Source organism: Adiantum capillus-veneris, chromosome 4 (assembly GCF_014529385.1).
Source record: "Adiantum capillus-veneris isolate H3 chromosome 4, ASM1452938v2, whole genome shotgun sequence".
Lineage (NCBI taxonomy): Eukaryota > Viridiplantae > Streptophyta > Polypodiopsida > Polypodiales > Pteridaceae > Adiantum > Adiantum capillus-veneris.
This window is the reverse complement of record NC_140934.1, coordinates 21,278,530-21,342,891: the sequence shown is the minus strand read 5'-3', so window position 1 is coordinate 21,342,891 and position 64,362 is coordinate 21,278,530. Positions and strand designations below refer to the sequence as shown.

The 64,362-nt window shown below is 41.1% G+C and overlaps 1 protein-coding gene across 4 annotated transcripts; it reads left to right on the top strand.

The window, feature by feature from the left end:
* The first annotated feature begins 22,750 nt into the window (after positions 1 to 22,750).
* On the top strand, positions 22,751 to 36,344 carry LOC147458843 (regulatory protein viviparous-1-like). 4 transcript variants are annotated; one of them, XM_086510264.1, is made up of 7 exons: positions 22,753 to 24,486; positions 24,583 to 24,678; positions 24,888 to 24,985; positions 25,795 to 25,841; positions 35,475 to 35,551; positions 35,633 to 35,828; positions 35,912 to 36,344. In XM_086510264.1, exons 1-7 carry the CDS (start codon positions 23,047 to 23,049, stop codon positions 35,977 to 35,979), a joined length of 2,022 nt encoding a protein of 673 aa, XP_086366390.1. In that variant the 5' UTR covers positions 22,753 to 23,046; the 3' UTR covers positions 35,980 to 36,344. The 4 variants fall into 4 exon arrangements, 2 of the variants coding, with proteins under 2 accessions (XP_086366390.1, XP_086366389.1); XM_086510263.1 differs by having other exon boundaries at positions 22,755 to 24,486; positions 24,885 to 24,985; positions 35,633 to 36,344; XR_015187802.1 differs by lacking the exons at positions 25,795 to 25,841; positions 35,912 to 36,344 and having other exon boundaries at positions 22,751 to 24,486; positions 24,885 to 24,985; positions 35,633 to 35,684.
* Positions 36,345 to 64,362: the final 28,018 nt, after the last annotated feature.

The window sequence follows — 64,362 nt, the reverse complement described above, 5'->3', positions numbered from 1 at the left end:
AGAAAATTGGAAATCTATTCGAATTGTATTCAATGGAGGACCTGAAAATGTTATGGGAGGAAGAGAGCATCATGCTCATTTCATTGGGAGAAGAGCTTACACATTCACACCATGCAATACGTGCATAGAAATTTCTAGGATGAGCACAAGCGTATGTGTGAATTATGGCGTTGTGCAAGGAGCGAGGAAGAGGCAACCAACTTGTACAGGACTATACAAGCTTAGTGGGCTTTCGGAAAAAATGTCCAATTGTAACTTGTCGGAAATGGATTGTTGGCTAACTTGGTGGTATATATGGTACCCTTGCTGAAGAAAACACTTTGTTGGGGTAAACATTGCCCAACTTTTTCTGAGGGTGGCCTTTATTTTAGTGTTTGAATGCTTTGTCATAAAAATCTAATATCTAACCAACCCAAATGATTTTCTCATATTGAACTTATCATTTAATGTGGGAGAATAGACGAGAACAAGGAATAAAATATAGACATGTGCTTTCGGGTCTATCTCGACACGAAGCCAATGGTAAAGGGGTCCAAATGAGAGATGATCTATCAAAGAGCAAGGTTAGCTAAGGGAGCTTAAAGACCTTAGGGTTAGCCTCATTAAAGACCTCCAAAGGTTGGTGTTAAAAGTCCTTTGACCTTAGGTAAGCTAGGGTTGAGCTTCAGGTGGGAACCCCGCCCAAGCTGAGGTACTTGTCGTGCTTGATGACTAAGGTGCTTGAGGTGCTTGTCATGCTTGATGACTAAGATGCTTGAGGTGCTTGTCGTGCTTATAACATTTAATGGACTAGTAACTTGTGTGTAGCAGAAAATAGCATGAACATAGTGAGCATTTCATTAGAATAGATTCCTAATGAGAATAACAAGAGTGCTTGGGTGGAGAGAGCAACAAAAAGCATAACACCTAGTTAGATAGCAGGAGCAATACTTCAAAAGAGAGAGAAATTAATCTATTGACAACAGTTGAGGACCGGATTTGCGTGGAGCCGATCCCCCCTCCAAAAGGCTTTGTATTATGGTTTCTCCGATCAAGAGAGACACTTACAATACAATTCTTTGTGTTCCTTCAATACTAGCTAGTGCAATGAAGATGGAAACTTCAAGCACTAAGCAAAACACTTATTAAACACAACATCAATTCCCTCACGGTCTCAGACCCAAGACCTCACACACCTTTGAAGATGGTGAGAGCTAGCGGGGTATGAGAGTAGATTGAGAGGAAGAAGGAGTAGTCTTATGAGAAAGATGTACATCTCCTTGCTTAATCACTCATATTAGCATAGCTTAGCTTAGTAATTAGCATGGTAGAGGAGATGAGCATGCATTGAAGCTTGGCTCTTGGTTGGATCTGCATCACAAAGCCAAGAGTTGTTGGTGTAGGCCTCCCTTCTCACAAGCTTGGAGTAGGTGATAAGCTTTCCATTAAAGCTTGAGAAGGAGAGAGAGAGTCTTCTTACTCCACACATGGACTAGTGTGAGTGTGTGTGCCATAATTCCTTGAGAAAATCATCCCCCTCTCTCTCTTGGTCGATCCCTCTTGCTATTTGCTCATGCTACAACCCTATTGGACCTCCCCGGGCCTAGCCAATGGAATTTCAAGAGCATAAGTGATAGCCTTCTGACATGTGTCCCCCTTTCCCCTTTTGTGAGAGATTTAGGTTTCAAAATGTGTAGTATGCCAAAAGACCAAGTATGATAGAGAGAAGCAACCTGAATTACTCCAGCCATTGCATGTCCCAAATTCACCATGAAGAGAGTATATCCATGGATTTCATCTTTGGATTACCCAAGTTCATCCATGGGAATATGGGGATATGAACAATAGTCGACACATTTAGCAAGCAAGCACACTTTATTCCTGTCAAAAAGACTATTAAGACACACCAAATGGCAACTCTCTTTACATCACAGATTTTCAAACACCATGGATTGCCAACATCCACCATGTCAGATAGAGATCCTAGAATGACCAGTAATTTTTGGAAACATCTCTTTGAAAATCTAAGAACAAGATTAAATTTTGCTTGGGCCTATCACCCACAAACGGATGGCCAAAGTGAGATAGCCAATTTTATAATACTCGATCTACTAAAGACTTATGTTACAAAAGTAGATCTATGCTCACAATGGAAAAAGTACTTACCTCTTGTAGAGTATGCGTACAATAATATTGTACATACTTCTACGGGAAAAGCACCTTTCGAAATCATTGAGGGAAGACCTAAAAGTCCCTTGCTACTCAAAGTACATGGGAAGATTTTTGCTGCCAATGAGTATAGCCGTGACCTACAAGAATCTTTTCAAAAGATTAAGGAGGCTATATCCATCTCTCAACAAAGGGAAAAAGTTGTTGCTAACAAGCACAGAAGGGCATTAACGTTGAAAGAAAATGATTGGGTCTTACTTAAGTTTCCCAAGGCTCAATTGAGGCAAACGACGGGCAAAAATCCTACGGGCCATCAAAAGTATTATGCTAAGCTAGCAGAAAGATACTATGGTCCTTTCAAAATCTTGATACCCATCAATGATCTGGCTTATCAACTCAAGTTTCCCAACCATTGGCTCATACACAACGCTTTTCATGTGGACCTACTTAAGCCCTACAAAGGAGAGCCACCCAGTGAACCAATTATTGAAGACTTTCCCGAAATTGAAGATCAAGAAGAGGTGCTACAACCCGAAGCTATCCTTTGGCATGAAGACAAGGTACTACAACATGGTAAGATTATCCGACGTATCTTATTAAGTTCAAAAATTATCCTTTTGAAGATGCTAGATGGATGCAAGGATTATAGTTTAAGGATAGTATGAACCATGTCAATGCTTACAATACTACATTAGAGTAAGCAGATGTACAAATTTCTTTCGAATGATCAATGTTTTTGTCTTATAAGACTAGTTCTCTTTTTAACTGTGCACAAATTTAAGTAGTATGCATACTTAGAAACATGTTTGTGATGACGATGTCTCTCAAACACCAAGTAGAACTTGTCACTCTACTTGGAAGAATGAAATGGACTAAAGAGAAGACATGCTTGCGGTAGCTATGTCTCCCAAGCAGCAAGTGGATTAGTCATCCATCTTGGAAAGATGTTGTAGGGTAAACAAGGATCCTCTACTTGCTAAGCAATATTGACTAATGACTAAGGCTTTTGTAGTCATAGTGCATGATGGTATGAAAGAGGAGAGACCATGACACAGAGGATGAATATAGAAGAGATTGTAGCTAGAGGGATGGTGGTGAAGAACTCACAAAGTGCATCACTGCTTAACATGGCATCTCACACGATGGCAAAAGTCACATTATGAGAGAAGGTATGAAAGCCTAAGAGATTATCACACAGAGCATGAATATAAAAGAAATCATAACTAAATGGATGATGATCAAAGGACTCATAGAGAGCATGATCACGATGATGAACACAGACACCAGAGTACGACTAGGCCCCTAGCTCTTTAGAAGGGCATGAATCGCAAGAAATTGAGTTGTTCAATGTTTATCAAGGTAGGGTTTCATGCACGTGTCATGAATCATGGCTACTTTGTGCAGCTCGCGGGCGTCGTTGATCAAAAGCTAGGATAGTGGGAAAGATGGATTACTTGAGTGAACATGATAGTTGACATGATAGCTAGGGTCGGCAAAAATAGGTGGCATGCACAAGAAAGGCAAGGAATGAAGGTTAAGGTATTAGCTGCTACTATTGCATGATAGAAAAGACGTACAAAATGTGCAACAATAGTTAGCGATGATAAGCAATTAAAGCCGTTGACAAAGGAAATAAAATCCGTGATAAAATTTTGACTTTCCCTTTGTGCAACGTCGGCTGTGCACGGTTAACTTTAAGGTAATAGATTCTTTTGCATATACTATAAATGCAAAAAATAAAAAGTGGCCCTCCAACATTGGAGGAGAAGCATTTTGTGACCCTTCAACACTGAAGGAGAACACAACTATACGGGGGAAGGACATGTTCCCCTATGGTTTATAATATCTAGGTGAGGATGGTTCCATCTCCCTGCCATACTTATGGGGGAAGGGCACGTTCCCCATGGTTTATAATATCTGGGTGAGGATGGTGCCACCTCTCCGCCATCCTTACGTATGGTTCTTTCTATTTTTGGGGGGGCACAAGCATTCAAGCAAGTCACATGGTTCATTTTTTAGGCGCTTCAAAGTCACATGGTTCATTTTTTAGGCACTTCAAAGTCTTTCAAGAATTTGTATGCCCTTTGGATTTCCCCCCTACACATTTGTGAAACGTTGAGTTAGACCCAAGGAAAAAAATTTGCCTCCTTTTTCTCTATTTTTCTTTTCTGTTAAGGGGGGATGATTAGCTAATAAGTTTTTTTTGGTGGTCATGGACAACATGCCTTTGAGCCATGTTGGCTTTTTCTTAGCCTCTAAAGCCCATTGTACAATCAAGCAACCATGCTACCTCTCCATCCATTTTCATTTTTGAGCATTGCATTTCCTAAATGTGGTGTCATTTCATAAGTTCACTTCACCACCGTTAATGCTAGATTCAGAGTTGCAAAAGTCAAAGGAATTAAAGACAAATCTTGCAGACAAAGGTAAAGCTAAAGTGGAACTTCCATCGATTAGCAAAGAAGGTGTGACAGCATATGCCCCTACGTCAAAGAACCCTCATGGATCAACTTCTTCAAGCAAGTCAGTCCTTCAAAATTTCAAGTCAATTGCTGACCCAACTGAAACCTCTAAGGAGACACCCAAAAAAGCAAAGATATATCAGCCAAAGTACTCAAGAAAGCAAAGGAAAGTCAAGCAAGTGTTTGTTCCGAGCAGTATTGTCAAAGTCAATGATCCGGTTTGGATTAAGGACGGAAAATCAACACAGAAGGACAAACACATGGGATGGATAGCATCACAATGGAGCTTAAGCTTAAAAGAACAGGATTACTATGAAGGTAACAAACAAATATGAGTACCAAAACCTCAGGTAAGGGCATATGAAGTAACATCAAGATCCTCCCAAGAAAGAAGGCCCACAAGGTATCAACCTCGACAATATTCTATGGTACCTAAGCAGCAAGTATATAACAGAACAACATTGAATGATGCTAAAGTCAACCAAAACTCTCAAGAGGACACAGAAACAAGATGGATCTCAAAGAATCTTCCTCTTAGACAAGGATTCTACACAAGCTATGCAAAGATTTGGCTACCAGTCAACCACAAGCCAACTGCAGCTACACCAGACCTACATGAAGATCTCAAGACCTAGAGCTCAACAAATGGATTTACAAAGGTCCTCAAAAGATTTGGATTCGTAAGTCTTCCAATGCTCCTAGTCAAAAGCCAAACGCCGACAGTAAACAAAGGCCTACAACAACATCAAAGACTCCTTACAACATGCCCAATTGGAGAATCAAACAGATAATGGAGTCTTCACAGTCAAAGAAGGACAACCCAACCAACAAGAATGCTTGTTCAAAGATGATAAAATAAGTATGGCAAAAGAAACCTTCAATGCCAACTTGGTCCTTCACTGATCCTCTTTTTGAGGATTCAAGCTTACTTTTACATGAAGAAATGTTTGTAGTAAGCACAAGAATGTAAAAAGTCAAAGTCACCAGGGTGCAAACACTCTTTGGCATAGTCAGAGTCGAGCTGTTGAGCCAAAAAATGAGCAAAGCATTAGTCCCAAAGCTTCAAGTCATATTCAACTATGTGCTAAGAGTCGTAGTTATTAGGCTTACGCTCAAGCTGGAAGAGTTGAACATATACAAATCGTGTCGCTCATGCTTGATGAGATGAGCATAAGAGTCAAAGTCTATTAACTTACAATTGGTGGAGTGTCGTAGAGTCCAACACTCACGCACAGTGCACAGTAATATGAGAGCACATATCCTCGTCAACGAAAACCATTCTTAAAGGGGTGCCAGCTTGCAAAGCCATGACATATGCTTTTATAGCTACACCGTCTTTCTAAAGAACCCCTCAAAATCCTTCTTGCACAACATATTGTTTTCCATGCTTTCTGTGTATGCATAGGATGCCCCACCATTGGATATATGCATTTGACACTCTTTTTTGCTTCCACCTATGCACCTTGAGTGGACTACAACAGGCAAACCAATGTTCCATCATGCTACCATTTCATATTTGTTGCCTTTTTAATTCCATATCTATCAAAAAATAATCCCTTGAGTACTTTATTAATATTTCCAATGCTAATAAGTACCCCAATAATGCGCGTATCCCAAAGGCACTTTTTTCCCACTAGGTTTTTCCCTTTGGTCATCCAGGTATTAGACCCTAATTTAGAACCTCATCATTCTACTTCCCTTGTACATAATTTTCATAAATAAACATTAGCCTCATCATTATGCTATTACAACGGACAAATGCAACATCATCTCTCACATCAGACATATTCGGACCAATGAAGATGTTGCAGCAAATTGAACCTCATGAACAAATTCAACGACAATCAGTCCATCAATAACCAATAAAAAACCTTCCACAACCTCCACGGACACTTTGTAACAGTTCTTGAGGACGGGCACTAAAATCGAAAGGGGGGAACGTTAACTGAGTCAACGTCAGTTAACAGGAGTTGCTAAAGATCGAAGACAAACGGATGCACATAGAAGATTAACAGAAAGAAGCGGTAAAGATTGGAGTTACACATTTTTCACATTTTTCCAAAATGGTCATGTATTGTAAATTTCCGATTTATTTTAAGTCATTGTAATATCTTAATGTGTTACGGGCTCAATGGGAGTTCCAAGTTGTAAAGAACAGGTCAGTTAGTGTGCCTAGGTAGCATATTCAGTAAGTGGTGGAGTCCTAACTGCAATGTGTATAAGAAATTAGAGTTCTCAAGCTCATTGGTTAAGAGCACTCTTTGGTAAGAGCCCTTGAGGTGTGTGGCTATGGAATCCTTGAGCTTCTTCTTGCTCATGAGACTTGATTAACACTAATCAATGATTCATTCTCTTTCACTATGCCTCTCTCATGCTTCTTATGATTGCCTATGATGCTTAGATTAACTAGATCCTAACTAATTAGTGGTTAATACCTCTCTAATCTTGTGTGATTTCCCTCTTTTGCTTGTGTGTGCATGTAGGTTTAATTGGAGTGTGGTGCTCAATAGATCTATGTGTGTGTGCTTGCGATTAGTGTGTTGCATGATAGGATTAGTGTTGTGTGTGTCTTGCAATCGTTAGTGTGTGTGATTGGGTTGATTAGAGGTAAGAGAAGTGGACATGGAGATTGCCCTTCATTGTGGCTTAGCTCCTCCATAGGCCGAGAAGCTCACCTCATAGAGTTAACCATTTGCGTTGCCATAATTAGCTCACTAACCGTGTGAGTGTTTCCATGCCCTAGCCAGGTAGCTCATCCATCCAGATCGATAATTTTGTTGATCATTGGAGCTATGCAATGATGGGACCCCCAACAAATTGCAAGAGGATACTGCAACATTTAATGGGTGGCATAATCCATAATTGGTCCAAAATGATAAATTTCTCTTGGAAATATTTTTCAAACACTGTCGTACTTCTGCTTGTTGGCAGCTCCGATGCACTCCGAGTAACCTTGCTTTTTTTAAACACTCGTACTTTTGCTTGTTGGCAGCTCCAATGCATTCCGAGCCACCTTTCTTTTTGGGACAATTTTCAGTGCTTCTTTTTTTTCCTTGCTTGATGCGTCGCCTGCTACCTAATGAGTCATTGAGTCCAATGAGTTGCCTTGCTTTATTGGTGAAGGGTTTTCATTTTTAATTGTATCCAATAAGAAACAAAAAATACAAAGTTCTTTTTAGTCAAGGCAAAAAGAGTGAGGCAAGCTAAGGCAATGCCGCTTGTACATGCCAAAAATGGGTTCATGTGATGTCATAAAATTGATTATCTAACCAACCCAAATGATTTTCTCATATTAAACTGATCATTTAATGTGGGAGAATAAACGAGAACAAGTGTTAGAATATAGACATGTGCTTATGGATCTATCTCAACACGGGGCCAAAGTCGAAGGGTCCAAATGAGAGATTGTATGTCAAAGAGCATGCTAGAATGAGCTTAAAGACCTTAGGGTTAGCTTCATTGAAGACCTCAAAAGGTTAGTGTTAAAGGTCCTTAGACCTTAGGCAAGTTATGGTTGAGCTTGAGGTTGGAACCCGGCCCAAGCTTGAGGTGCTTGTCGTGCTTGCTGACTAAGGTGCTAAGGTGCTCTTTTATGACTAAAGGTGCTTGAGGGGCTTAAGGTGTTCCAAAAGTCAACAAGTATTCCTACTCATGGGGGGACAAGCCCTCATTGTAGGGGCATGAGAGAGAACACACACACCCTCACACAAGGCAAGCCAAGTCTAAAGAAGCAACAAGGACACATGTCAAGTTCCTCTCCATGTTGCCCTCATGGTGTGCCTAAAGCCTATTGGTTGGCCTCTCAAGGGGTTCAATGATAATTTAGCTAATTAAATTAATTTCTTAATACATTTATCAAGTCCTCTCTCTCAAAAGGGACAGGCGGACACTTGTCCTAAGGCTAGCATGGTTGCTTGATATGCACTCTACATGTGCTTGGCTAAGCGTGTAGGGGTTCAATCATTTTGAAGCTTGAGCTTGCCAAGTTAATTAAGTATAATGGTTGTGTTGCTATCGCTAACTAAGTTCACCCTCTATGTTCTCAAAGTAGTCTCATAAAAATGCTCACTATAATTTTCTTAATTTCGCTATTCACAATGTTCATAGGCCATTTCCATTACATTGGTATCAGAGCATTTGGTTTCTCTTTTCTTGCTTAAGAAGAGAGGTTCTTAAGTTGTTCATGAAAGGTTGGACCCTGTTCATTGCAATAGGGTAAGTGTGACAGGGATCTATTATCATGGTTGAAAAGGACTTAGTTCGAGGTACACCGTTGGGAACTATAGTCTTAATAATGGAGTCTCTCGAGGCTTGCCTTTGGCTTAACCATTATTGAGCTACTAGCAAGCTCAACAGGAACCATTATCAACTGAGCAATGCTAGACCCTCTCCATTAGTCTTTGCAATCAACAATGTCTAAACCATAGGTGTGGCTGCTTGAGGACTAATTTTCAAAGGTAAAAGAGAGTAGTGACTAAGGTTTTTGAGGGTACCAAAGCACAAGGTAATTAATACATAAGTTTAATTAGCATGGGTGACAATAACCAAGAGAGTAGAATGAATATTGATAACTTTGATTTTGCACATGAAGGTGCTAATGATGATGCCTCCATGTTTGTTAATTATCTTGTTACTAGGTTGCAACAAGCTATGGGCAACCCTACTTTGGAAGCTGAAGTTACTCAATAACTTCGTGCTTATAGGATTTCCCTTCCTCTCCAAGAGGAGAGAGAGCGTAGGAGGCCTCTTGATGAGACTCCCAGAAGAAGACTCTCTCCCATAAGAGAGGAGGAATCCAAAGAAAGAGAAAGAAGCAAACCACTAACTTCCTTTGAAGATGTGGCTCCATAAAAATGGGGGTCTAGATGGTCGCCAACTCCTCCCAAGAGGAAACGGTCAATCCATAGTCCTTCTCCTTGTCACTCCGAAAGGAAAGAGAAGAAACAAAGGAAAAAAGGCAAGAAAGAGTTCACCCTCTTCTCCTTGTTCTTCACCTTCCTCCTCTTCCAACGAAAGCAACACCTACTATCCTAGATAATACAAGAGGAGAGGACATCGCAAATCCTACCCTGCATGGCGAAGGTGCCAAAATCTCAAGAAGTTTAAAAAGGGAGGAAAAGGAATCTCTTTTCTCACCTATGATGGCACCTTTGGTGCTACCAACAAAGTATTGGCCTTCATCCAGCCATTTGAGGCGGTCTTTGGAGACAAGGGCTTCACAGAGTCCTCCAAGCTACGTCATGTAGGTATGCACTTCCAAAAATCTTATCGTCAATGGTGGGCTAGCATTCATGGCAACGGTGAAGCCCCAAAGACATGGAAAACTCTACGAGTTTCCATCATGAAGCAATTCCTTGCAAGTGATGCAAAGGACAAAGTGCTTGCCAAATGGCAGAGTTTGAAGCCGCTCTCCAATGAGTCTATCCACAAATATGTGGACAAGTTTTGGGATTTACATCTCAAGGCTACCGTCTTTCAAAAGATAGAATTTATTGAGCAAAAGAAACAAGTCTGTGCGGGATTACCTGAAGAAATGACCGAGTATGTCAGCTCCCAATGGCCTGGTTCTATCACCGAAGTAATCCACCACACTATGGTTTCTTCACACATCAATTTCCAACAAGGGGCTAAAAGGAATGATAAACCCATGGAAAACAAAGATTAAAATGATGCAAAGGGGAACAACAATGCCCAAAACTCTTCCCAAGGCAACTCCATTAACAACAACAATAATAATCGGTCCAAGGAGAAGGGAGTTTACGAAGGTAAAAATAAACTCTCCCTTGAAGAGCTAGAAGCTTCTTGTAAGGACCACAAATGCTTTAAGTGTGAGGAGCAAGGACATGGCTATCGTTCTTGCCCCAAAAGAAATGCCCGCAATGAGACTCCTAGAGGTTCCACAGTCGAAGCTCCAAAAGAGGACGCTCATTGCAAAGGATCACCTCCCTCCTATGCTTGGGGAAAGGTAAGGGAGCATGATGCCTTCATCCTGTTTGACCATGTCTCTACTCACAAATTCATATCAACGGAGTTGGCCACTAAGTTGGGCATTCAAGCTTTCGAGATGGGAGATATTGTAACTACCGATGGAGATTTCAAGGGACAGCAAGCCTCCGTTACTCCCTTGATTGGGAGGTTGAGGCTTCATGTCCAAAGCTACGTCAACAAAGAAGAATTTTTCATCTCTCCTCTCCAACATGAGGATGTTATCCTAGGGGCACATGGTTCAACCGCATGCTTGCCAACATGAAGTTCCTTGAAAGGAGAATCTACTTCACTTGTAGGGAAAAGAGCATGTATATAGATGCTAATGAGTCCGGTCACACTATACCACTTGTAAATTCACCTGCTTTTGATAAGTCAATGAAAAGCTCAGTTTTCGCATACATGATTTTTGTCAAAGAGTGTCTAAATGAAGCTAATGTTTTAATAAAACAAAGTGTTAGGAATCAAGTAGAATTAGAATTGTCTAATTTTTTAAATGGATTCCAAGATGTTTTTATTGATGATATCCCTTTGGACTTACTGTTACCATATACATGTGGTAGTGATGTGTGTGAACACACTAGGACCGCCGGGGCATTTTTTCCCTCTTTAGGAGGTTTTTTCCCCCGTGCATTATATATACGCCCATCACTCTAGGGCTATCTATCTTTCCATTGCACACTAAGGAATACACTCTCTATTGTGTACCTTGAGCTTCCTTCGTCTTCTCCAAGCTGTGTGTGTTTCTCTGCAACCCTAATTCCAACAATTGGTATCAGAGCAGGTCACGTCCTCCCGGGCTTAGTCGCCAGCTGCTCCAGCACACGCCTGCTCACTTTCTCCGATTTCAGTGAGCTTTGGCAAGCGTTCGCAGGTCGACAAATATTTTGGGAGGGCTCAAAGACCTCGGTCTGCTCAGAATTTTGATTTGGGCTCATTTCGGCCTCCGTTTCCACTACGGGCAGTACTGCACAGGTTATTTCGTCATTTTGTGCAGATTTTCTGTCAGTGCCGTTTTCTGCATAACAGGTGCCTTATAGTCTTCTACGGTTTGTGCTATATAGCACAAGTTGCTCCCGCTCCATTTCTCCTATTTTCGGGCAGTTTTCACATCAGGTGCAGCATTTACCATGGCTGACAACAACAACACAGATGTGTTCAAGATGTTTGCTGCTGAGGACAGGTTGGATGGGGACAACTACCCTATGTGGGCTTATATGATGCAACACGTTCTTGTGTCAAAAGGTGTCTGGAACATTGTGCAGGGCATTGATGTACGTCCTGGTTCTGAAGATGTAGGCGATATTGAGGATGTTGCAGGTCTTGCTGCAAGGATTGCAGCTGTTAGAGTTGTTTTGCCTACAGCAGAACAAGCTCGTTGGGATGTTAAGGATGCGCAGGCTCATGCATTGATTGCGTTGTCTGTGAAGCGCACCATTATTCCTCACATCCGTTCAGCAAAATCTGCAAAACAGGCTTGGGATATTCTAGCAGGTCTTTATGCAAGCCGCAATGAGGCTAAAATTGCTTTGCTGCGTAAAGAGCTAGAGTCGAAGATTATGCATGAGGAAGATGATATGGACACTTTCCTTGCTAGTGTCAAGGATATCAATGAGCAACTCATTTCTGCAGGTGAAGTCATTTCTGACAGTTCCCTTGTGCAGACTGTTCTTGATGCCTTACCAGATTCCTACCAGACTTTTGCTAGTACTTGGAGACTGATGACCCAAGGAAATCCTGAAGTTGTCAAGTTTGATGCATTATGCACATTGCTGTTGCAAGAGTCACTTTCTAGAAAAAACAGGACTAGGCAGCGTGCAGTTGAACAGGCTTTTATTGCTTCTCAAAGAAAGGGTGGTAACAGTAATGCAGCCACTTCTTATGGTTTTGCTGCGAGTGGCAAAAATTCTGTTCCTAATGCTTCTGCTGGCAGCACTTCGTCTGGCAATTCTGGTGATAAGGGCAAAAAGAAGATGCGTTGCCATTATTGTAAAGCCAATGATCACTTGATCAAGTCGTGTCCTAAGTTGAAGGCCAAAGAGGCTAAGAAGAAAGAGGGTGGTTCCACTGCAAATGCTGGTTCCACTACAAATGCAGCCATTGTTGAGTCTTCTGTGAAAGGAGATTGTGATGCTGATGTTGATGCAGAATGGGCTTTTAGCGCAGAGTGCACTTACAATCCTGCTGTCCATGATGCATGCTTGTCAGTTGCTGCAGATTCACATGTGTGGTATTTCGACAGTGGTGCTACAAAGCACATTACCTCACATCGTGAATTGTTTACCTCTCTCGAGTCTGTCCCTCATGGGAATTCAGTCACTTGTGCCAACAACGCCTCTTATCCAGTTCAGGGAGTTGGAAAGATTGTGCTCACTACTGCTAATGGCAGTTCCTTCACACTTGTTGATGCACTTTATGTACCTGGGATCAAGAAGAATCTCTTGTCTGTATCCGCACTTGCTAGACTTGGACTTGTAGTCAAATTTGTGGATGACAGATGTACAGTTCATGATCTCAGTTTTGGTGATGAAATTGTTGCATCTGGGCTTTTGTGCCGTGGGCTGTATAAGCTCACCTTGTATGACAAGTGTGGACAAAATTTTGCAAATGCTGTTGTAGATTCAAGGGCTATTTCAGATGCAAAACTTTGGCATGCACGTTTTGGTCATCTGAATTTTGCCAGTTTGCTGCGTTTGCAGAAATCTGATATGGTTGCTTCTTTGCCGCCTCTTGAAGCACCTATCAAACATGTTTGTGAAGGCTGTATTCTGGGTAAAATGCAGCGTTCTAAGTTTCCAAAGGATGGTTCAGTTAGGGCCACATGCAGGTTGCAGCTTGTGCATAGTGACGTTTGTGGGCCCATGCAAACTCCGTCCTTGGGCAATTACCTGTACTTCGTGACTTTCATTGATGATTACTCCAGGCATGCGTGGGTATTTCCGCTTAAAGCGAAGTCCGAAGTTTTTATGTGCTTCAAACAATTTTTGGCTATGGCTGAAAATGTCTCAAAATGTACTATTGGCACCCTCCGTTCCGATCGAGGGGGGGAGTATATGTCTCATGAATTTAATGCATTTCTGGCTAGTCGTGGGATAAAACACCAATGTACAGTGCCTTATACACCTCAGCAAAATGGTGTTGCTGAGAGGAAAAACAGGTCACTAACGGAAATGGCACGATGTATGGTCAAAAGTCAAGCTTTGCCGCATTCTTTTTGGCTTGAGGCCATCATGTGTGCCACTTATGTACTTAACAGGTGTCCTACGAAAGCTTTGCAGTCTATTACTCCATATGAAGCATGGCATGATAGAAAACCTTCTATTGAGCACATGCGTGTTTTTGGCTGTTTGGCATATGCTTTAGTGCCACAAGTGCAGCGCAGAAAATTGGATGATAAGGCTGTCAAATGTATTTTTGTTGGTTATAGTGCTGAAAGCAAAGGTTACAGGTTGTATCATCCGCAAACAAAACGTATTTTGGTTTCACGGGATGTAGTGTTTGTGGAAGATTCTGTTCAACCCTTGCTGTCATGTACTAGAGACAGTAATGTAAGCTCACAGGACATTTATGACACTTTGTTGCCTCTTTTCAGTGGTGGAAATACGAATGTAAGTTCCAATGAGGCAAATGTACAGCCTATGGGGGTTTCTGAAAATGTTTTAGAACAGCCTATTACTGATGCAGATGTACATGATGTACTTGATGAGGAAAGGGCTGAAAATGAGCAGGCTAGAGGTATGCCAAAATGGCTGGTGCACACTTTGCGTGACAGTAAATTGGATGCACCTTTATCTAGTCGTACTCGTTCAGGCTCTCGCCATGCATCTTATGCATCAGATTGTTATGCTTTGGCTGTGTCTAGTTTACATGATGTTGAGGAGCCTCTGTCTTTTGATGAAGCACAGAATTCAGAAAATTGGATTGCTGCCATGAAATCAGAATATGATGCACTTATAGAGAATGACACATGGACTTTATGTGATTTGCCTCCTGGCAAAAAGGCCATTGGTACCAAGTGGGTTTACAAGTTGAAACGCAAGCCGGATGGTGAGATCGATCGCCATAAGGCTCGACTTGTTGCAAAGGGTTATGCACAACAAAAAGGCATAGATTATGAAGAGACTTTTGCTCCCACTTGTCGTATGACTACTGTGCGTTTTCTATGTGCATTGGTAGCTCATTTTGGTTGGGATGTACATCAATCAGACATTGTTACTGCTTTCTTGAATGGTGACATATTTGAGGAAGTTTATGTAACGCAGCCTCGCGGTTTTGTCATAAAAGGACAAGAGGACAAAGTGTGCAAATGTAAGAAGGCTTTGTATGGGTTGAAGCAATCTCCTCGTGCTTGGTATGAGAAAGCTGACACTCATTTGGTTAAACGAGGCTTTCGTAACAGTCCAACAGAAAGCACATTGTATGTAAAGCGTGAGGATGATGTATTTCTCATTGTGGTTCTTTATGTTGATGATTTGCTGATCACTGGACCAAATGAGAGACATATTGCTGAATTTAAGGCTGATTTGAATGCTACTTTCAAGATGAAAGATTTGGGGCTGTTGCATCATTACTTGGGTATACAGTTTAAGCAGTGTGATGGTGGTATTGCCTTGTGTCAGAAAAGTTACATAGAGACATTGCTATGTAAGTTTGGACTTGAGGATTGCAAACCTATTGCCACTCCCATGGAAACAGGTTTGAAGTTGAGTCTACATGATGCTGGCGATCCTGCTGATGTCACTCTTTACCAAACTGCTGTTGGCTGCCTCATTTATGTATGCAACACGAGGCCAGATATTCAGTTTGCAGTCTCGCAGGTCAGCAGATTTATGCATAGCCCAGGGTCTAAGCATTGGCAGGCTGTCAAGAGGATTTTCCGCTACCTTAGTGGCACTTTACATCTTGGCTTGTTTTATCCCAAGGGGGGATCATTGCCGCCAGACTTACATGCTTTTTCGGACTCAGATTGGGCTGGTTGTTTTGACACGCGAGTGTCCACAAGTGGTTTTTGTTTCATGCTTGGCAGTTCATGTATATCATGGTTGAGCAAGAAGCAACCTACTGTGGCCACTTCGAGTTGTGAGGCTGAGTACAGGGCAGTCTTCACAGCTACGGTTGAGTGTGTATGGCTCAGACGCCTTATGGCTGACTTGGGTGTTGGACAGGACACTACCAACACTATCTACACTGACAGTCAGAGCGCATTGGCAGTTGCGAGGAACCCAGTTTTTCATGCTCGCACAAAGCACATTGAGGTGCATTACCACTATGTCAGGGAGAGGCTCTCAGCAGGAGAGATCAGCTTGGCTTATGTGCCAACACAGGACAACCTTGCAGATCTTTTCACAAAGGCATTGTCTCGTGAGAAGCTTGAAGCTTTCCACAAAGCTTTGGGCTTACTCCCCTTTGTGGACTGATCCTGTCCTCAGGGCATGGCACTTCCCTTTACTCATGTGCCAGCTCTCGTTCACCGCATCACTCCAGGGGGGATTTGTTACCATATACATGTGGTAGTGATGTGTGTGAACACACTAGGACCGCCGGGGCATTTTTTCCCTCTTTAGGAGGTTTTTTCCCCCGTGCATTATATATACGCCCATCACTCTAGGGCTATCTATCTTTCCATTGCACACTAAGGAATACACTCTCTATTGTGTACCTTGAGCTTCCTTCGTCTTCTCCAAGCTGTGTGTGTTTCTCTGCAACCCTAATTCCAACACTTACCTCCAAAACGAGGGGATGATGATCATTGAATTGAGCTCCTACTAGGAAGCTCACCGCCTAACAAGCCTCCTTATCGAGTTTTCCAAGCTCAACAAGAGGAGATCATGAGGTAAGTACAAGAATTGGTAGAAAAAGGGGTGGTGAGACCTAGCTCCTCTCCCTTTTGTTCTCCAGTCCTTTTAGTGCAAAAGAAAGATGGTACATACCGCATTTGTGTGGACTATCGAGCGCTAAACCATATCACTATCAAAAACAGATTTCTCGTACCGCGGGTAGAAGGTCTGTTTGAAAAGCTACAAGGTTCGACCTACTTCAATAGGGTTGACCTTAAAAGTGGCCATCATCAAATAAGGATATGAATGAAGATATCATAAAGACCGCGTTCCATACAACGTTTGGTCTTTATGAATATCTTGTCATGCCTTTTGGTTTGACAAATGCTCCAGCCACGTTTAATTGTTTAATGGAGAAAATCTTTAGACCCTACCACAAATTCACTAGAGTGTTCTTTGATGATATCATACTCCAAGTCCTTGGAGGAGCACGAGCAACATCTCCAGGTGATTTTTCAAGCCTTGAGGGAGAACAAGCTTTTTATCAATCAAAAGAAGAGTGAATTTTCCTTCAAGAGATTCCATACTTAGGCCATATTATCTCTCAGGATGGTATCCGTATGGATCCATCTAAGTTAGATGTAATAAAGGCATAACCTAATCCAAGGAATCTACATGAGCTACGAAGCTTTATTGGTATGTGCGCATACTATAGACGCTTCATAGCAAAATTCTCTCAAATAGACCATTGCATGACTGAACAAAGAAGAACGTTAAGTATTCATGGACTGCTAAAGAGAAAAATGCTTTTGACAAACTCAAAGAGAAGCTTACCTCCTAACCACTCCTTATGCTTCCAGATCTCTGAAATCCATTTGAGGTCCAATGTGATGCTTGTGGTGATTGCCTTGGAGTAGTCTTGCTTCAAGAAGAGCATGCCATAGCATATGAGAGCGAAGGCTCATTACGGATGAACAGGTATGAAAAAGAGCTTTTAGTTGTTCTACATGCCCTAGACACATGGAAGCACTATATACTTGGGACTCCATTTATGTTGCAAATGGACCACCAAAGTCTCAAGTACTTCATGACGCAAACCAAGCTTTCCAACAAACAAATGAGGTGGGCAAATTTTGTTTCCTAATTTTATTTTCATATTGCTCACGTTGCTGGTAAGCACAATCGAGTGGCCGATGCACTTTCACGATGACTAAAAGTCAATGTGGTGTCTATAGCAACTTACAATAATCTATCTTCAATGATAAATGAGTATGCTACTGGCCCTAACTTTAAAGACATAATGTCAATCCTTGCATTGGGGAAGAAAGAAGAACCATTCACCTTGCAGGATGGTTATCTTCTCCATGGCAATAGGCTACGTATTACCCACTCCCTTCGTGAGAAAGTCATGTATGAATCTCATGCTCCTCCCAATGCAGGGCATAAAGGCATTCAACTTACTCTTCGAGGAGTAGAGACGTACTTCTATTAGCCTACCATGAAAGTAGACATATAAGAGTATGTTTCAAAATGTGTGGTATTCCAAAAGACCAAGTACGATAGAGGGAAGCAACCTGGACTACTTCAGCCATTGCCAATCCCTAATTTACCATGGGAGAGTATTTCCATGGATTTTATCTTTGGATTACCCAAGTCTATCCATGGGAATACGAGAATATGGACAATAGTAGACAGGTTTAGCAAGCAAGCACACTTTATACCTATCAAAAAGACTATTAAGGCACATCAAATGGCAACCCTCTTCATATCCCAGATTTTCAAACACCATGAAATGCCAACATCCATCGTGTTAGATATAGATGCTAGAATGATGAGTAATTTTTGGAAAGGTATCTTTGAAAATCTAGGTACAAGATTGAATTTCTCTTTGGCCTATCACCCACAAACAATTGGCCAAAGTGAGATAGTCAATCTTATGATTCTCGATCTACTAAAGACTTATGTTACAGAAGTAGATCAACGCTCACAATGGGAGAAATACTTACTCCTTGTAGAGTTATGCGTACAATAATGCTATCCATACTACTACATGAAAGGCACCGTTTGATATCATAGAGGGAAGACCTAAAAGTCCCTTGCTACTTAAAGTACATGGGAAGATCTTCGTTGCGATGAGTATAGCCGTGACATACAAGAATCTTTCCAAAAGATTAAGGAGGCTATATCCATCTCTCAACAACAAGGCAAAAAGCTTCTGCTGATAAGTATAGAAGACCCTTAAACTTTAAAGAGAATGATTGGGTCTTACTTAAGTTTCCCAAGTCTCAATTGAGGCAAACAATGGGCAAAAATCCTACGGGCCATCAAAAGTATTATGTTAAACTAGCAAAAAGATACTATGGTCCTTTTCAAATCTTGAAGCCAATCAATGACATGGCTTATCAACTCAAGTAACTCAAGCTGCTCAACCATTGTCTCATACACAATGCTTTTCATGTGAGCCTACTTAAGCCCTACAAAGGAGATCCACTCAGAGAACCAATTATTGAAGACCCACCAAAGATAGAAGATCAAGAAGAGGTGCTACAACCCGAAGCTATCCTTCAGCATGAGGACAAGGTACTACGACATGGTAAGATTATCCGACGAAATCTTATTAAGTTCACAAATTATCCTTTAAAAAATGCTAGATGGATACAATGAATACATCTTAAGGATAGTATGAACCTTGTCAATGCTTACAATGCTTAAGGATAGTATGAACCTTGTCAATGCTTACAATGCTTACAACTTAAGGATAGTATCAACCTTGTCAATGCTTACAATGCTATATTAGAGTAAGCAAATGCACATGCATTAGGAAGAGAATGAGGTCTAGGAGGGCCTCTTTATTTGCAATGAGATTATGGAGGTGACTAACATCTTGACGAATAGGTGCATGCCATGTGTGCAAGAATGGTGGGTGTGTAAGAGAGGTGTAAGAATGGTCAAAGGATGCACTTTTCCCCCCAAAAAAGGAGGGGACAACTTTATGATTTTTGGTCTTCCATAACTCCTACATACGATCTCCAATTTGAGAAAAGATTATAGATCTATAATTTACACGCCGAGCTCTTTCCGTAGACATGTTACTTGATATAGTTTTTTTCGCTAGATTATAAATTTTATTTTGGGGGGAAAGTTTGAATTCAAATAAACTAGCCGTTTTGCCTGTTTGAATTCAAAAGCTCTTCTTTGATTGCTTTCTTAATACTAGAGCTTTGACTTCCTTAAACTACCAAATAAAGAGACCCTCCTAGACCCCATTCTCTTCCTAATGGTTTCTTTTAAATGATCAATGTTTTTGTCTTATAAGACTAATTCTCTTTTTATTGTGCACAAATTTAAGTAGTATGCATGCTTAGAATCATGTTTGTGATGACAAGTCTCTCAAACACCAAGTAGAATTTGTCACTCTACTTTGAGAGAATGAAATGGAGTCAAGAGAGGACATGCTTGCGGCAGCTAAGTCTCCTAAGCTCCAAATGGATTAGTCATCCATCTTGGAATGATGTAGTAGGGTAAAAAGGGATCTCTTACCCGCTAAGAAACATCGACTAACGACTAAGGCTTTATCTCTTCTACCTCATAGGCGTCCTCATAATCGAGGACGCCTATGATTTCAAGAGAGAGGTAATGTCATAAAATCTAATATCTAACCAATCCAAATGATTTTCTCATATTAAACTGATCATTTAATGTGGGAGAATAAATGGGAACAAGGGTTAGAATATAGACATGTGCTTATGGATCTATCTCAACACGGGGCCAAAGTCGAAGGGTCCAAATGAGAGATGGTTTGTCAAAGAGCAATGCTAGAATGAAGCTTGAAGACCTTAGAATTAGCTTCATTAAAGACCTTAGGGTTAGTGTTAAGAGTCCTTAGACCTTAGGCAAGCTAGGACTGAGCTTGAGGTGGGAACTCGACCCAAGCTTGAGGTGCTTGTCATACGTGCTGGCTAAGGTGCTTGAGTTGCTTGTCGTGCTTGCTGACTAAGGTGCTAAGGTGCTCCATGACTAAGGTGCTTGAGGGGCTTAAGGTGTTTCAAAAGTCAACAAGTATCCCTACTCATGGGGAAACGAGCCCTCATTGTAGGGGCATGAGAGAGAACACACACACCCTCACACAAGGCACGCCTAGTCTAAATAAGCAACAAGGACACATGTCAAGTTCTCTCCATGTTGCCCTCATGGTGTGCCTGAAGCCTATTGGTTGGCCTCTCAAGGGGTCCAATGATAATTTAGCTAATTAAATTAATTGTTTATGCATTTATCAAGTCCTCTCTCTCAAAGGGAAAAGGGGGACACTTGTGCTAAGGCTAGCATGGTTGCTTGATATGCACTTTGCATGTGATTGGCTAAGCTTGTAGGGGTCCAATCATTTTGAAGCTTGAGCTACAATGAGGTGTCGACCAAGGAAGCTAGGGACTTGCTTGTAGGGTATACTCTCCCCCCCCCCCCCCCCCCCCCCCCCCCCCCTCTCTCTCTCTCTCTCTCTCTCTCTCTCTCTCTCTCTCTCGCTCTCTCTCTCTCTCTCTCTCTCTCTCTCCGTGTCTCATTGTGTGAAGTGCAAACTGCAAGAGCTCCATCTCCTTCTCCAAACTTGTTGAGAAGTTGAGAGCCTACACCAACACTCTTCATTATGGAATGCAAATCCAACCAAGAGCAATGCTTCAATGCTTAAGCTTTCCATCTTCTTTACTATGCTATTATGCTATGCTAAGCAAGAAGAGTGATGATAAGGGAGGAACTATTTCTTTCTCCTATGAATGTTTCTTCTTCCTCTTCCCTACCCTCATTTTCCGCTAGCTCTCTCCACCTTTGAAGGTGTTTGAGGCCTTGGGGACTGAGGCTAGGGATGGTTAATGCTTTTACAAAGTTTATGTTATGCTCGTGATGCATGAAGCTTTCCATCTTCATAGCATCACTTAGGTCACAAGGAACACAAAGATTGTATTGTACCAAATCTCTCTTTATGGGAGAATCTATAATACAAAAGCTTATTGGAGGGGCGATCTCCCGCTCCACATAAATCCAGTCCTCAATTGTTGTCATGTTCTCTAATTCTCTCTCTTGCAAAAGTATTGTTCATGCCAAGCTAACTAAGTATAATGGTTGTGTTGCTACCGCTAATTAAGTTCACCCTCTATGTTCTCAAAGTAGTCTCATAAATTGCTCACTATAATTCTCTTAATTCCTATATTCTCAATGTTCATAGGCCATTTCCATTACATGTGAAAATTTCATCTCATATTGTAATTTTTTTTTTGGCTAACTCACAATTATGAATATATGATTTGTCGGATGGTTCGAAAGTTGGACGCTCGTAGGTTCATATTGTAAATGTTAAACGAACGTCCTTTTAAAGTAGATGTTTAAATCTCTCTCTCTCTCTCTCTATTTTTATATATATATATATATATATATATATAAAGTCATCTCATCAAATACATAACTAATAATGAAAAAAAATCTTCAATATGCTTGGATGCTTTTTTGTGAAAGAGTACTTTTATATAGTGACATGCACGATTCTTTAAGGCTCCTCCATGGCACATGAGATAGAGCAAGATGTATTGCAAGGAGACATGCTTTTAGATCCCTTTTAATGAGGTTCTCTAAGACCTCATGACCCCTCAATAGTCACTTTTTTAAACCTTTTGAAGGCCTATGTGAAGACTTCACCTTGTTTTAACATCACATCTTTGAGAACCGTCAATATTGCCTGATAGCCATGTTCAACGTGCATCATCTGCACTTCTCGCTTGGATCTGTTCACCATAGCTTCAATATTGCCTAGCACAATCCTCGTCTCTATACTGGTCCTCTTTCCCTAATGGCACCCTTTCACTTGGGAGGGGGAGGCGTAATTCATAACAATTACCCCCATCCCAGGAGGAGGATATAATGTCAACTTGCGTAGGAGGACTCCAAAGTTTTAGTTAAAGTAGGCATGCCTTGGGTACGATGTTAACTTACTTTGTGCAAAGAGCTTTTGAGAATTTTTCTCCATGTGCCAAGTGTATGCTTTCCCTTTCGTATCACTATTCAATGACTCATATGGTAATCGTTGAATTGTTGGTTATATCACATGGGGTAAACATATTGAATGAAGAAATTTCAAGGAGAAGAGGTAAGGAAGAACTTTCTTCCCGTTCAAGGATAATCGAGTCCCTTGGCACGTGTGATCGCACTCTTGCTTGAATTCATGAGTCATGATCTAGCAAAGTGAGCAATTTTCCCTTTCAGGTAGGTAATAGATAGAGGAAGAGGAAGACTTAAGGGATAGAGAATAGAGAATAATCTGGAATCTCGATTCTCGAAGACATGGCCATTGCCCTTACTTACTTTTATATTCCATTACGCCTACCTACTTACCAGGAAGGGAGGGTATCAGGTGAAAGAGACTGCCAGTGCTAATCACATCAAGGGTAGGGACACACACACACACACACACACACGCGCGCGCGCGCACACACACACACACACACTCCTTGGAATTTCGCAGGCTCTGAACTGTCGAAGTTCAAGCTCTCAGACGGTTGCCAGCTTCGGTAACGGCTTATTTTCTTGAACTGCAGCAGCGCTTGTACAAAGATCGTCTTGCTCTTTCCATCGTCGAAGGACTCTTGCCTAACACATGCCCATGAGCTGCTAATCAGCTCCTCCCAGCTATGGAGGCTCTCTCTTCTTCCTCCTTACCCTCCGCCATTGCAGACTTTCCTGCTTCTCCTGCTCTGGGCAACTCCTCAGAAAATGATGGATGCGAGTCAGAGGCGCTTGCAACTACCGTGAAACGCACAGACTCTCATGAATACTTGCCATCTTTCAGCCTTGATCGTGTCGACCCCATGTCTGGGGCTTCGAATATGCCAGAAACACCCCTAGACTACATATCTGAAGATCTAGAGCTTGATGTCATGACGCCCCGTGAGGCTGCCTCGTGTGATCATCAGCATGACTCTTGCTCTGATGATATGTCCGCATTGCGCTTGGACGAGCTTTTACAAGCAGACATCCAACAAGAGTTTGTGGAAGAATCTAACCTTTCATGCGTGGATGACCTTTTCCCCAGCTCTGAGAGCTTGGAGCAGGAGTTTTGTGCATTGGATAGTATGTATGCATGGTCTCTGGAGTCCTTACGAGGCTTAGAGGCCTTTCAATTCCATGAAGACAAGCTTTCACAGGCAGGGCCAGCCAGCTATGATGGTGAGGATGAGAGTGCCTCTCAGATGTTCGGGCGGTGGATACAGAGCAATGCACACTGGATCTCACTATCGGATCTTCGTAAGATTAAGCTGAAGACCTCCACAATTGAGAGTGCGACAAGGCGGCTTGGTGGCGGCAAAAAGGGACTGATGCTGTTTCTGAAATTTGTGCTTTTGTGGGTTCAAAATTCTCGATTGAAGCCCAGTGCACAGTTATCTTCTGATGGGCAGTTAGGGGCATCTTTGGTCTCAGAATGTCTGGGTCCATCAGCAATAAATGATGCTCCAAGAAGACCTCTCGGAGTTGCAGATAATCTAACCAATTCCTTCTCACCACTTATGGTGGGTACCCCACCATGCCCCGACTGGATGACAAGAGCTCGGTGGGGGCAACCTCTGCTGGTCGACCATAGTGGTGCTCCTCCGATAGCAAACAGTCATGCTTATGGTAGGAATGACGGAAGTCCACTATCTAGCACCGATTTTTGTCATTCTAACAGTGCTTGGCTCAATCACAACAACATTCTACGAGCAGGGGTCTCTCCATCATCTTTATCGGCTTCTGGAAATGGCAGCAATGTAGGTCAAGGTGTTTGTCTGGGCAAGGATGTGACGAACATGATGATGCTGATGCAGCAGCAACACTGTCCTGATACAAATCCTGCGGCAACGACCCGAGCAGCTCGTAAGAGTCGAATGGAGAGGCAGAGGTGGAGTGTGCGCCACAACCGCAGATGGTCTGCAACTGCTCATCAAAATCGGCTCATGTCCACTGCAAGTGCCCGTGCAAACTTGCCCTGTTGGTCTCAAGTCCTTGAGAATGGATCTCAGGGCTTTCTCCATTCGAGTGCCAGAAGCAGCCAACAGCAGCGAATGGGAGGAAGATCTAGTTCGGAGTTACAGCAGGTAACATTTAAAGTCATCCCTATATTTCTTGGTTGCTTTTCCAGATTGCTTGCCTACTCTGTGGGATAAATGGCTCTATCTTCTTTTATCATACAGAATCACAAGAGGCCAGAAAAGAATTTGAGACTCCTTTTCCAGAAGGAACTGAAGCAAAGTGACGTTGGAAACCTTGGTCGAATTGTTTTGCCAAAGGTAGGTTGCATTCGTTATTCTTACTGCTTGATGTCTTCCTTGAAACAAAGGGTAATGCTTGTTTTTGGCCCAGTCACTAACTACTACTTGTGCATAGAGTGGGGTATTGGTGTCAATAATTCTCGTCCAAGTTTGCAACCTTGTAGTTGATTATTTGAGTTGTTTGTAGTAGTGATCATTTTGTGCATGTGTGCACCTGCATACAGAAGGCGGCAGAGACTTGCCTACCTCCTTTAGAGTCGAGGGATGGTCTGAACCTCCTTGTGGAGGATCTGAATTCATCCAAAGTCTGGAATATGCGCTACAGGTGCTCACTGCCTCATATGCTCAATTTGCTTTTAATGTTTGTGTGGCTATGCATAAGTTTCAGTAGAGATTGAAGAAGTTGGCAGGGAGGGTGCCTCATGACACGCCAATGTCTGCATCTCCTGCTAACTGCTGGGTAGATTGTTCAGGTTTCTGATAAGGAAAATGCTGAAGATAATGAGACTCGGGTGGGTGCCATTCAGAGTGGAATTGTACATTTGCCGCAAGCAGGAGTTTTCAAGGCAGAGTCCTTTGATAGTTTTGTAGTGTGTAATTGATCTTAAAATGCAACCAGAACCACTTCGATTTTGGCAAGCTGGTGAATGTTCTTACCAACAGGGGGGAGCAACTTATGAATAGCTGCTTGACTATTCGACTCTCAGCTGACTCTACTAAAAATTGAGGAGCTGTATGTAAGCCTGGGACTGGATGGATATCATATTCCTTCTTTGGCTTGATGATCCATTTAGTTTGTGTGGACATTTACAAGGCTATATTTTGGAAAAGGGCAGGAGGCTAAGCAGAAGTTCATGAGCTTATGGGGATTTTGCCACGTTCCTTCTTTAGTTTGGTGGCTCGTTTAGTGTAAGGTCACAATGCTTTTTTTAAAGAAGGGCAGGGAAGCTAAGCAGTACTTTGAGCACATGGGGTTTTTGATAGTTTAAAAACCATAGTTACCCGGAACGGAAAATTGGAATGGGGGGATTGGAGAGCTAAAACTGGCCATGCCCTGTAATCATGTTAAAAATTCCTGTGGCTGATCTTGTTTTATTCATTTTTTAGAACCTTTTATGGCTGTGACATGCACAGGTTCTGGCCGAACAACAAGAGCCGGATGTATCTGCTTGAAAATACAAGTGAGTAATTTTTGGTCTGTGTTTGTTTTGAAAAATAGGGCTTTACTGATTATGCTAAAATCCAATTGAAGGATTAGGGTGGATTAACTAGTGAGCATCTCACGATGAAAGACAGAATGACGATGATTGTATTACTTGTTTTTAGTTTGAAACTGAAAAGACAATTCCAGGGGGAAAAAACTATCTTGAAGAGTTAAAATTTTTCTGAAAACTTACAGACCTGCAGAGAGAGAGACGAGCTTTTGAAAAATAGGTACCAAATACTCATAGTAGTTTGCAAGTGAAAAAACAACTCCAGGGGTAAAAACTAGCTTTTAAGAGTTAAAATTCTTCTAACAACTTAAAGATTTGCAGAAAGAGAGGACTTTCCGATAGCTTTTGAAGAATAGGCACCAAATACTTTTGAACAGAGGGACCACCAGCGGCAATCATGCACTTAGGGTTGTTCCAAGCTCCCATGACGAGCATGATTGCCAAACTTGATAGCTCAACACGCGGGTGAGAGTGAAGAATTCATAAGGAGTGGAAACCAAGGCAAACCTAAATAACTACTGGTCTTATGAGAAGAAAATCACAGAGCATGAATCTCAACCAGTTCAGGAGGAAGTCAGACACAACATCTTTCACTTGCCCAAGATGGCTCTTGCTGAATGTCACAAATTGCTGACGAGTTCAAGTCACTGAAGACCCGGCGGGTTGGGGTTTCCTAGACCCAACCCTAGCCGACCTACAGATCCTGGCCGAGGGGCCTAAACATTAAGAGAAGAAGCAACAGAAGAAGTTTTATCAACTTGCAAAGTCTTGCGGAGTGGCCTATTTTTAAAGACAAGCTCCCACTAACTTATGGGACCTCGTCCGATGGGGGCTCAAGTTCCTAGGATTAATTATTAATTTAAAAAAAAAGTAGGACCCCCTCCCCCCCCCCCCCCCCCCCCCCCCCCCCCCCCCAACACACACACACACACACACACACACACACACACACACACACACACACACACACACACACAAGTTCCCTAGCGAAAATTGATGACGCAGCTGGTTGCATGGAGTGCACCCGCCATTTGCATTGACATGCCACGTGGCAGAATGTACAGCAGCCCGCGTCTTTCGTTGACAGTGTTGACATGGCAACTGTACGGATTTCCTGGATAGCTTTTGGCGTCGAGCTTTTTGGAGGCTCGATGCTTTCAGGATGATGCTTTTCATGTATTGCTTTTGGGCCTAGGGCCGTTAAATATGTGCCGTGGGCTCATTCTTTGGCACGTTTCCGCGTGGAAGTGCAGAGAACAAAGTATCGGCTTGTACCGTGTTGAAATAGGCTTGTACCGTGTTGAAACAATATAAAGAAATACCGAAAGGGGCGCCAAGTTTTGGAGCCGGTGCTCTCTTGGGTTGGAACTCCGCCACTCCTCGTCTCGTGTGTTGCGCATCTCTTTCAGTTCAGTTGTTATTTGAAGTGCTTAAAGTCCACGTGGTGTGGTCTTTTTCGTTGGCACGTTACAGTGGTATCAAAGCTCCAGTCATGTGCTTTTTTCAAAGCATACCGGTCCTACCAAAGATGAGACAAAGCACAATGGCATTTATGGATTCGGTAGAGTACCCGCAATTTCTTCTCGACGAGCTTCACAACATACTTTCGCAACATCCTCAACAAAATCTCCCGATGTTGCAGGGTTTCCAACAGTTTCCGAATTACATGCTACTTCCTTTGATGCCCCAGGTGGTACCTCCTCCTTCGACACCAAAAAGTGCGAGACCCTCTAATCAACAACCTTCTCAACCGTCTGTAATGATCGGGGGTGTCTTCAGGAATATGGTGTAGCTGTCTGATCTAGAGCTAGTGTAACCTCCTCTTATCACTGGCGTTGCCCCCCCCCCCCCCCCCCCCCCACCACCACCACCACCATCGCCACCAGGATACAATGGTTGGAGCCCTTATGGATATCCTTATTATCCGTACCCGGGGTACACGCCTAACCAGCCGAAGGATTTCAAAGATGGCGGCACGACAGTAAATTTTTTCGCCTTTTCTTGGGTGAAAGATGGATTTGACAACATTCTATGCTTTGGGGAACTATATGGAAGAATCCAAGATTTTTGGAGTAGCGGGATTTCTTAAAGATAATGCTATGTAGTGGTGGAGTTAAATCGTGACCCAACCGCTCGCTCCAAGGACATGGCAAGCTTTTAAGACAATTTTGAACGTAGTTATATACTTTGAAGTTAGATTTTGTCAGAATGGGGCAACTTGAAAATGCTTGCCACAGAGACCATGGAAGACTATAACCAAAGGTTTCTCTACCTTTTGGTGTATTTCTTCAAATTGCGAGTGATACTCTATCGGACTGTCATCATCGTTATAGGAGTACTGTCTATCCAAGCAAGTATCAATCGTGCAAGAGCTTATGGACCATGCCGCGATAGGCTACAAACTTATGAAAGGAAAGCTTGAGTTCACTACAGAAGCAACTTCGACAAATAACCAAAACTCTTGGTAACAATGACCAAATCCTCAGGAATCTCGTGAAAGTCAATCTCAAAGGCCTTGTTTGACACAGCGTCAACGAGAATCACTGTTACAAGAAGGCCGATATTTGGAATGTTTTCAAACTACGCATACTTTCAATACATGTCCGCAAAGAGTCTCGACGTCTTTAGAGCAACCTTCTGCTTCGATAGCAGAAAGATCCCTAGGGCCACCTCTGGCTAAGAGAGCTAGTCCAACTATTGGACTAGTACCTGATATTTAAGGTGCCACAAATTGATGACATGGCAGCCTAATGACGTGGTGGTGACTGTACGGACAAGCTAACGTGACAACAGTACGGAGTTCCGCAGTTCGCACTGACAGGCTGACATGGCAGCAATACGGAATTCTGCTTTTTGCGTTGACATGCTGACGTGGCAAAATCGTGCGGAAATCCGTAAATTGTGCTGGCCGACAGTTTGACATAACAGCAGTACGGAATTCCGTAGTTCGCACTGATAGGTTGACGTGGTAGCAGTACGGAATTCCGCTTTTTGCGTTGACATGTTGATGTGGCAAAACTGTACGGAAATCCGTAAGTTACGCTGGCTGATTTTTGCTGGCAGCTTTTTGATCAAATTGCTTTTGAGTTTAACTGCTTTTGGGGCTCTGCTTTTGGTCATCCCTTGTAAGAATAAAAGAGCCCTAAGGGCCTCACTCTTCAGAGCATCTGGACGCTGAGTCTGAGTGCGGAGGACCTTGCGGGAGTTGTAACTTTGATCAAGCACTAATTTAAAAGAAATACCGAAAGGGGTGCCAGTCTTTGGGGCCAATACCTCTGGGCACGGAACTACGCCGGGCCGTGTCGTCTCGAATTGAATTGTGATTTAAAAGTTGTGAAGTATTTTAAGCGATTCTCTCTGGTGTCACGATAGATTCTAGACTTCGGGTGTCCCAGTTTGTTATAGTGATATCAGAGCATCAGGGGTGTGCTTTTCTCAAAGCATATAGGTCCTATCATAGAGCAGACAAGGCACTTGGGCACTTTTGAAGAACTTCGGGTCCCGACCATGGACTTATTAGTCACTCCCACCCTACATACATCACCCATCGGGTGCGCTCATGTCTTCATCGCTCTGTCTTACAGGGCATAAAGCCATAAAGAATCCCACATTACATTATGGATTCCGAAAAGAATCAGTCGACCTCTTCCGCCACCGTTGAGGGGGGAGGAGGCAATACGGAAAATTTAAGTGACTTATCAGAGAACGAGTACGGGCCACCTCGGCCCACACAATATGAACTCTTGGAGATGCAACGTCGACAGCAAGTTGACGAGTGCACAAAGTAGATGCTTCAGTTTGCTAAGGATCCCCAAGTTGCAAATTTTTTGACCCAACAATCAATCGCTGAAGTGCATACTGAGTAGCAGAAAACAACCGAGCCAGGCCCAAATCAATGAGCTTTTGGACACCGTTGGAAAAGCAATTGAAGAAACGTAACAAGGGAAGATTGAACAAGGGAACTAATTTTCCCGGTTACTTGGGTCAAAAATCCACTTTTGAAAACGATAGAAAGTAGAAGAAGCGTGTAAGCTTCAAAAGATCGCCCAATTCGTCCTCATCTTTTGATAGCTCGAACAACTCATCTTTTTTTGACTCGAGTGATGAGGACAGAAAGGGCAAGAAAGGACAGAAAGATCATATGTTTTATGCAAAAAGAAAGCACTTTCACAGAGCCAATCAATATGATTTCCTCGACGACAAGGGCAAAAAACCCAAAGAATTTAAAGAGGGAGGAAAGGCAGTAAAGTTTGAGCACTTTCAGGGTTTCGATGTCACGTGACACATCTAACCCTATGTGCACATGGACGCTTTACTTCATGACAAGGGTTCAGTTCAGTTCAGTCAGCTTAGATTACGAAGTGATCTGGCACTTTTGTGAGTCTCTTCGCAGACCGTGCATGTCCAGGCACTTAGATTAGATGCATATCCTCTGGTTGTACGTAGCATGATCATCAGATTTCCATCAGAACCCAGCAGGAGCATTTTTACAGTGCATAGACCTATTTTCCCTATTTTTGGCATTTTTCACTTATTATTTTTAAGTGACTTTTGTTGGGAACTAGGTAGGGCAATTTTAGCAAGTAAGTATATAAGCAAACCAAGCGCTAGCACTTTCTGGCAGAAGAGGCAGTAGGAACATTGTGTTCAACAGGCACCTTCTCAGCCGGACCCTCTCGGACATGGAGACCTAGCGTTTTCAGCAAGACAAAGCCAACGTTTTTCAGCATTGCAGATACTTCAGCATTTTGCATTGCAGACCAGCCCGGCGATAGCAAGACACAGTAGATCAACCATAGCGTTAGCAGATTCCCCGCAGCAGAACAGTTTTTAGCCCTAGCGTTTTTGCATCAGCATAGCGTTTTGTAGATTCCCCGCGACAGAACACCAAGAAGCACCAGCGTTTTCAGTTTTCAGCAGTCAGACATTGTAGTAGAAGTCCCAAACCTCGCAGATCTCACCATCCCGCAGCAGATCCTCGCCGCACGTTCAGATCCCGCGTAGCTTGCAGATTCAGCCCGGAAAACGCAGATTTCAGCATCTGCGTTTTCAGCGCGTCGTCGTTGCATTGTCGCCATCGACATCGTCACCAACATAGAGCTAGATAAAGATTTGTAGATTTCAGCCATTAGCATTTTCAGATTTCAGCCCGTCTCGTCGTCGTCTTCATCGTCGTAAAGTCCAAAGCATTGTAGAGATTTGTGCAATCAATAGTAGACCGCTCTCGCCATAGAGAGTGGGGCCTTCAGAGGAGGGTTTGACAACATTCTGGTGTCGTATTCTTCTCTCTCTATCTCTGAGTCTCATGCACCTTCATTCACTGTATTACCATTTTGTTTGTGTCCATTGCACTCTCTCACTAAAGGAACGGAAGGCTCTCCCTTCTGTAAGTAAAAGGAATCCTTGAGCACAATTCGGAGCACTCATCTTGAGCAAAGTTCAACATTCACTTCCGCTGCACCTTACATTGGTATCAGAGCTTTGGCAGTGTTCTGTATCACTCAAGGAAAGTACCACAAGAACCACAAGATTTTTTTTTTCCTTGTTGCGGTCGCATGTAACCCAAGTCCTCTTGGGCGTGTCGATTCCTAATCATGTTTTTGAAGAGTGATAGGAAACCCATTGAGAGTGGACCGTGCACTTAGCGGCCTGCCAATCGACGTGAGGTGGGAAAAAGCAACCTTGGTGTGAGCGCAAGGCCGCCAAGGGTTGCGTCCGCGCAAACGAGAAGAACTCGGGTGAAGAGAAGATCCTTCTCTAACACAGATTGCAAGCGAAAGAAGAACCTCAAGAACCTCAAGAACTCGAGAACCTCAAGAACCTAAGAACCCAAGACTCACAAGAACCCAAGTTCCTCGTGAACTTAAGAACCCACGACTTCAGTGTATGGTCATTACCCGAAGCGGAATGGATACTTCGCATGGAGGTAATGAGCATGGCAGTGGCGAAGAAGAATTTTCCCCACCAGGAGGTTTTCCTGACCCTCCCTCGTCCCCATCTACGCCACGGATTGCACCAAATCCTATGGAGGTTTTGGTCAAGTCGATGATGGACATGATGGCACAACAACAAGAGGCAAATCGCATTGCGATGGTACAATAAGAAGCGAATCGCGTTGCCATGGAGCGTGACCGCCAAAAAAGAAAGGAAGCCTTGGACCGCGAAGCACGCTTGGCGATCGAGGAATGGAAAGAAAGAAAAGCAGATTAACAAAAAGCTGAGCAGCGTGACCGCTAGAACAGACAGGAAACCTTGGCTCGCGAAGCGTAGGAACGAAAAGAAAGAAAAGCAGCACGATAGGAAGCCATGGAGCGTGAGCAAGCGCGCTTGGCGGCCGAAGAAAGACAGGCAGAGCATGAGACACAGAGAGAACTACGCATGCAAGAGTTGATCCGATAGGTTCTCACCTCGAAGTCCCCGAGCCAGCCAAAGATGTTGGTAGTTCATCAAGTGGCGCAAGCCGAGATTCGGTCTCCAACAACCCAGTCGCAGAGAAGATCCAGTTCAGTAAGTATGATGATAAGATGGATGCTATGATTATTCATTCTTGGTTGCATCAATTTAATGCTTATTTTGCGACAACTAAGAAGACAGGAAATAGCAAGGTTTTGACGACAGCTATGTACCTTGCCGGTAATGCCATTAATTGGTACCACGCATGGCAAGAGGCAGAGTTGACCGCGCACTTAGAGGAAGCCTAGGACGGTGTGCCCCTTTTTTTCAATTGGGTTGACTTCCAAGACAAGCTCAAGGCGCGGTTTATGCCAACCCAGTACCTCGCATGATTGAAGGACGATTGGCGCGGTCTCAAGCAAAATGGTATGCCAGTTATGTCTTTCTCTAATCGTGTTTTGCAGCTCGGCACTCAATTACGCAAATCGGATGCGCAACGCAAAGAGGCATTCCTTTAAAGTTGGACGAGTATATCAAGTTTGATGTTGAAGTACTTGATCCAATTGATCTCAACAAGGCGGTAGCGATTGCTCTCGCACAAGAGATGAAGCACAACAAGGGAAAGCCTAAGGAAAACAAGACTTCCACTAGTACCTCTCAGACTTCTCAGAACCCTCAGAACGTTAAGACTCGTAAGCACGGTAACTCTTCTAACCAATCTTCCAAGAGTCTCTCAGAAAAGAACTCTCCAAATGAACCTAAGGGTAAAGCTAACACAATTGCTAAACCTAAGCTCACTCCAGATGAAAAAGCAGAACAAGGAATTTTAGGAGGATACATCACGTCGAAAGAACAAAGCATTTATTCTAAGGAAGGTCGTTGTTTTCATTGTCACATCAAGGGTCACATAAAAAGATCATGTCCTAAGCTTGAATCTAATGAATCTAAAGAATCCACAAAACTTACTTCCTCTGTCAATGCAATAAATGAGAACACGAGTGTGACCCAAGTCTCTCATGATCCTCCCATTGATGAGTCTCTTATTAAGTGTTATGGTCATGTGAAGGGTCAGCGTTTTGTCATATTGTGTGACCCAGGCAGTATGCATGATTTGATTAGTGACTCTTTTGTCGAAAGAGCCCGCTTGGAGGTTCGCAAGACATCTCCTTTCGAGGTGTCAGGTTTCTCTCCCGGTATGGACTCTCATATCACGCAAGAGTGCCTTGATGTTTTGTTCACTGTTCAACAAGTGTCCTCCCGCAGAAAATTTGTAGTCTCTCCTCTTTCAGGATGTGATGTGCTTTTGGGCACTCGATGGTTTCATGAGCATAACCCTCTCATTGATTGGGCAGAAAATAGTAAATACGTTTATTTTCAATGTCAGTAGTGACTCTCCCCTTATCATTCGTGGAGAGCAAGTTGTTCATTCGTCATCTCTCATTTCTATTGTGCGCGAATATTGCAAAGAATTCGGAAAAGGAGACTCTCTCAGTCTCTTCTTTTCCAAAGCATGACACACATGATTTGCATGATACAGATTGCGTTGGCTGTTGACGTGGCAAAACGTACGGATTTCGCAGATTGCATTGACAATGTTGACGTGCCGGTTGCTTTTGAACTAGAAGCTTTTTAGTTACTGCTTTTGGGGCTCTGCTTTTGGTATCCCTTTGTACGAATAAAAGGAACCCAAGGGCCTCACTCTGCAGAGCATCTGGACGCAGAGTCTGAGAGCTGAGGAATCGTGGGAGTTGTACTTTGCTCACAGATTAATACAAAAAGAAATACCGAAAGGGGCGCCAATCTTTGGGGTCAAATCTCTTTTGGCACGGAACTACGCCGGGCCGTGTCGACTTAATTGAACTGTGATTTGTCTGTGAAGTGTTTTAAGAGAATCTCTCCCTCGTGTCGTGACAAATTCTAGACTTGGGGCGCCCAAGTTTGTTACAGCAGACCAATCGACGTGAGGTGGGAAAAAGCAACTTTGGTGTGAGCGCAAGGCTGCCAAGGGGTGCACCCGCAGGAAGGAGTTGAGCTTGGGTAAGAAGAAGAGCTTTCTTCAACGCAGATTGCAAGCAGTACCGAGTACCAAGAACCCAAGTACCCCCAAATACCCCAAGTATCCCCAAGAATCCAAAGTACCTAAGTACCCTCAAGAACCCCAAGCACCCAAGGACTGAATGCATGGTCATCATCAGAAGCGCAATGGATACTTTGCATGAAGGTGATGAGAGTGGAGAAGAAGTCCCTACACCAAGAGGACCGTTTCCAGATCCTCCAACTCCCCATCTACGCCACAGATTGTACCAAATTCTATGGAGACTTTGATGAAGTCCATGATGGAGATGATGCTACAGTAGGAGGCTCAGCGGGCCGCGATCAAAAGGGAATGAATGGCTCTAGACTACAAATCCTTGGGATTCGCGCAACACTTCAATTCAAAAGACTTATTTGACACCACGTCAACGAGAAACCCCAATGCAAGAAGGCTGATATGTTTCCAAATGAGATACAACTACTATAATTGTCATACTAAGCCTCCAAAGCAACCACCTGCTAAGAAAGACAACTGTGGTCGGGCTTGTTCACGACATTTATGGCATCTCTCCATAGAAGTAGAGCAAAGCCACAGAGTTGTACCTTGTTGAAGCAACATAAAGAAATGTCGAAAGGGGCACCACAGTTCGGGGCCATTGTAGTCTTGGAGTGGAACTCTGCCATTCCGTGTCTCGTGTGGATTTTCTCTTTTCGTTCACTTGTTTGAAGTGCTAAATGTTTGTTCCAGTTTGTTCTTTTCAGTTGGCACGCGGTGCCTCCGCCCCGTTACAGATGTCCTATCCATCATCTTGTTGAGCATTGTAGGAGCATTTGTGAGACCAAAAGGAATCACCAAATACTTGTACAATCTGAAGGATGTTCTGAATGCGGTCTTGTATACTTCTCTAGGAGTTTCAGCAAACTAATTTTAGAAATGACTATCATCAGATCAAGATCACTTCATCAGATCAAGATCACTGATCCCGAGAAACCTGTTTATGATGCTTATCTTATTGCGAGCCCTGTAGACAAGACACATGCTCCAAAATCCATCTTTGTTTAACATAAGCAATACTGGAGAAGAGAGAGAGAGAGAGAGAGAGAGAGAGAGAGAGAGAGAGAGAGAGAGAGAGAGAGAGAGAGAGAGAGAGAGATGCTATCCATTGGCTGCAGGTGATTTTGTGAAGTCTTATGATCTGAAGGAGGGTGACTACATGATGCTGTTTTGTGACATTCCAACTGGCAAATTTGTGAGTCTCGTGTCTGCAGATGTTTCAATTGTGAATGCTGCAAACTGGCCTACCTTTGAAATTGCAAATGTGGAGCTGCAGGTGATAAGAGGAGCGAAAGGACCAATGCAAGCTGCAGCATTATGTGTTGTGGATGATGGCTCGGTAAAGAAGAGAAGGTCTTCAGTACAAGAGGAGGCTGATTGCATTCGGATGAGTACCACAAACTCAGAAAACTCGTGTGAGGACTCTTTGCTTGCTGAGCTCATCGAGCAGTCACTAGAGGATATGAAAGATGGTTAGAAGACAGATCTATGACATATAGTGACCTTGTGCATACAAAGCAAATAAATTTGAGCGTACAGATCTGATGTGCCACAGAAGTATGTACATGGAACGTCGCACGCGGAGTCTTGGAGTATCAACCCTTCTTCACAACAAACTTGTGAAACATTGTACAGCACTATGAAACGGCACAGATGTGTGCATCGTCTTCTTGCTTGACGAGAGTGTTGTTATTTGAAAGACACTCCACAATGCAGGAAGGAGTTTTTAGTAACTGTAGTGTTCAGGCTGGCAGTTTGAAGAATGAACTTTTTGGAACTAACTATAGGCAAGGACCTTGCTACGGAAAGTGTTTATGGACAGAGATTGGGAATCACTGACAGGTTGCAAACATGGGTAATCATCCCGTGCCCATTTTGAGTGGGCTGTACTGAGGTTTTTCCGGCTTGGATGATGTGAGTTTTCAAGTCTCACATTTTGTGAAGATGTTTAAATGTATTCGATGCGTATTCATTCTTCTTGTTCCCTGGGTAGACTGCTTTTGGGTAATTCAGTATGGTTGCAGCTATGCAGAGGGATTGGTGGGCAGTGTGTGATGTGAGAGATTTAATGTGCTTGTAACATATAACCATTCAAACATGATTTTCTATTTTCCTCAGTAAGCTTGCAGTTTCCAGCATGCACATGTGTCGAAACAAAATATTGCTCGAAATATAGGCTGCCATTGCCAGTAGTCTTTCGGTCAACCATATGGAGTTGCTGGACTCATGATTTCAATAAAATGCAATCGTAAACTTAAATCGCACCTGCTTTTGGTTCTAACTGAGCCATACATGTGGACATGTCTTACAAAATGTTTTGTTGCTTGTGATCTATCATCTGGGCTATACTTTAGGAATCTGGCTCATATATGTCTCTTGTTCGAGGACTGGCTGATTGCCTTCGAAAGAACTCAACTTGGGGCTTTGGCTTTGAGTTCTCTGTAAATATTGGCTCATGTCGAATCCTTGAGTTTTGAAAGAGCTGCATGCAAGCAAACGAGAGTGTTATTGTTAGGTAAAAGTTCAAGGTTTTCCTTTGATAATGCAGGGAGGGGAATGGGCTACAGCATTTGCATTTGTACCTGCTACCACAAAGGGAGAATTTGATCTATCACATTCAGGGTGAGCTATTTTGAAAATATGAAGTGGGGCCCACAAAACATGGCAAGGTTACATAGGTAGAATGGGAAAGGGGAGAATTGGTTATCTCAGAGTTTAGCATTTGTGGCTATTCTGATTTACACCGGTCCATACCAAACTCGGGATGCCAAAATCCTAACACTGCAACTATAATCAAAGAACCACCCTCGTCCAAGTTGAGGGCAACATGGTTCGATCCCCCCAACACCTAGCCCTCTTTTCCATCTGCTAGTCCCATCCATCTCATGGTCACATCATCTTGGACTCAATGCTCACCTTCGTGCTACAGGCGGCAAAAAGGTGTAGTCATAGACGGTGACTGCATTGAAAAACCAAGATGTTATTGCATAGTCTGTAAGTCTTGCCCTGGTAACCAAGAGAGTCAAAAGCTGCAAAATATAATCTATTTTTGGAAGAAGAATGAGCATTTGGTAAAAAATACAATATAATTATTAAATTTATTAAATGGTACTTAGAAATTCAAAAAGGATTACCATTGCGGTTTTTCTCCACATATATAATTCGTTTAGAATATCCCAAATATATGGATAGAAGCTTGATGAGAAGTTCTCAACTATGTTTATTTTAATTTGTATATTTGGAAAACTTGAATAATATGTGGTATATTTCAATATTAGAATCTGTAAAGAATGGTTTTTAATTTTAGAAAACCCGGATAATGTATGGGCACTTCCGGAGACTGTCTGTGTACAAGTGGAAAAACCTCCAAAGCAAGATAATGTATGTGTTATAGCATGGGGGGTTTTATGGACATGGAAGCTTTTAACCTTAAATGACATATCACTTCCATAAGGCATTGGCATAACGAGGGCATAAGAGGGCGGATTTTTAAATAGTACACACTCAAAATTCAAGGCAACTTTTTGTGGTTGGCAAGTGTCCTGTTGCCAATCATTAGTTGGCCAAGGTTTAGTCTCGGGTATAGCGGATGGTGCAAGGAGCTTTTCTCATGTCAACCAATATCTTGCTAGTGTTCATGGTTGTTTTATCTTGTCAAAAATTCCAAGAGTGGGAGGGAGAGGTGATAAGCAATGGGAGGTGTGCATGTGCACACACACATGCATCATGCAAGGGTGGTTCTTTGAATCGTAGAGCTCAATTGGGTGGTCCAGTCCAACTGAATATTGATGCTGATATTTGCATATGTACATATGGCCACAAGGGTAGAATTTGATCTAGCACATTCAGGGTGAACTATCTTGAAAATATGAAGTGGGGCCCACATAATGGCCATAGTGGACCAAGAACACAAAGCATCAAAATATATTCTCACACTTTTGGAGCATTCAATAACATAAAAGAAACATAAAGTAATACTAATATAGACAAGATAACATGCTAAAACATGAACATTGCCACATTATATGCACAAATGAGTTTTCTTACAAACTTCCTTCAAGTGAAGATACAAGCTACCTTATATGGTCCCCCTTAAGTCAAGGTCATTCCCCCTTGAGGCTATGGGTATGGATAGAGTTGCAACATACATGATATGCCCCAATGCTTGTCACATTGACTTCCTAAAATTACATGGGAGAGAAGTAGCAAAGTTCCGTAGACTCATATAAGCAAAATATTGAGCTTTGGATTGATGTGCAAGTCATCTAGAATTGGTTTGGAAGATGAATGCAATACATTTGCTTCATGCATCATCAAACCCATCTGGATGCTCACACTTCATGGATTATACAACACATATTGCCCTAAATTCAAAAAGCATGGTCTTTAGTAGGAGAGGAGGCAATAGGTTCCCATGCATGCTTTAGCCTACTCCTTTATCTACATTTCACACCATAGGATTGATACCGTTTAGCTCCCTCACTCTTTAACGATACAGGATATTGTGGCACCTAAGAAGAGTCCCTTCATAAATGCACACTATGCCCCTTGCAAGCTTGAGAGTCTAAGCATCTCCTACTAGAGTGCTCATATTTTGACCACAATCAAGTTTTCCTCCCTCATATCTCTATCCAAGATCACTCCCTTCATACCCCCAACAACTCTATGGACTCTTCGTTTCCACCCTCATATCTGTTGTGCTTAAGGATTGAAAGTAATTAATAAGCTCAACAAAGAGTGCAAGACTTGCTTCATTTGGTCTCATAGGTTATATGTGATCTTTGACGAAATCAATACAATCTATCCAAGATCACCCCCTTCATACCCCCAACAACTCTATGGACTCTTAGTTGCCACACTCATATCCATGGTGCTTAAGGAGTGAAAGTAACTAATAAGCTCAACGTGGAGCGTAAGACGTGCTTCATTTGGTCTCATAGGCTATATGTGATCTTCGAGGAAATCAATACTCTCTCTCTCTCTCTCTCTCTCTCTAAATATGTATGAAGAAAATTTTTCTCATGAAGAACCATGCTTGAGAGAGAGAGAGAGAGAGAGAGAGAGAGAGAGAGAGAGAGAGAGAGAGAGAGAGGTGGGAAAGTAAAGACACAAGGAGATATTAAAGAGAGAGACCAAAAAGGAGGATGAGAGTGAATTCAAGATTCTATCCACTAAAAGTGCTTTCCACAAGTAAACCTTAACAACCAAGAAGATCAAGAGAGAGACCAATAAGAAGGATGAGAGTGAGGTCAAAATTCTATCTAGTAAAAGTACTTTCCACAAGTAAATAATAAGCACTAAGAAAACAAGAACACTAAATAATGAATTGATTCTCATCGTATCATTAATGCCGCTCTAAACTAGTGAATCTATTCTATAGATAGAGAGTGATTAAGGAAGTGTAAGACTCAACTTTATTTCATCTACACAACCTGCTGAATTAATTGTCATCGTATCATTAATGCCGCTCTAAACTAGTGAATTTAATCTAAAGTTAGAGAGTGATTAATTAAGTGCAAGACTAACCTTTATTTCCTCTACATTGGTACTCTCAATAGAGAGAGATAGAAAGATAGATTTTATTATCGTCCTCAAAGGTCAAATATGACCTACGGGACCAAAGCTACATGCGATGTAGTATGTGTGTGGATGATGAGTGATTCTTGATGCTCCAAAATTGTGGTGATGAGAGTCGCAATGGAGAGCCCACACTGTGGTGGCTGGGAGAGGAAAGTGTGTAGGTCTAAGTCATGACTAAAAATGTGATGAAAGCAAGTTCGTAAGTGACCAAAAGTTGAGCACTCTAGCTAGTAGTGTGTGGTACTCAAACTCTTGAACTTGCAACACTGAGCATAATGTGCACAATCAATTTGACTCTTCTCCATTGCCCCAACGCCCTGTCTCAAATCGAAGGGAGTGGAAGCTAAGCCAAATGGCTGTGATAGTGCGTATCGTTGACAAGGGGATAGGCTCAAGAATGTAAGGGTAAGTATGGTTTCCTCTTTCAACAAAGAACATGGTTTTGTAGTTGGGGGCAATATGCGTGGTGTAATGTATGAGGCACGACCCACTAGCTTCCTCCTAGGTTGAAGCATGTATAGGTGGTGCCACTTTTTGCACCTTTTGTTTGTACCACCAATAGCCCCTAGAAGGAGAAACTTTATTGTTTTTCAAATGTGGGAAAGGGAGATAGAGGAAATTGTCATGTTGCATGCAAAGGTATTTTTTGAAAAGCATGCAAATCTAGGTGTATTTGCATGCGGGTTATTATGACATGGCGTGGGGTCCTCATTTTTCAAAAACCTCATTAAGAATTGATGTGGCCCCACCTGGCATCTACGCGCAAAGCTAAACTGCTTTCCTCTTCTCCACCCTTCTCATAGAATCTGCCTTGGTCTCCTCTTCTCCACCCTTCTCACAGAAGCTATCCTTCTTTTCCATCGCTCAATACAAAGATGAGCACTCCCACCCTCAAGAAGACCACACCCCCCAAGAAGTGCAAGGACCCATTTCAAGATTCAAAGCTTGTTCAACAACCCCATCATACGTGCCAAAATCGGAGCATGCTAAAGCTTCATGGTCTAAATGCCCCCCCCCAATAGCAAAGTCTACTCGAAACGGTGTTATCTGAGAAATGCATGCATCTCACTATCGATAGCAAAACTAACTTCTCATGATTTTATTGGAAATCTGGTCGGAGTATCCAAAACTGTCTGGATTTTGCTACTCAACATTGAGTTGCATCGGGAGTATGGGTTAAACATGGAGGGCATGCTGCCCAAGGAGCTCACTGACGAGGACTTGCCACTTGATCAGTGGCTCACTGTCTTCAAGGTGTCTAAGAAGAAGAAGACAAAGGTCTTCCTCCACATGGTGCACGACCACCTCTATGACGCTTTTTGCATCCTTTATCAGAAGGTATACTAGACTGCCCCCTCCAATGGTGAACTCATGACCAAGTTGCAAGGGTCTTTGCCTATGAAAATTGTGCAACAGCCAGAGCTGAACCTGAAAGCCACAGGATTGCATGGGTAGTGGTCGGTGGCATGGTCTTAAAGAATATCAAGTCACATAAAAGTGGTTTGAATAGGAAAGTGATAAAGTTCATGACGAATTACGGTGTGCGTGTTTTACAAGGACATAAGGATTTTGTTGTGAACTCCTACTGCCCTACAACATCCAATCTCCCTATGAAACAAAGTGAGACTGCAACCGAGCCCTTGTACACAGTGTGGGTGGATCAAGTTGCATATGAACTTGATCGCCACGCCCATAAAGCTGAAGAGAAGGTCACTTTTGCTAAATCTATCTTAGCAGAATAGCGTGATTTATGGCTGTGCAATGACAGCGGCTACTTAGCTTGGACACCAATTATTGTAGAGATGGAGAGGCTCATAGCGCAACTGCAGGTATTGAAAGCATCTCCATCGCATAATGAAGGTCTTATTGTCCAAAAGGAAGCCGAGATTGGAGTGCTGATGACAAGGGCACTTTTAATTGGTGGTGGCTTGACCAATGCTGCAAATATGAAGGAGGAGTGTCTGTAATGCAGGTACTAAACTCTTACAATTCTAAATTGTTATGAACTCTTAGGTGCTTAGATCACTTCAAAGTGCCTGGACATCACTTGAGAGATCATAGCACTTGAAAGTGATTAGAGTACTTTAAAGTGCTAGGAACACTACCAAGTGCATGAGAAGTGACAACACTCATAAAATTTTGAGACACTTTATACCACTGAAAAGTGCTTAAAAATGCTTGGAAGTACTTGGTAGTGCTTAAAGTGCTCTAGAGTGTTTCAAAGTGCCTCAAAGTACTTGGAGTGCTTCATAACATAAAAGTGCTGTAAAGTAATACAATGTGATTCAAAGTACTTGAGAACACTTCCAAGTACTTGATATTTCTTGCTACTACTTCACCTTATGGGAATTTCCAGGCTCTCTACACCACTTTGAAGTGTTGCAGGTACTCTAACGTGATACAAAATGCTTTCAAGTGCTTAAGATTACTTGAAAACACTTCTTCTTCAAATCATCTTCAAGCACTTGAAACCACTTTGAAGTACTTGAAAGCATTCCCTAGCACTTCAAAATACTATGAAGTGCTTCACTATGCTTCCATGTACTCTGGATAGTGCTTGAAAGTGATAATGCCTGATAAACCTTTAAGCTTCATGGTTGGTTTTGTAATTTTTTATTTTATTTTGTTTTTATTTTGTATAGACAACAATTGAGGATATGGAGAGGATGCCGGTTAGAAGGCAAGCCTCCTTCATAAAGGAGTCTTGCAAATTCCTAAAGAGAGAGGGCAAGGCCCTTCTAGTGCCTACTCCCCCTTCCAAGTCTGTCTCAAGTGCTGAAACTGTTATAATTGGTGGAATTGTGTGGCTTGTAAACAAGTGATGCTGAACAAACATGCGACTGGGAGATTTTATCTGCCATGTGTCCACAAGTACCATCCCTTCTGCTTTTTTGTTGTTTGTGCAACTGAGCCCAGTGCGTTGTACCAGATTGTCAACATGAGATACCTATTATAGCAAGATCCTAGGCCCTTGGGAACGTGTATGAGGAGCATGTACGTAAGTTGGTGATTTCATAGAACATGAATAATGCTACTTTGTTATGTATATTAAATGTGTGCTATGTTTTAGGTGAACTAGTGGTTGACAAGGAATGTGACCCAGGCGCTTCCACATTGTTCACGGAGGATATGGATGAGCTCTTTGACCTGGACGCCATGGTGAGGAAGTACAAGAACATTGGCGGAGAGATGCTCAAGGAGACACCTTGTTCTGCAAGCAATGAAGGTAATGTTGGTTTTGTCTACTTGTTATCCTCCTACCTCTGGTTCATGGTTAGAGTGTTCATTACCTTACTATTGTAAACTTACATTACCTTACCTTCTATCCTCCTAACTTGCCTTACTATTGAAAACCCAAGTACTGATATTGGTAAGGACGACCAAGATGGTGAGTTGCTGGATCCAAAAATGCATGCAACCTTGCAATTTGTTACAGGGGAGCTATGGAAGAAAATAAAAAAGTAAGTGGAGCATGGACTGGCCCACGACCCCAAAAAAAAATATTACCATACTTCCTCCCAAAACCAGAGCATGCAAGAAGCTTTGACTTCTTGGAGCTTTGTATTTTTATTTTCATGCTATCGTACTATCTCCCAACATTATTATATATTTCAAATTTTGTTCATGTGTTTTGTAGTTAAAATTCATCTCGTTGGCTCAAAATGTCCATCACCCACTGATGAGGTACAACACTTTGATCACAAAGATTCTCCTTGCATCATGAGTCGCTTCAATGTCAATAGGGATTTTGTAGTCATTGTTGAATTCAACAATGTACTTGCGTATATCCACAATAAGCACACCTATGCTGCCCCCGGATGTATCAATACTGTACTTTGCCAAAATAACAAGGGATGAGAACATCACCTACTACTTACGGCAGGATGCAGAGATTTTCTTACTTGCACTGAGTCAAGTAGCAGAGGTGTTTCTATGGACCTCTTGCACTCAACAAAAGTTGGAACATGATATTAACAAGTGACTGACTCAGGCTAAGTGTTGCTTGAGCAGCTGGCTCTGCCAAAACAGCTGCCATGTTAGCAGTTGGTTTTTTGAGAACCCTCCGAAGCCAATGTTCTTCAAAAAGCTAGAAATTGTTTGATATATTGTCCCTAAGTTCAATAACTCAAACACATTAGTGCTAGATGACTCCTTATATAAGATGTAATTCAATGATCCTTCTTGCTATGGGATTGTCAATGGACTGAGAGTGCTGAGAGAGCAAAAACCGTTAGTGAGTGTCCATTTGACAAGTGACTGACTTAGGCTAAGTGTTGCTTGAGCGGCTGGCTCTGCCAAAACAGCTGCCATGTTAGTAGTTGGTTTTTTGAGAACCCTTCGAAGTCAATGTTCTTCAAAAAGCTAGAATTTTTTTGATATCTTGTCCCTAAGTTCAATAAGTCAAACACATTAGTGCTAGATGACTCCTTATATAAGATGTAATTCAATGATCCTTCTATGTGATTGTCAATAGAGTGAGAGTGCCAAGAGAGCAAAAACCGTTAGTGAGTGTCCATTTGATGCTAGGAAGAAGGCTCTTGCACAATGGAATTGGGATATTCTGCATTATAAGGTACGGTCCTAACATGAAATTACCTCTCTGTCCCTCCCAAAAGTGCCCCTGCCATACTCCAAAGGCCCCATACAAGCACCCAAAGATGAGAAAATTTCCATAGTCTTTATATGTTAGCATCGGTTCATACCAAATATAATGAATCTAGATTTATACAGGAATGCTTTCGTGTTGGTGTCTACTTTATTCTTATCTTGACTGTGCTGTAAAGTGCTAGTCAAGTAATGTGAACGTACTTCCAAGTAGTACAAAGTGCATGGTTAATGCTTTCAAGCTGTTATCAAACAAAACATGCTGATAAGTGCTAGAGTGTGTTTGTTATTAGTGCTAATAGTTGTTGTTAGGTTATGCTAAGTGGTGATAAAGTGCTATCAAGTAAAGCTTATTGGTGGTGTGAAGTGTTGTGAAGTGCAATCAAGGAGTGCCGTGTTTTGGTGAAGTGGAGAAAAAGTAGTGCTCATTGGTGGTGAGGTCCTGTAAAGTTCTATCAAATGGTGCTAATTGGTAGTAAAGTGTTGGAAATGTCATTTTAAGTGGTGCTAAAACTGGTGGTAAAGTGCTAGAAGTGTGCTATCAAGTAGTGCTTATTGGTAGTGAAGTGCTATAAAGCTCTATCAAGGAGTGTTGTGTTTTGGTGAAGTGAAGGAAAAGTAGTGCCTGGTGGTGGTGAGGTCCTATAAAGTGTTGTCAAGTGGTGCTTTTGTGGTGGTAAAGTGCTTTGCTATCAAGTAGTGCTTATTGGTGGTGAGGTGCTGGAAAGTGCTACCAAGGAATGCTGTATTTTGATGAAGTGATGGAAAAGTAGTGCTCAATGGTGGTGAGGTCCTGTAAAGTGCTGTCAAGTGGTGCTTTTGTGGTGGTGAAATCCTGAAAAAATGTTGTCACTTGGTTAAATTACTCCTATTGATTGAGTTAAAATTGTGGGCAAACTTTGAATGATCACATAGATAGAACTTAAAAGTTCTCCTTTGGGGGCATGCTATTATAGATTTGTTCAAATACATCATTTGTAATATCATATACATTAGGCTCACCTTCCCTTGAGTACATTGGAAACTTGATGCATTGCACCAGGTGGGAGTAGATAAGAGCAGCGGGCTTGTTGTCCAAAAGGATATAGGTATCATTTCACCCATTTACCTTGTCATAGAATAGTCCCTCAACGACAAATGAATTTTTCTTAATACGATTGTGAAATTCATCCCGTTTAGAGTTTATGGTCAAGCACTTTGTCTTAGTGCATTTGAGGACGTAGAAATCTGTGCGTGGTTCCTTTGCAGTCATTACAGAATTTTGGCCAACCATCAAGGCATCGCTCAGGTCGTCATGGTGACCAGCATATATGGGGGCATATTTCTCCTCATCTTCGCTTGATGCTTGTCCATCCTTTTCATCCCTAACTATTGGTTGTATTTGCAAGTACTCCCACCTCTCCACATGCTCTTTGTTCGCACATCTCCTCCATTGACCTTTGATGCACACATAACAAAAGCAAGACATTAGTATGTGCCTTAGCCCATGCATATCTGTTTGATTGTAGCCATTAACATAGTGAAAGGATCGAGACCCTTTGATGCGCATGCAATCCCATGCGGTGTCTCTGTAGACATCACCAAGCTTGACCTCCCAAAACAAACGATTCACTTTCTTGCGTGTCTGTGGACATTATTTTCTGAGGGTATTATTCAGTAATGCAACAATGTTTGAAGTGTTGCACTCATTTGTCATATTTCAACTCCTCATGTACGAGAGCTCTTTTGAGTACTACACCAACCCCATCTTGTTCACCCTTCCCATGACTAGAAGCAAAGAAATTGTGCATCATCTCGATACTGGTCATATTGAAGAATCGAGCTACAAAATAGAATGGCCACCTTGTTTTGAATTGTGAAGTAGCACTATCTAACCACCCCCAATATTTCTTGACACTATAGACTTGACTATTCAGCCAACTCATTGTGCAAAAGAAAACAATGCTGCATAAACAAAGTGTCATGTGTTTTGTCATCAGAGATGTAGCAGTGACTCGTCTTTTCAATGGCACCAAGCGCATCACATAAGTATGAAATGTGAACCAAAATTGTGACTTGAGTTGAATACCAATGCATTGACTGAATCTCATTTTGCACCTTGAAGGAGTAGTTTGCTGCAAAATCTACTATAGACACCACTACCTTGTTAGGAAAGTTATCCAAACATTCCTTGAATTGTTGAGGTTGCCATCTGTAGACGTAGTTTTGTTTGATGAAGTCCATAAATTTTCTTTGAAGCAAGGAAACAAAACACATTGGACTAACCTGCCGAATGACGAGGTTTTTTCGGGATTTTGTGTTACCTTTCTCATCCACTTCTTGTGTAGGAACCTCATGAAAATGCTTCACAATCATCCTAGAGATATCATCACTTTGTTCGCCTGGACACAACAACAACCTATCAATGCCACAATGTTTGCATGTTCCCGAAAGACATTTTCTATGATGATAAGCACTATCAATGGGCTTTGGATGCAATACAGACTCCCATAGGTCTGTTAAGCATGGAAATGTGGCATTTGATGCTGTGCATTGTGCTTTCCATCACAAGAATTGAAAAAAATACACCTGCAAAAGCATGACGTTCCATGTATCTCGTATCTTCCTTGGCGCAATTGATTGAAGGCTTCTTTGACATATACAAGCTGAACATGGTATTCACATCAGGAAGTGTTGCGGTCCTTCAACTTTCATACGAAGTATGGCTTTTGACCCTCAAAGAATTTGAGGGAGATTCTAACGAATGACGAGGTCTTTTCGGGATTTTTTGTGTTACCTTTCTCATCCACTTCTTGTGTAGGAACCTCATGAAAATGCTTCACAATCATCCTAGAGATATCATCACGTTGTTCGCCTGGACACAACAACAACCTATCAATGCCACAATGTTTGCATGTTCCCAAAAGACATTTTCTATGATGATAAGCACTATCAATGGGCTTTGGACACAATACAGACTCCCATAGGTCTGTTAAGCATGGAAATGTGGCATTTGATGTTGTGCATTGTGCTTTCCATCACAAGAATTGAAAACAACACACCTACAAAAGCATGAAGTTCCATGTATCTCGTATCTTCCTTGGTGCATATGATTGAAGGCTTCCTTGACATATACAAGCTGAACATGGTATTCACATCGGTAAGTGTTGCGGTCCTTCAACTTTCATACAAAGTATGGCTTTTGACCCTCAAAGCATTTGAGGGAGATTCTAATGTTAGGACGAGCCTCTTGGAATTGCATGTAGAAGTCTCTCTGTGAAATAGAAGACACAATATTAAGTATTGGAAACTACTTGCAAGCACACTAACACACATATAGCTATATCTGAGATGCTTTTAGAAGCACTTAGAATCAATCATGAGCACTTGGAGGCACTGAGACGTATTTCAAAGCTTTTGGGAGCACTTGAAAGCACTTGAAATCTTTTTAAAGCGATTTAAAGAAATTAGAAGAACTTGCAAGCACTCCAAAACCTTTAAAAGCAATGGGAAGCACTTGGAAGCACTTGGAAGCACTAAGAAGCACTTAGAAGAACTGGTAAGCACTTGGAAGCATTGGGAAGACCTTGGAAGTAGTGGGAAGCATTTAGAAGCATTGGGAAGTAGTGGGAAGGCATGGGAAGACCTTGGAAGCACGTGGAAGCATTGGGAAGAACTTAGAAGCATTTGAAAGCACTCAAAAACACTGGGACGCACTTGGAAGCACTGAAAAAGTACATGTTTGCACTCAAATGACTTTCTTCTAAAGCACTTTGAAGCACTTGAAGTTTGTATCAAGCTCTTGAAATCACTTTGAAGTATTTTTGGCTATTGGAAGCACTTGAAAGCACTCACAAGCATTAAAAAGAACTTGGAATCACTTAGAAAGAAGTATTTGAAATCACTTAAAAGTCTTCAAAAGCACTTCCAAGTACTTGGAAGCCTTTGAAATTTATTTAAAGCACTAAGAAGCAATCATGATCAATAATCAACACATGGAGGTACTCAAAAGCACTTGGCATGGTAACGCACAAGAATGGATTGTCAAGCACTTAGAAGACCCTGAAGCATTTGGAATCATTATGGGACATTTTGAAGCACTTGGATGCACTAATAAGCAATCATGAGCATTTGGAATCATTTGTCAATCTCAGTCAAGCACTATATAGCATGATTAAGTACTATAATGGACTACCATACACATGAAAACAGTTGGAGGCAATTGGAATCATTTATCAATCGCAGTCAAGCACTATACTATAATGGACTACCATACACATGAAAATAGTTGGAGGCACCTTCAAGCTATAAATGTATTTTGAAAAGATTACATGCACATAATAAAGCACCTAAATAACACTAAGCAAATCATTATGACATACTCCCAAGATGTTTGGGCTGACATACCTGAGGCAAATTGAGTAGATGGAGTGGATGTAGTACATGCGCATTCTTGCCTATTCTCTTTCAAACAATGTCTTTCTTGTTTGGTGAGGTGTGGGTTTCCACCAACCAGAATTGAAACACAACTCTATGCAATTCACAGTGACAAGTGTATAAGGGAAGTGCCCCCTCCTCCACATCATGTTGAAACAAAAAATTGGTAGCAACAATGACATTTCTTCGGTGAAGTCCTATAGCCTTGGCAACATCTCTACTGTTTATTTGATTGTTACCCCCACCCAAAGACTACAATACAATCACTTGCCTTTCAATCGACTTTCCTCCATGAGAAAACAAAGAGTGACAAGATGATCAATGGTGCTATGACATTGACAAAAACCACGTGTCCTTTTGCACGCTTTCCATTCTCTTCAGCCCAATCACTCAATTTTGTCTCCATTATGCACCCAAACAACTTTTCTATAAGAGACCCAATCATTATAGTTTGGTAGTTATTTACATTCTTTACATCCCCTCCTTTATGCAAAGGGTTGAGCCAATTAGTACTCCAATCATAAGGCATACCATGTCAAAGTGGAAAGTTGAACATATCACACATCCACTCATGTGTAAAATCTCTCGTCCACTTAGTCATTTCCGACTTGATAACTTGAAGATCTCCCACTTTGCGAGTGGCCAAATTTTCAAGCCCATTGCATACATCCCAATAGTAAAAAAAGAGGACATACATGAGAGTGAACCATAAAAAGGCATTTTTCCAGCATTTGGTTGCTCATTGTGTGTGTGTGTGTGTGTGTGTGTGTGTGTGTGTGTGAGAGAGAGAGAGAGAGAGAGAGAGAGAGAGAGAGAGAGAGAGAGAGAGAGAGAGAGAGAGAGAGACCCCAAACCGTTTTCCTTCCTCAAGTTATTTTCCTAAATCACATGATTTATGGTTCTTTGATTTAGCTAATTCTCTAGCAAATTATACAAAGTAGTTGTGATGCTCCAATTACCCCTCATTGTATTCTTGCTAGGTGAATAGGATGACAAAAAAAAGATTGACATAAATTGTAAAGACAACTTGGTTGATCATGGTTGCAAAGTACATAAGACTTTTGGAACATTTGAAAAAGTCTTCTGTACTTTTGGAACACTTTATGGCTTTTGGAACATGAGAAGGCATGATTCGCAAGAATTCAAAGCACCTCACTTTATTAGAGATAGATTGCTCATAGTTTGGTATGATACAAGTTGCATCATGCAATATGACATAGAAGACCCGGGAAAATACAAGTGCTAGGGATGATGATATGTTACATGTTACAATAGCAACTTTATAACAAAAACACATTTTCAACATGAAAAGAAGTGGATCGAAGAAAGGATACAAAAACACTATCGTTATGAAGTTACAATAGTAACTATTTTGAAATGAAAAGAAGGGATTGGAGCAAGGATGCAAACACGGCTAGAAGATTGAAGTGAATGAAATTATTGGCCAAGATAGACATAAAAGCAAAAATTACAAATTCTTTTTTAGAAATCTCACTATATTTTTGGCAAAACAAGATAAAAGTACTTTAGCTCATTAAGAGTTACAAATTGTAGTGGATTCATAGATGATGAGCCTAGGTTTTGACAAAATGAGGTATTATTGAGCCTACATAACCTTAGGGTTTTATTTTCTCAAAGCCCTAGGTATAAAAGTTACTTTCATCCATTTTTAGGGGCCATTGTTTGAGCTAAGAAACACACTGTACAAAGGAAATTCTTTCAAGAATTCAATTTAAGATCTCTTGCATATGTAAAGAGTATTAAAAGCCAGAAACCCTACCATCATTCTCAATGGAATACAAAGAGAAATCTCAAGCATCAAAAACCACAAAAGCCAGCATGGGAAAAGAAACCTATGACGTATGTAATTTGCACTCAATCCAAATTGATGCATTATTACATTGAGTGAGCTACAAAAGACAAGACCATGTTTGATGAAAGACCTTAGCAAGGACTTGAAGGAGATGGTAATCAAGGGTCTTAATCCAAAACACATAATAGAATCTCCTAAAAAAGAGATCGAACCCATTTCAGAACAAAGTAGGTGTGATCTTTGTTGCACCTTGTGTACAAGAGAAAATCCTCTTCTTATGTGGAAGTCTAATCATGTCAAATCCACGTGTAGACCATATGAAAACCATGTGTGTGTCGTATGTAGCAAGCCTAGTAAAGAATACTAGTTGGATTACCTATGATCACACCCATTGTGTGTGCAAGATGCTTAGCTCAAAGCTATAAATGGAGCTTGTGTATACACCTCTCAATAATTAGTTTGTGACAAGTCTATGCTTCTCTTTCCTTGGGTTATCAGTGTGTAATATTTTCTCTTGGATCTCTTTCAATGACGAGTCTATTAGGAGTGGTACATTGGCTCATTCACCATAGCCCATTGCACCATCAATTGGTATTAGAGCCTTAGAAGTGATTACAATACATTAAGTCCATAATTATATATCCCTCTCACATTGTCTCTCTCTCATTGCATTTTTGTTCTTGATTAGATCTCCATTAGTTAGTGTCAGTATGTTCTTGGGTTGAAGATCCTTGAGCCACTACGCTCCTAGCTAATTACAAGGTTAATTAGCACTAGGTATCATCAATAAGAGTGCATTTCTAGCACTTTGCATAACTAGGATAGCTTAGATATATCCTCTCTTAATCCACTTTCTTACTTGAGGATTTTCTCATTAGTTGACTGATTTGAAGTCACTACTATCACAATCTATAGTAAGGTGTATGTGAGGTTTCCTTTTCCTACATTTGTGGCAGAGAATCCTCAATTGGGGTCTACCTAGCTTGTTAGATGTGGCCAAAGGAATTGAGGGCAAGTGGATATGACCCATCCTCACTTTTCTCTTGTGCACATTTGCCTACAAGTTTCTATTTTCTACGTCAAGGCTTGCTGAAATCATCACCCCACTGTGCACTGATCCACAAACTAGGCCATTGTCACTACCCTTTGGACTCGAATGTTGCTCACCCATAGGTTCACACCCATTGCCGGTTGCCTTAGTTACTTGCATATACACTCCATAGTGTGCTGCACTCACCTAATTGAGCACAGAGGTCCATCAACTATAGTCAATTGGCCCCCAATATCATGTGCATCGCTACTAGGTAGCCTTGCCAAGCGCGACCCCACCACCCCACCCCACCATCTATCTCATTAGTTTTCTCACATGCTTTTGTGCACCCATGGATCCACTTGTTTCATGCTAGCTGGTTAGGTGTATTCACACGCCCACTTGAGCCTATGGACATTACCCACCTCTTACTTTGCTTTAAGACATAAGGCCTTCTTGTCACCTTGAGGCCGTGACCCCTTTAGATCTCCATCCAATGGAAAACTCCAATTCCTTCAAGAAAATCTCAAGGCCTGGTTCTCACAACACCTTCCATTTCAACCTCATAACATAAGTATATAATGAACTATCAAAGTCACCAATAAGGCAACATAAGTCATCTTCAATTGACTTCTCAAGAATAAAGATTTTTTTTTTCCCAAGGACAAGTTCACCTCACATATTTTGGAAACCCCTTTTTTATGATGTGTATTCTATCAACCATCTCTTTTGAGGCGATTTGATGTTTGATGTAAATGTTGCACAAGAGGACTAGACATAACCAATTACATTGGTAAGGCCTTCCTCTCACTCACAAGGGGTGCACCATCATAAGAAGCAAGAAAGTAACAGACAAGCAATAGCCAAGGATTTCACGCTTGGCAAACAAAAACAAAAGGCTACTTAATGCGTAAACAATTATGGTCAGTGTAAATCCACTTACAAAGAGGGAAAGAGTATAAATAGCACATTTTGTAGCCAAAGACGAGAAAAATCTTGGCATCTTGCTCACTTCACTCGATAATAAGATGAATACTCAATGATCGTGCATTTTCTAGACGATTGCACCACTCAACATGAGGCATGAACCACACTAGAGTAGCACTTTGGCACTATTGGCAAACAATCCAAGGTTACATTAAAAATGCAACAACATGGATTGGTCATGGAGCCTAGGGAAGACATTCCTCTTGTCAATAGGCTATAAAGCATATGTATGCAAGTAGCATATATCAAAATCCTTGTAGATTATGTAGGCCAAGTTGCCATGCTAATGAAGGCTATTCTTGATGCATGTGATAGTGTTCAAAGAGAAAGACCTCGTCCCTAAAAGATGTCATCATATTTCTTCACAGGAGTACAAGAAAAAATCTTAAAGGACATCAAGAACAAACAGGAGGAGCTTGAGTTGTCATATCCAACATCTACAACAAAAGCACCATAGAAACGTGAAATGCACACACTATGGCAAGACCAATCATCTTTCAAATTATTTATATGAATTCAACCCCTATTGCATTTGTGGCAAGAACAACCATGGTAAAACGTGTGTAGATTCAAACATAAACATCTATGGTTACCAAATCACTAAGAATATTTCAAAGATAAGGGATACCCAAAATCAAACTTGCTTTTGAAGACACTGAAGATGATGAGAATAGTCTAGTTTATGATAGTGATGATATATTGTGAGAATTATACTCTTGTGTACCTCATTATCCTCACCCCAAGGTCACTCTTTGCACCTTCACCACAATCTCTATGCTCTCACACATGCACTCAATTTCCTATGCAAAATCTCTGTGGTGGGTGATCCACCACGTTATGATCAATAGATACTAGAGATCTTGTGTGGGTAGAGAGAGAGAGAGAGAGAGAGAGAGAGAGAGAGAGAGAGAGAGAGAGAGAGAGAGAGAGAGAGAGAGAGAGAGAGAGAGAGCAAATAGTCTCTTTTTGGCACCTAATGAGGCCTTTTGATTTGGAAATTGGCATGGGTTAAACTTTAAAAATTTCCAACATCAAAAATTGATGTTCTATTCTCAAGTTCTTATTTAATGAGGAAAAAGAGATTCAAAATGTATAAATTTTGGTTCCAATCGCACAAATCTCGTATGAGTCATAGAAAATGTCCTTCTGAGCACTCAAGGTTTGCTTGGCCACACTCGAACCCATGACATGGGTCACATAGTTTAAGTACTCAACCAACCAAGCTAGCACCTTTGGACAGATTTAACATATCTTCATAATAGCATAATCTCTATCTAAGAAAGAATTTCCCCATATTTTTGCCAAAGATTATGCTTGCTAAGTTGGAAATGCTTACATGGCCCAATATGATACATCAGAAATGGTGTATCGTGTTAAGCTCGTTTCTACAATCATAAAATGTCACTGTAAGTGATCCTCAATCAAATGCCTTGATACCAAATATCATCCGCTTTGGTATCAAATGCCTTGATACCAAATGCCTTGATATTTGGTATCAAATGCCTTGATACCAAATATCATCCGCTTTGGACTTTCCTTGAAAGCCTTTGAATCCATTTTAAATCTTTTTTGGTTGTTTTATTAACAAATGGAATGAGAAAAGTTTCACATGCATGCTAGAAGTGGACTCTTTGTTTATCCCAATTCTCATGGACATTGTGCTTTTGTATTCATGATCTTTCAAGAAAGACCATGGATATGAGCTTTCCTGTGGGCAACACAAAAAGCTCGTGTAAAGTTGTTATTAAATTTGATTTACATCATTAGTGATTTGAGAACATGAGCGGTGTCCCTAAAAGAGGCTTGATAGTTGGCTTTCTTTGGTTTGATAACAACAACTTTTCATAGTTTTTTCATATCTCAAAGCTAATGTGGTTTAAAGAACTCTCCCCCATCAATGTAAGCATCAAATATGAGTTTATCATGTCCCAAGATTGTTTGAATGTATGGCTCAATAGTTGGTTCATCATCCGAGCTTTGATGAGCATGGATTTCTCTCCATTGTGGTGAAGGTTCATTTATGGTCACTGCAATAAAAGGAACTATGTAAATTTTGTTGGTGTACTTATTAACACAATCATCCATTCTTGCACATATTTGAGTCCATTCAAATGGATCAAATAGGTTCTCTAGAGTTGGCTCAGGCACATATTCCTCCCACAAACACAGTGGATGGCCAATGGAAAACTTACTGTACAACATAAATTCAAGCAAGGGGGTCTTGTAAAAATCTAGAAAAGCATATGAAGGGTAGTCCCTCCAATAATTTCCCCCCTAAACCTATATGTAAGGCTTGTGGGGTGGGGGATATAAGTCTCACATGAGAAAGAAGGGGGAAAGGGGAAGGGAATAGATAACGATGTATTGGAAGGAGAGGAACATACTTTCTATGAAGTCTATCTATGGCATGCATCTCCACTGACATATATTGATAGAGATTTCATAAAAGTATTAGATGCCAACTTTGCTAGAACATAATTTTTAATTTCCATGTTAAATCAACTTGAATTTATTATTTAATATCACAAGACTTGGACACTTTTTACATGAATCAAGTCTACTTTATACGTATTCACATACTACCATTGAGAATGGCCTAATGAACACTTTAATATTTGTTCTCTTATAGTGTTAGGGTTATCTAAGGCTTATGAATAAGGAGAATCTCATGAATATTTGTTCTCTTATAGTGTTAGGGTTATCTAAGGCTTATGAATAAGGAGAATCTCAGGTGTATTGACATAAAATTATAGAGAGGTACACAACAAATTTAACCTTAGTGTGTTTTTGAAGAGCCTTAAAAAAACCATAGATGTAAGATAGGTGTATAGTAAATGTTTTCACTATAGCTCTCATAAGTGTAAGAAGCGGGTCACAATTACCACATAGTATGCATAAACAGGGGGAGATTCTCTAATTGTGGGTAGTATGTCCTTTCTATAGGAGTGGATCCCCAAGGCCTACAAATTCCTAAAATTTTACTGAACTCTTTAGACATGTACTGTCCCCTTGATTAGTACAAAGAGTATTGGTAGTTTAACCATGTATATTTTCAACCATAAGCAAATATTTCTTCAAGCACATAAATCCATGAAGAGTTTTCCTTAAGCAGATACACATGCATGCTAGAGTAATCATGAACAAAGTACAAATGATTCTCAAAAGATCGAGTGTGCATCAGACCACCAACATCAATATGGGCAAGCTACAATTGGGGAGTGGCACGCACAAAACCATCCTAAAAGAACTTCTTGATTCAAAATGCAAACTTCCTTCTACAAGCTTCCTTTCTTAGATGCTCTACATATCCATAGCTCTGTCTTTGCAATTAACCAAGCTTGCAACTTAGTTTTTGCATAGGATATTGAGCCAAAATCTTCAAGTGAAAACTTTTCCACATCTTGATAGGTATGGTCAAATCAAATTTATGTTTGTGATGGATCCAACCTATCTGAGATATATGCAGCTATACCATGTAGGGTTATCTCATGAAAGGAAGACATGATATAACTTAATTGTTAGATTTATCTCCGAAGTTTAGTATTACAAATGCTTTCTAGTAGTTAATACAATATGAGTTGACTACTATTCCCTCCTGCAACCCTTCAAATTGCTATACATCTCTATTTTCTATTTGGAGTTTCATTCTTGTTTTACTTATTGCGGGCTTTACCCATGATTCCCAAAGTTTTTTTGTCACAATGGTTATAGCAGCTTCACTATCAAGTATTGAACAAGTCTTGAATCCATCATACTCAGTAGTTAGGTGGTTTCACCTTCCTTACCTTCATAATACTCACCATGATGGCGCAATTGAATATGTTGGATAAGCTAGTGTACCATTCATAATAGAATCAAATTAAAAGAGATTAAAGAGAGACCAATTACTACTAATGGATCAATATAAGAAAATCATAAGCTTGACACAAACACATGTCTAACAACTTATTGCAAAGTCTACAAACAAGATCAATTTATAGCCTTGAGCTAGGCACAACATGATGGATGACATCATGGGTAAGCTAGCTAGAACTATTGACTGCACTTGTTACATAAGACACACACATGGACTACACATGACTAGGATTCCACATAAGAACATGATGTTCTCACATACACAAGGTGCAAAAAAGCTCACACTTGACATACATGACATTGCGGTTTTTGCTGCACATCACTCAAACAATACTCCCCTCAAAACACACTACAAGTATGGCACACAATGCATGCATAGAGCATTGGAGGAATGATTATGGTTGGTGAAATGTGGGATGAGAGAATTGTGACAATTTATGAGTTTATTCAATGCTTGTGTTCTTGAATGTACAACAAAGAGAGCATAGAAGGAGCATAATAGATGCTATTTGTAATGCATTTTTTATCATGGAAGAAATGAATGCAAATGATTTCGAGGGATAACTTGTAAGATAGAATCAACATGCATAAAAGCCACATTGGTAGGTGAATGGGGCTGGTTTTTTTGGGACATGTGGTCAAGGATGTGGTATGAAATGTTGTTGCCTGGTTGGACATTGCATGGAGGTAAGGAGAGTGGAATCAACATGTACTACTGGAAACATAAGTGGAAGCAAGTTATAAAATGAATGTTTGAAGGTGTATTACATGTTAGGTATATCTTCTTGTGGATTCTTACAGATGTATGATTGCAAAAGGAACTTCTAAAGGCTTGAAACAATGTGGGTATGGGTTTGTGGGCTTCCATGAATAGGTAGCAACTCTTGCAAAGGATGCATAATGGAAGGGTGTTTGGCTAGTTGATGTTGGGTTCAAGCCCATCTAGCCTGTGGGAACATCTATGATAAGAGCATACACATACACCACTCCTTTGTTTGGTACATGCATGCAAGATGTAGTAATCATATTTAATCTATTTATACATGTAAAAAGAGCATCAAAATAACAACAATAGCGTGGTTTGTCTTGCTCAAAAATTCTCTCTCTCTCTCTCTCTCTCTCTCTCTACTCTTTTGCTCGGTCTGCCTCTGATGGCGCTTCTCCATTGCTAGCACCTATCGTAGTCGTGTTGATCCTAATAGTAGAGCAAGGTGGGGCACTCTTGCACCCAACATTCTAACATGTGCAGGTGAAGAGGGTCTTTGAAAGGGCATTCTAAAACATGTAGGGAAATTGCTTAGGTTGGTTGTTGATTTACCTACTCGTAGCATTTCAAAACTTTGTTGTTGTGCAGAAGGTCCCAAGTGGCTCCATCAATATTACCGCCTCTCAAAATGTTGCTCCAAACCCACCTAAGAAGGCTACAATATGGAGGTTGTGACTACGTCTTGAGAGGCTATTGAAACGTTGCATGTTGAAACATTGCCCACATCAAAAGCTATTTGTGCGTGGTTGGTGGAGACAAGCAAAGGAGTTTACACAAATGAGCTCATAAAAAGAAAAAAAAATCATAGCATCTCCCACGCAAGGTATCCCAGCCATGGATGAGTCAAATGAAATGTGTACCTAATCTAACCCAGGGTTTGATTTTTGTTGGGAACCTTTGTGATTGTGGATTTCATAGATGTTTTGGGAATGGATCATGGAAAATGCAAGAAGGATGTTTTGTCTTGGATAAAGGAGATAAGTGTGGATCTCTTTATCCATTACATGTATCTACCAAAATCATATTGTTGTTGGAATTACGGTTGTAGGGATGCACACACAACTTGAAGAAGATGAAGAAGCTCAAAGCACACGACAAAGAGTTTATTGCTTAGTGCACAAATAAAAAGTTAATTTAGCCATAGAGTGATGGCCATATATACAATGCACGGGTAAAAAATGTCCTAGTGAGGGAAAATCTACTCCGGTGGTTCTAATTTTGTTCACACACATCACTGCCACATATGTGGTAACCAATCCCCCTTGGGAGTGATGTAGTGAATGAGAGCTTGCACCTAGTGTATAGGAAAGTGTCCTACCCTGAGGACATAATCAATCCACATGTGTCACCAAAGAAGATTGAAATCTGGTGGTAATGATCCCTCCTTGGGATAAAAAAACCCAAGATGTAAGGTGCCACTCAAATAGCAAAAGATCCTTTTAACGACGTGCCAATGCTTAGACCCTACGCTATGCATAGATATGCTTACTTGTGAGACTTCAACCTGAATATCCAGCCTCGTATTGCAAACATAAGTAAGGTATCCAAAAACATTCTAATAAAGAATAACAACAACAATATCTCATCATCATGATGATTCAGTTAAAACCTATGTCCATTGGAGTAGCAATAGGTTTGTAGTCCTCAAGTCCGAACTTACGTAATTTTTCTATCTTGCTTGATACAAAGCAATACCTCCGTCACACTGCTTAAACTATATGCCCAAGTAATGATGCAAAAGCCCCTTTCATCTTGAAAGTGGCATTCAAGTAAGCCTTGAATTCAACAACGTGTGTCTCATTCGGACTAGTAATAAAAAAATCATATACATACAAAAAGACGATGAGAAATACATCGCCCTCACATTTTGACATAGAAAGTGATCTCAATTGGATTGTTACAAAGCCTTTTTTAATCAAATGTCAGCTTTTTCATACCAAGCACGAGGAGACTGCTTCAGTCAATACAAAGATTTCTTACATTTGCACACTTTATTTTCTTGTCCTTGACAAACCCATGAGATTGCATTACACATACTTCCTCAAATATATCACCATTCAAGAAAACAGGAAGAATGTCAAATTGATGTACATTCCATCCAGAATGAGCAGCCAATGCACATAGAAAATGAATAGTAGTCATACGAGAAGCGGGAGAAAAAATCTCTATATAGTCAATGATTCCTACTGTGTGTAATATTTTGCAACAAGTCTAGCCTTATTCAATCAATCTCATCCTACTTATGTTTCAACTTGTAAACCCACTTTATACCAAATAGACTTTTTCCTAGGAGGCAAATCACATAAAGTCCATGTGTCATTCTCTATAAATGCATGATATTATGATTGTATGAAGCCATCAATTTTTTTGAATAATGTGCTTCATCAAAAGAAAGAGGTTCCTCTTTATCACACAAACTAGGAACAACCAAAGCATAACAATCTAATGTATGGCAAGAACCTAAGTGAGTATGACTAGAAGTAGGTGCATCCAATTTACTATCACGAAAACTATGCACCAACCATTTTGGCATATCCCTAGCCACTTCATTCTCATCCCTTGATCTGTAACACTTTTGGAAACCCCCATAGGCTATTCATTTTCCTAATTGGAACTTACATTTAATTTTCCCCCACTGAAAAGAGGCAACAAGGTGTCATGAATGTCCTATGAGCTTACATTATTGTCCTAGTACATGATAACAAAGGCTGAATAGAGTATTCCACAAATACAACATCTCGTGAAACCAAGATATATTTTGTTTGTGGATGTATAACCTATAACCTTTGCCTATAGGAATGTAACCAACAAAATTGAATTTGACAGTCTTATCATTCAATTTTTTATGTTACATTTGTGGCACCAAAGCATAAGCTAAACAACAAAAATTGCACATGTGATCAATAGTTGGCTTCTTATCATGCCATGCTTCATAAGGATCATAGATTGCGAGGCTTTGGTAGGACACCTGCTAGGTACATAAGTAGCACATATGAAAGTCTCAAGCCAAAAATAATGTGGTAAAGCTTGATTCTTGACCATATATCATGCCATCTTTGTAAGAGACCTATGTTTCCTTTCAGTAACACTATTGTGTTGAGGTTTACATATTGGTGTTTTATCCCATGATTAGCCAAAAATGCATTTAATTCATGAGACATACACTCCCCCCTTCGATCTGAATGGAGGGTGCCCATAGTACATTTAGAGACATTTTGAACCCATAACCAAAAATTGCTTGAAACACATGAACACTTTGGACTTAGCTTTAAGTGAATACACCAATGAATGCCTAAATTAATCATCAATGAAATCCTCAAAGTACAAGCAATTACCTAAGGATGGAGTTTGCATAGGCCCACAAACATCACTATGCATAAGTTGCAACTTGCATGTAGCCCTTACTCAACCATCCTTTGAAAATTTTGAATGCGGCATCTTACCCAAAACATATCCTTCACAAATATGCTTAGAAGGTGCTTTAAGAGGAAGTAAAGAAGCAACTACATCAATTTTTTGCAAACATAGCAAGCTCGCAAAACTCAGATGTCCAAAATGTGCATGCTAAAGTTTGACATCTAAAATAGCCTTTGAATCCAAAACTGCATTTGCAAAATTCTTCCCACACTTGTCATACAAAGTGATCTTATACAACCCATGCCAAAAAATGCTAGATGCAACAATTTCATCATAAAAACTAAGATCATAAGCTGTACATCTAGCATCACAAATTTGACAACAAGACCAAGTCTTGCAAGTGCAGATACATACAAAAGATTAAAAAAAAATCCTTGGTACATAAAGTGTATCAACAAATGTGAAAGAACTGCCATTTACATAAGTTAGCACAATCTTTCCAACTTCCTTGACCAAATAAGAGGCATTGTTGGTACAAGTGACCATATTCCTGTGAGGGATAGCCTCAAGAAGCAAACAAATCATGATGCAAAGGAATGTGCTTCGTAGCACCCCTACCAAAGTACGAAACATGAGACTTTGAATCAACTGACATACATGCATAATGTGCACTAAATACTCACTATGCATCTACATCAACATCACAATCTCCATTAACAAAATATTCTACAAGAGCTGCACTGGTGGTAGATCCAACCTCTTTCTTCTTGGCTTCTTTTGGCTTCAACTTAGGACATTGCTTTATCAAGTGATGATTAGCCTTGTAATAATGGCAACACATTTTCTTCTTGTCTAATGTTTGAGTGCATGTTTGAAAGAAAAAATGACCGTAACATTTTGGTCTTGTTCTCCAGAGAGATGTGATGGACATGATGGTAACAAGATTTAGTCAATCAAGACATCTGCGACGAGTGAACAATGACAGATCTAGATGTGATTGCTAAATATGTTACAATAGAGCATGATTCTTGTCCAAGATCTCAATTGAGGTAGTGATGTGAATATGACTTGAATGTTCAGTAATTGTGGTCTTTGTGCAAGTGCTGGGTATGTGTGGTCTAGTGCGTCCATACTTTGAGTTAGTGTCTACTAAACTAATTTATGGCTTATGTTGGTTTTGCAAGCAATTCTTTCAAGGGGGGTATGTCACAAAGTCATGATGGGGCATGTTCATCCGGACAAAACCTAGAGAAACTAACCAAACTCAAAATTATAAGTAGCTCCAACTTATGGGGTTTTGTTTTATGGGACCCAGGGGACACTAGCAATTAAGTAGCCAAATTACACATTTTTGCATTAGATACATGTGATTTTCCACTCATTAAAGAACCGTGAGAAGTGGATGCATTGCTATTACCACCTTTTCTTTGAGTAACAATGAAAGACTATTCAACTGCACATTGTTTAACCCCGTTCTGTCTTGAAAGTGACTCCTATAATAGCAATGTGTATAATCCATCAAACTTGATAGCTTGAGGGCTTCCTTGGGTCATAAGTCTCAAAGTACTAGCAAAAGTTACAATGCATTGAGAACAGCTTGCACAAGTGAACTATCAGAAATAACTTCAACGAAAAAAATAAGTTTCTCATTGATATCCTTGATACCAACAAGAAAAGTGTCCATGTCATCTTACTCTTGCATAATCTTTGACTCCATCTCTTTATGCTCCAATGCAATTTTAGGCCTCATTGTGACATGCATAAAGACCAGCCAGAGTATCCCAAGACTAGTTTGCTGATTTTGCTCAACGAATGTGAGGAGCAATAGTGTGCTTCACAGATAATGCAATCAATGTATGAGCCTATGATTCTCTTACATCCCAAAAAGATTTCTTAGATGTAGGTAAAACAACTCTACAACAACAGACCTGCTGGAACCTGCAACATCTTCAACAAATTGTGTATCCATAGAAGAAGGACGTACATTAATGCACTGCACAACATTCCAGACATCCTTTGAGACAAAAACCTGCTTCATCATGTAAGACCACATTGGGTAATCATCCCCATTCAATTTGTCCTCCAAAACAAAAATCTCAAAAACATCTGTGTTGTTGTCAGCCATGACGAGTGACTGCACCTGATGTGAATACTGCTTTGAAAGAGGAAAAGTGAAGCAAGGCTAACAAGTGCTATGTAGTAAAACCCAAAGAGGAAAGTAAGGAACCTATTTTATAAAAAATTGCACTAACAGAAATTCTATACAAAAGGATGAATTTGCCTGTGTAGTACTCTCTGTCGTGGAAATGGAGGCCGAAATGAGCCCAAATCAAAATTTTGAGCACACCAAGCTCTAAAAGCTTATTGGAGGTATTATTTGACCCATTCACACTCACCAAAGCTCACTCAATGCTGGGGTACTGGCATTGTAGCACCTCACACTTGTGGAAAAACCCCCTAGTTTAAAAGTAGTGTAACATATGTGTGTTTGTGCGAACTAAGTATGAAAATTACGATCTACTATATGATTAGGAAATGCTAACGATTAGATAGCTCTGATATTAGTTGAAAGGTTATGGTGGATAGACAAGGGAACCATTCATATTAAAAGAGATCATAGTGACTGCATTAGATAGTTGGGAATACAAAGGGTTTCTTTACACAAGTTTGTCACATGGACCTTGTTTGTTGCACATGCTTCTCACATATACACAAGATTCTTGCTGACACACATTTCTTGCCTTTATAAAAAAGGCTATTAAGGCACATCAAGTGGAAATACTTTTTATATCCCAGATTTTCAAACACCATGGCTTGCCAACATTCATAGTGTCAGATAGAGATCCCAGAATGACCAGTAATTTTTGGAAAGGTCTCTTTGAAAATCTAGGAACAAGGTTAAATTTCTCTTTGGCCTATCACCAACAAACGGATGGCCAAAGTGAGATAGCTAGCCTTGTGATTCTAGATCTACTCAAGACCTATGTTGCGGAAGTAGATCAATGCTCACAATGGGAGAAGTATCTACCCCTTATAGAGTATGCATACGATAACACTCTCCATACTACTACAAGGAAGACACCGTTTGAGATCATTGAGGGAAGACCTAAAAGTCCCTTGCTACTTAAGGTACATGGGAAGATCTTCGCTACTCCTGATGAGTATAGCCAAGACCTACAATAATATTTTCAAAATATTAAGGAGGCTATATCCATCTCACAACAAAGGCAAAAAGCTGCTGCACGAAGGGCCTTAACTTTCAAGGAAAATGATTGGGTCCTACTCAAGTTTCCCAAGGCTCGATTGCGGCAAACTACGGGCAAAAATCCTACGGACCCACCAAAAGTATTATGCTAAGCTAGCAAAACAATACTATGGTCCTTTTCAAATCTTAAAACCAATCGACAAGATGGCCTATTAACTAAAATTGCCCAATCATTGGCTCATACACAATGCTTTTCTTGTGAGATTACTTAAGCCTTGCAAAGGAGGGCCACCAAGAGAACCAATAATTGAGAACTTGCCCGAGATCGAAGATCAAGAAGAGGTGCTTCAACCCAAATCCATCCTTTAACACATGAGGACAAGGTACTAAGA

Bases quoted from the DNA above. Each gene is read 5' to 3' on its own strand.
- LOC147458843 (XM_086510264.1), top strand. From the start codon at position 23,047: ATGGAGGCTCTCTCTTCTTCCTCCTTACCCTCCGCCATTGCAGACTTT. The intron at 25,842-35,474 runs GTGAGTAATTTT...CATTGGCTGCAG, and splicing joins GTATCTGCTTGAAAATACAA to GTGATTTTGTGAAGTCTTAT. The intron at 35,552-35,632 runs GTGAGTCTCGTG...GTGGAGCTGCAG, and splicing joins ACATTCCAACTGGCAAATTT to GTGATAAGAGGAGCGAAAGG.